The 72,089-nt window shown below is 41.6% G+C and overlaps 2 protein-coding genes across 3 annotated transcripts; both read left to right on the plus strand.

Moving 5' to 3' along the window:
* The first annotated feature begins 12,197 nt into the window (after nt 1-12,197).
* On the plus strand, nt 12,198-14,102 carry gsx2 (GS homeobox 2). The gene is made up of 2 exons (XM_080474085.1): nt 12,198-12,628; nt 12,840-14,102. Exons 1-2 carry the CDS (start codon nt 12,253-12,255, stop codon nt 13,178-13,180), a joined length of 717 nt encoding a protein of 238 aa, XP_080330211.1. The 5' UTR covers nt 12,198-12,252; the 3' UTR covers nt 13,181-14,102.
* Nucleotides 14,103-18,971: 4,869 nt separating this feature from the next.
* On the plus strand, nt 18,972-42,154 carry pdgfra (platelet-derived growth factor receptor, alpha polypeptide). Of its 2 annotated transcripts, none has more exons than XM_080473761.1 (29): nt 18,972-19,170; nt 21,437-21,511; nt 21,591-21,881; nt 22,188-22,448; nt 22,893-23,032; nt 23,984-24,146; nt 24,564-24,756; nt 25,758-25,873; nt 26,685-26,981; nt 27,069-27,335; nt 27,471-27,601; nt 27,719-27,887; nt 27,979-28,168; nt 28,304-28,419; nt 28,699-28,825; nt 28,928-29,124; nt 29,595-29,689; nt 30,143-30,275; nt 30,550-30,654; nt 33,542-33,652; nt 34,043-34,196; nt 36,529-36,689; nt 36,985-37,100; nt 37,610-37,732; nt 37,817-37,928; nt 38,871-38,970; nt 39,167-39,272; nt 39,994-40,229; nt 40,309-42,154. In XM_080473761.1, exons 2-29 carry the CDS (start codon nt 21,454-21,456, stop codon nt 40,454-40,456), a joined length of 4,416 nt encoding a protein of 1,471 aa, XP_080329887.1. In that variant the 5' UTR covers nt 18,972-19,170; nt 21,437-21,453; the 3' UTR covers nt 40,457-42,154. The 2 variants fall into 2 exon arrangements, with proteins under 2 accessions (XP_080329887.1, XP_080329888.1); XM_080473762.1 differs by having other exon boundaries at nt 33,548-33,652.
* The last annotated feature ends 29,935 nt before the right edge of the window (nt 42,155-72,089 follow it).

Raw genomic sequence — 72,089 nt, forward strand, 5'->3', positions numbered from 1 at the left:
GGACAAGGGGGGGGGGGGGGGGAATCAAACCTGCAACCTTTTGATTGAGAGGCAACCAATCTCCTCACTGACTGGCAATGACTGTCAGTGTGTCATTATGAAAGTTACAGTAAAACGTTTACCACAAGTTTATCTTAAAAGTAAAGTAAAGTAAAACTTTTTAACTAATCATCTCATTGCTGTGCGATTAAGGCCTATTAAAATTGTCTTTGCAGAAGTTCATGCTTCAAGTTTCTAATATTTCTGTAAAACAATTATACAGAAACTTACTGTAATTTACTGTAAACCATTTGCTCAGTAATTTGCTTGTAAATTACTGATGGTAAATTATGTTAAATGTGAAATGAAATGAAATAACAAAATAGTTACTGAATCACTTACAGCCTATTAACTGTCAAAACAAACTTCAATGCTGTAATCTTAAGGTGGAAATTTGTATTTTTAATTAATCGAAAATGATTCAATTTTTTTTGTAGCTTCCACCTTTCATCTGTTCCTGGCCCTTGGGCATAAGCTGGTAAAATCAGAGTATTTAGAGTCAGTGGAAGAACATGCAGACAATTTGCACTGCTGCAGGTGCAAGAGAGTCCTGAGTGTTGGAGCCCTCCCTCCCTCCGTTCTGCAGTCTACACAGTGACCGGCGGTCATTTTCAGTGTCATCAACCTCCTCGGGTCGGTCTAACAGCCTTCTCTCTCTGACCTTATTCTGTGTACTTGTATTCATAACCTTGGACGGCACAAAAATGCATACTGATTAAAAGATACCTCTCTGTAGAGTCGCTTTGTGTGGAAATGTGTCTTTTGTCATCATGAGGCTTCAAGTGTCTTTCAAAGATGATCCTCCACCAAAGTTTGAGTGTTTTCCTGATTTATATGCAGATCAGGACTCATTGAAAGATGCTCCTACAGTATCATCAGTGTAACGATATCTTTTTTTCACTCGCACAAACATCTCTCTCTCGCGCTTAAAACAAATTTACTCTCTTGGGTATTGTCACGCTTCAGACTGAGACATTTTAGAGAGTGTTTAGCATTCAGCTTTGGTCATTCATTGGCCTCGTCAAAGCCAAGACATCTTTGTTTGGCCGCTCCTCTTCAAACCTTGGAGTGTCAGGAGGGGCGGGGGATCGATTTGATTCTAATCGGACCATGAAAAGAACATGATCTAACTACTTTCAGAGCAGAGTATATTTAGGCCCACTCCTCTTTACACTCTCCCTCTCTCCACTCCCCCCTACTTTAGTGTGGGCACAATGAAGCTGGCCAATTTAAAAAGCTTTGAATGTCTCGTCAATGACTTTGTGGATACATGGGAGAGAGATTTGGAGAGGAGAGAGGGATTGAGGAAAGTGGAGGGGAAAGAAATGAAGGAAAAAAAGGCCACGGAGCTGATATAAAAAAATTCCAAGAGTTGTTTAAGCGTGGGTGGATTCATTTGCATGACAGCACCATGTGAATAAGGCTGACCTCTTGGACCGCCCCAGTGCTAGGCCGAGCTGCGGCCTGACGTGCAGGCTTTGACCCAGCTCATTGACTCTGAATGGATACTCAGTCAAAAGAAGGGGACCTTGCAGGGCTCAGCCGGACCGGCATCTGCAGACCTCCTGTTTGACACCCAGCTACCTCTATTTCATTCTGTACTGCCAACACAGAGAGCCGTGCACGTGCATACACACTCATTCATACCCATTCCCCCAAAACCATTAGGCAGATGTCCAAAATCTCTTATCACCAACCCTCAGGCGTGCAAGAAGACTAAAGTGGTGAATGCAGAGAGGTAAACATCCATAGAAACACAAAGCAAAGACTTTTCTCTGCTTTTTTATTACGCACATGCGTGCACAGGCAGAACAGGTGCAGCAAAGCTCTTGCACATGCAGGCCCATCAACACGCTTCACTTGATAACTCTATGATTTACTGCAGCAGGCAGGTGAGAGGACACAGGGTTGACTAGGGGGGCAGTTAAGCGATGTAGTCTGCATACAAATCTTAGTTCACTGCCCCGAAACTCCCCCTCGACCTCATTCAAAGTTGTGACTCTGTGCATACACAAAAAGCTCAGACAGCTTACAAACACTCTCTCCATTTATCTGGCTGGCACAGAACGGGGACGATGCAGACAGGAGCTCTTGGCCCTGACCTTGGGTGTCTAGATAGACTGAAAGGGAAGCCCACCACACTTGCAAATGCATACAAAGTGAAAAAGCGCTTGTTAAACTTTAATAAATTAATTTTCTTCAAAAAAGATGGATCGGTAATGGGAGGATGGTGACAAGGATCACATTTCTAACAGGCTTTGCTGTAGGTTTCAACTGTTTGTGCAAAGTTACTAAGCTTGAATGTTCAATTGTTTTCTCAAATTCCAGCATCTTTTGATTACTTTAATATTTTATAGGTTCAAATGCTACTCAACATAAGTCTGGTCTGATGATGCAGGTTGCGTGTTTTTGTTTTTTTAGGTTATACCTTGAATTTTGAGAAGTATTTATTCTTCAAGTACTTCATACATCATCACATAATGCAGTTTTGTTTGTTTTAATTGTTCTTGTTTTTATCATTTCTAAATCATGTTGTATCAACAAGTCTTTATTTTGTTTCATTAGAATTAATCAACAAAAAAACAAACCCATTTGTAACCCAGGTCTAAATTAGTACTATATTAAACCTAAAATATGTATATAAATAATATATACTGTATATTAATATCTAAAATGGTCTATATATCAGTGGCGGGCCGTCAGGGCCTGCAAGGCTTCTCTGAAGGCCTCAGAAAAAGATCAGAATCACAGACTGATGTTGATTAGATTTTGTCCCAGAATTCTTATAAAATAATTCCAAAATGTCTGTTCGCTTCTTCTCATAGCTTCCCCCCTGTCTTCTTCCAGACTGTACTTCCATATTAAAGCTTTTAACCAATCACATTAGCCATTACCTGTTGCCGGGTAAAGAAATCTGCCTGAGGCCTTCACATTCAATTCTGCAGGCGTCTGCAGTGTAAAACAAGCTTCAGTCACGCTGCTGCTTCAACCAATCAGATTTTGATATTGGCGACTCTGGGCCTTCTAGAAGGGTTAGGGTGACGTCAGCATATTCAAGCCCTCTGATTGGATGGTCAGAGAGTTCACTCTCCAGCTAGCTGACTGCATCTGTAGCAGCTGCATGAACAATATATAGTTGTGTTGATTTAATAGAGGTTTTATCAACCTGCAATGACTAAAGGAGAAGTTAAGACATTTGGTTACAGATTTATTTTCAAAACAATTTTCAGGAGAGACTTTTCCAAGAGGTCATTGAACGCACCGCAGCACTCGCACATGGAATGTATCTGCGCTCACTACAACTTCCTTGGCAGGATTCAGGATTATGTTATTTACCATTATATTATTTCCAAGACCACGAAAAGCTGACGTTTGTCTCCCTCCTCAACCCCCAGAAGTTTTGGGATTAGCAGCCGCTTCTTTATGCAGCTGCAGCAGAAGGAGAGACGCTGACTCGGATTTTCTTCGTCATAAACAGTTTTTGCCTGGTCATAAAGGTACTTATTCTGGCGACACGAGTATCTATCTATAATGCAAAGGCTTTTTATTCTGCATGTCTGCATGGTAACATGGTTTTTGTAGCCCTAAAAAAGTTATTGAGGGTTGGATTGAGTCAGACCAGCACCAGTGAAGGCCGAGGTCTGAAATGCAGGGCCCACCACTGATATATATAATATATTTTTATATTATAATATGTTGGTTTTCTTTACTCTGTGCGTCACCCTGTCATGTGACTATTACATCCTCAGTGCTCTGCAGCCAATCACATTGCTCATTGAGTCTGTGCTGCTTGTTAGAAGCCCTCCAGCATGCCTTCCCTTCAGTAGCATACTGGGGAAGCACACTGGAGAGCGGCCACAGTCCTCGCCCACCGCCGGAGTGGAAGTCTTTTGGTTGCGTGATATGTCGGGATTGTCAAGGGAATGGCCAGGTCCCCATGTTTCCAGTTGAGGTAAAACCCGGATGGCAAGCTAAATTAACCCGGAGCCGAAGAACCTCAGTTACACCTTCTGCTGGTACTGGTAGGAGGTTGTGGCAGCCTTTGTCCACCTCCTCTCACACACATACTCAAGCGCACACACGAAGCCAATGGACAATAAGGACCTGTTGGACATTCATAAACTGTGTCTGGTCTAACGAACTGAATGAACCATATGGGTGTGCTAACCAAGAACGGGGTGTGTGGGGATTATTACCAACTTGGTACCCATATTGCGAGAATTCTCATGGCTGTTGTCCATCCATCCATCCATCCATCTTCTCCTACTTATCCGTTTACGGGTGGTGGGGGTGTCAGTCTGAGCACCGTCACCCAGGTCACATTGCACCCATTAAGAACCTTCCCTGCGGGTGGAGAGCCCACAGGAAGGTGGCGCCCGGCGTGGGACCTGAACCTCCTACCTTGAGTCTCATGCTCTACCAGCTGAGCTCGCTGGGGAATGGCTGTTGTTTCTTTTGATTTTCTCTTTTTGTAAGTATTCTCTTGTGCACTTAAATTCTGCAGATTGTAAATATTCTGGTTGTTGTTTACGTTATGTTTTGTTTGTCAACTTGAACACTTAAATACAAGGCACCAAGACCTAACCCTAACTTCTCCGTGTTTTATTATTGCATTATCACCTCACTATCACTGAACCAGGTCTTCTGATCTAGCTCAAAGTATTAATATACTAACTACATTAAAGTTAGTATTTTCCCTGTGTACATGCTACACATTTTTTCACTGAATCATATGTCAATCATCTCAATTGTCGATTTTTAGTTTTGGCTGTTCAAAAAACGAGGTGTTAAGTTGGTTTTATAGAAGCATTAATTGGTTTTATAGAAGCATTAATGAATTAGCTTAGGATAAACTGGAAAGTCAGATACCTTTCAGCACATTTTAAAAAGTTTCTTCAACTTCAACACCTGTTAAATATTTGCTTACTGGCTCAATTTCATTTGGGATATCATCGTATAATTAATGTGAAAACTGAACAAAGTGATTAATTTATTCTGATTCTGTTAAATTGAGATTAATCGAATCAGTGGACCAAGAAGCCCTGAAATTTTATCAAACCTTAAATCTATGCTAATATCTTGTTAAACATATTGATTCATTTATGTACTAAAAATGTTACAGAGGAATTTTTAAAAAATAGAATATTATGCAAACATTGTAGGAATCTGGGTGCTTTGTTCCCGTTGGCTCAGCGTGGCTCCTACTGCTGCCGATGACTCTCAGAGGCAGAAGTTGGATCCAGCCGCCCTCCAAAGACTCCAGCCAGTTCATGTGATGTTACAAACTACCCAGAACACAATTAGCTGCCTGTTGTATAAGAAGCTCTGCTCGGCTTAAAACACTTTATTAGGTTCTCTGCTATTAAACTGTTGGAAAGAATTACAACAAAAAAAGGAAAGAAAAGCTTCTTTGGCGTGTGTTCTCTGATAATGTAAAAACTGGTTGCTCTAAAAACGATTGCAACTTGTGGAGAGCTCCACTTAAATTAATTAATGATGATGGACCAAAACATGTTAATATTGGCAATGATAATAATGAAAAAACATTTTTAATGTAATAGTAGTTATAGTAGTAGCATTGCCATTTCTTTAATGATTATTCATCCAGCATTACATTGCTTTATTCAAATTAAGGGCACATGGCTCTGGAGGTAATGTAGCTGACTCCAGGTGACGGCAGGAATCCCACTGGACAGGTCAGCAGTCTATCACAGGGAAACACACAGAATCACACAGTCACATTCTCACTTACAGGTAATTTATTGGGACTAATTAACCTCAAACACATCATTTTGGGGCTGTGGGGGGGAAACCAACCTGGAGGAAGCCCCATGAAAACATGAAGACTACACACAAAGAACCAGAACTGGACTCAAACTAGAGGTATATGCGTGCTATGAAGCAGGAGCACTAACCACTACAGTGTCATGCAGACTATGAAATTCTTTAAATTATTTGTATTTATTAGATTGTTGTCAGCATATTTCTATTACAAATCTTTATTCTTCATTATTCACACACAGCTCCCCTCCATTATTTAAAATCAGTGGCCTTAACATGATCAAATCATCTGATTCCATTTACCTTGGAGTGCCAGTATCCCATAAAACCGGAATTTTAAATGTTCTGGCGAAAGTACTGAGGATACCCATTCAACTAGCTTATGTTTTACAGTGCTACCTGATTACTGTGAACATGTTTACTCCTGTAAACAAGGTATTTAACATAAGAACAAAACGTGAGAGTTGTTAGAAAGTGTTTTACAGCAAAAGGGCTTCCTTTGGGATCAGCAAGGAAGCTTCTGTCTTAACTCCATATGTGAAAACTGCTTGTCTGTACCTGCACATGTACAGTTCCCACGTAGATCTTTCCTCGCCAGCAGCCGGAGGAGCGAGGACGATAAAACCAAGGGATCATAGTGATGCTTTTCATCATATAAATGAGAACAATCGGGCTCCAGATAGGGATTGACACACTCTCAGCTTTCTTTTAAACTTTCACAAATGTTACAATACGTGCATAACAGAAGAATAAATGTGACCATCACTTCCATTAGAAATTAGTTTGAGTGAAAGCGTCACTGTGACCTCAAATGCTGAGGAAAGGCGAGAGCGACAAGCTGCCTGATAGACACTAACAGGCAAAAATGAAAATCAACATAATGACAGACTCTACTCAATCTGACACGTTTCCAAATCAATATTTATTCTTCAGGACAAGCAGAAAAAATAAATCAGAATTCGTGCTCATTGTAAAAACAGAAACAATCCGTAAATCTCTTAATATGCCTTCTTTGGCAGAGATTTTGCACAAAGCAAGTGGACCGGCAGTCGCCACAGAGGATGTTAATTAAAACCAAAGCGCTACAGGTTCCTCTCCTTCACATTGATGAGATTGATGATGTAATTCAGGGGGTGGAATAATTTCATTAGAGCAAACATCAAGATCCGACAGGCGTGAAAGTGAGTGAGAGGTATAAGGTCCAGATAACATGCAGATGAAACCATTTTGTTTGTTTCTTCACAGTCCGATAAACAGAGGACAGAGAGATTGCAACCCATGTCTATTCACAGCCTTGGCCAGCGACAAAAGATGCAGCCTGGACACACATTCCAGTCTGCTTCCGCTCCAGCACACAAGCTCAATTCCAGGGATTTCCCCTTTCAAAGGGGAGAAAAACAGGCTACAATATCACCTCCTTTAAACTGAGGGCGAGACTGGTCCTTGTGACTGGGTGGAGGGACTCCTGTCATTTACCCGGTGAGACATTTCTGGTTGAGGACTCGCTGGACGTCAGGAGCTCTGTGCCATGCGGAGAGGAGAGGAGGAGCGAGAGCGTCTCTGGGTTTTGGAAAATCTATTGAAAGCAGTGTTGCTGGCTGTCTGTCATGCAAACCAAAACTGCTTTAAATTTGTAAATGTAATAAAGAAATTTGTACAGGAGTGTGTTTACTGACAAACTCTAAAGGCATCACACAGAACCGTAATAATGTTGTTCAAAGCTCACTCATTAACAAAGATGAAACAGCATGTTGATCTTCTTGGAAACCAGTGAGCGGCTCAATAATGAGCCCCTCGCTGCTGATAATGCCAAACTCCTACACTATATGGCATTGTGCAACAAAGTGACCATCAATAGAAGAGCTTCCTATTACAATATGGACTGAAACTCAAGACTATTTGACAACTGAAGCAAGAAAAGATTGAAGTAAGGGCTTGTTCTGTGTCGTCTCTCTAATGGTATTTGCTTAGTCTTTTGGAAACAACAGAGGGGGTAGAGGGATGAATCAGGCTCTGACAAGAAGCTTTAATAAAGACATTTCTCTGGGAACTTAAGCGTGATCTATCAGTCGGTGTTTATCTCATTTTCGAGACTCCTTAATTGTGTGTGGCTAAAAGCACAGACTCGTACACAGGCCGCAGTGTAGTGTGGACATCCAGACGCACTTGTCGGTGCAGAGGCACACTTCAGTCTGGAGTGTCTGGTCTGTGTGTCTCTGTGAGACTGAGAAGCGTCTCCCTAATTAGAGGAGCCTGGTGCAGGACTTCTCTATAGGCCATCAACAGGGCTCTCGCTGGCTTTGTTCTGCAGCCTCTTCTTACACTGAGGCTGTCACTTTCCTTTTCTATTGGGCTGAGGGCCAGGCTCCTTAATTATGTTGTCTCTACCCAATCACTGGAATGGTTTGTAGATATTTTCATGGATAAGCTTGTGCCCCAACAATCCTCTGATGCAAATAGTGCAAATATCAACTATCTGGTCCATTTTGTTCTCCGCTGAAATTAAAGTTTACATGTTTATTGATCTTCACCAGAAATCTGAAAAAGCTCCAAAACGTTTAGTGAGCTACATTAAAAGGCACCGCCATGCTTTGTTTCTAAGTTGTCATGGCATTTTAACATGTAATTATTTCCAAGTCATTTTTGCATAGAAAACTAATTATTCACCAAGATATAAATTAGATTCCACATTCATACCCCCCCCCCCCCCCCCCCCCCACCCCCACCCCAACTCCTGCAGGACACCATTCACTGGTAAACCTCTTTCTCTTCCCTGCTCCCCTCTTTTTCTGAAGACCATGGGATGGAGAGTAGCCACTGCAGCTGCTATTCACATCAAGCAGATAATTGTTAATGAAAAGTCATTGCATGGCATTATGTTGTCCACAGGATCATTGTTCATTTCCCCCCATCAGCTACTGAGATCTATATGGAGTACCAGAGTGTTTCCTTTTGAGTTTTGGTATTCAAGATCTGTTGCCTGGAAACTAATAAAGAGGCAAATCATCCACTGTATTGGCCAAGATGGGCTGCAGACTGGCCCTGCACAACAATGCAAGGTTTGTAAAAAGGCGTTGATACAAGTTAATGATGCTTGTTCAACAAAACATTAATGGACTTCTTCACGGTATAATATGGCATGGGATGTGATGTGAATGAGAGAGGGGAGACTTCAGCAGTGTATGTTAACAACTTTGTGTTTAATTTTACTACGGGGCGGGGCTGGATGCACACACACACACACACACACACGCACGCACGCACGCACGCACGCACGCACGCACGCACGCACACACACACACACACTCGCACGCACGCACGCACGCACACACACACACACACACACACACACACAGACACCCACACACACACTCGCACACACGCACGCACGCACACACACACACACACACACACTCGCACGCACGCACGCACGCACGCACGCACGCACACACACACACACACACACACACACACACACACATTTTGAATTGACTTATAATACTTTTCTCAAAGCTTACTACAAACTCAGATGCTGGTCGCGCTCACTCCAAACATTCACAAAGTGAATATGTTTCATTGAATATGTCCTTTCAAGCACAATTTTATCAACAATACAATAATCATTCTGGGTTCTTTCTTTTCTTGTTTACATTTTTCATCATACCTTCATTCTTAACACAATACCAGTCATATTTCCCCATGATTAATGAATTCATTGGAGTGAAACTCTAAATAAGCCCTCCAATCCTCCTCCCCTACTTACATATTTCACAGATGGATGGACAGACGATCGGTCAAATCTGTCTAATAGGACCTTATAGTCAAAATTGAAAACTCTCTTTACAGAGAAAGCTTGCTCTCGCTCTCTCTCTCTCTCTCTCTCTCTCTCTCTCTCTCTCAAATAAAATACAGTCTATGGTCTGAGTACCCAGAGTACCCATGAGACACCCTGTTGTCAGATGATGTCCCCTAACACACTCACACATAGATTTTTTTTTCATTCTCTTTCATTTACTGTTGACTGTTCTTATATCTTGTGTAAACTTGCCTGCCTTTGGCCCTTACCGTGTTTTTAACATAACCCAAAACTTAGTCTAAACATGTATTTAGATAAAAATGGATTAATTTCTCTAATGGGCACTTACAACGATGTAAAGCCTCCAAAATGTGAGTGTACAAACGGTCTTTACTCGCCACAACAACAATAAAAACACACCCCTTGCGCGCGCACACGCGCACCATTTGGTGCACCTGCACTTGACATGTTGTGTTGTTGGCCATAGAAAATGAACTGACACTAACCTCTCAGTAAGAAAAAAAAAACATTCTCCATTTAAATCAAATTCCCATGTTATTGAATGGGCCGTGATTAATTACCCCATCAACATAAGTTGAAAGGGAGTTGAATAGTGGAGGGTAACTGCTGCACCATAAAGAAAAAAGCGCATGATGCTCAGGATAAAACGTATCCAGTGAGCGGTGGGGCCTCGGGACTTTTATATGTTTGTGCAATTCTTTCTTCTGTTCAATCGAACGTTTAAACAGTGAGTCTCTTTTGCTGCGCCGGCTTCTTAACTGAAGCGGAGAGGGAGAAAAAACTGCAGCCCTGTCACCCCGAGCAGAATAAAGGGAATCAAAGGATTTTTCCCTTAAATGGACTAATTTTCTCCTTGAATTATGAAAGTAATGGCTAGGTAACAGCCTGTGCTCAGTACCCGACGGCTTAATGCTTCCTAAATCCTTCCACGTGGCTCCACTAGTCCCGGCAATTAGACCTCATTATAGCCTCATAAAGGATCTCATTTGTGGGATTACTTAATAGACAATGAAATTTTATCGTGCAGAATTATGAAAAAATAATATTAGACCCCGCATGGTGTGACGAGGGCGCGCGCCACGCATCATTCCGCTTGGCTTGCCGCCGCCTCCTCTCTCTCTCTCTCTCTCTTTCTCTCTCTCTCTCTCTCTCTCTCTCTCTCTCTCTCTCTCTCTCTCTCTCTCTCTCTCTCTCTCTCTCTCCTTTCTGATTTTGGTCTGTTATCTGTACCATAACAAGTGAGCATCCTCCCCGTCAAACGATGGCTTCACTTTATTAAAGCAATTATTGTCTACGTGACAGACGTCGCAGTTTTCGTAAGGTTGGATTTTAAAGACTTTCTAATTCTTCCATGGGGCACATTTAAACTCACAGTTCAATAAGTGTGTCTATTCCCTATTCCCTGTGTACCCCTCTGTGTTTACGAGGACATGTTATTTTTTAATTTTTTTTTAATTTTTTTTCAATAGAAGGCAAAATAAAACAACTAAGCCATATTGCATCAAATGTATGTCACACACCATGTGACAGGAGAAAGTTGTGACAAGAGAAAGTACCTGATGTTGTTGGAGCTGAAACTTTTGCGCCATAAATCCACTGACGGCTCTTCTCTGAAGGTCCAAGGCGCTACGTGGCAGATGAAAGCAGAAACTAAACCTACCGTTGACCCGCCCGGGGATCAAACTCGCTAATTATTGTCACAAGATGGGGGATTAGCGCATTTCTGAAATAGCTGCCTGTTTACCCCCGCACAGACCGACCATTATAAACACTTTCTAATTGAATCCTAATCGCCGTCAAATAACCGCGGCCCAGACTCGCCATGAGTTCATAATTCTTTAATTGCTGGAAGTGAAACCTAGAGCAGGCGGATTCAAAGCAGCTCTGATTAGGCTGCAAACCAATTAGTTCTTACGGGCGTGAACGATTCATTCAATCGCATTTAATGTGAAATATAAAGCAACTTTTAAATCAAAGTATATGGGTAAATAGTTAGATTTTCAGCTCAAGTCCGACGCATTAGACTTTCGATGGACAAGTAAAGGAGATGTACCTGATCCAGGGGTTCTATGGTTTAACTCAATATTTATTAATTGTTCATATTGTTTCGGGCGCATTTAACGCATTATCAATAACTTTTGAAATGCCGATAGGCAGAACATTTACCTATAACTATTATGATCATTTATATCTATTTAGATAGATAGATAGATAGATAGATAGATAGATAGATAGATAGATAGATAGATAGATCTAAATAGATAGAGAGAGAGAGAGAGAGAGAGAGAGAATATTTTTTACAAACATCTGTGATATAATTTGTATGACATAAGGAAAAGTTGTGCGGTTTTTATTTCACTCTATTCGAAATAAAAGAGTGAATCTGCAAGTTGTGATTGGAGGCCAAGAGAGAAATCACGTGGTTTGGGTCGCTGACAGGATAAACCCTTGTAGCCCGGTGCGCACGTGGGTGACGCAGCAGGGCCAACCCTCTTCGGAGTCCCTTTTGTTGAACCATCAAACATAAAGCAACGTTGGCGATCCCGAGGGGTTCAGATGAGAAACAGCTATCATCTTGTACGTTAGAAAAATCACTTATCTTCAGCGGTGCAGACATGTCGAGGTCTTTCTACGTCGATTCTTTAATAATCAAGGATACGGTGCGACCGGGACCCACTGAGCACCCGGGACAGGACTTTCTTATTCCCATCAGCATGCACTCCCCGAGCGTGATGACGGTCACCGCTCCGGTGTGCCCTTCCAGGAAAAATGGGACTTTCTGTGTGTGCCCGCTGTGCGTCACGTCCCACATCCACTCTTCGCGGAGCGGGATTCCCATGCTGAAGAGTCAGTTTCCTGGAGCTGAGGCGCAGTACTGTCAGAGGATAGCACATCAGCAGTCTTCTGCACTGGCGCATCCTGGACATACACCTGTCTGCACGCCCACATTCAGCGTCACAGATCCCAGGAGATACCACTGCCTTTCTCTTGGTAAGCACCTGTTGGCTGCATTCCTACTTTAATGATCTCTAACAACAGTTTCTATTCCAGTTTCAGCCTGCCAAAAAAAAAGTTTTTTTACTGGACGCATTATTATTTATGCTGAAAGTTTGCTTGATTTCACTTTGAATAGCCCTGGGCTGAAAGAAGAGAAGCTACAACTTCATATATGACGTAAAATGTGTATTTTCTTTCCCGACAGGCGCCTCCGAGAACAACCACATACAGAATGGCAAAAGGATGCGCACAGCTTTCACGAGCACACAACTTTTGGAACTTGAAAGGGAGTTTTCCACGAACATGTATCTTTCCAGACTCAGAAGAATAGAGATCGCCACGTATTTGAACCTGTCAGAGAAACAGGTGAAAATCTGGTTTCAGAACCGGAGAGTGAAGCACAAGAAGGAGGGCAAAGCCACGCAGAGGAGCGCACACAGCGGTTGCAAGTGCACAACCGGTCACACAGACTATTCAAGGTCAGAAGACGAGGAGTCTTTGTCTCCGGCCTCTGCTTCCGGGGAGAAGGAGATATCCCCCATCTGATGTCAGCTCGACTTTCCAGGCTCCATGCTGGCACTTACTCCACGGCGATGATGAATTTGGGCGTCACGCATCCTCTGATCCTAAAATTTCCCGCATGAAACTTGTGAAGAACAGTTAGAAATCGTCTTCGCCTGTGTCTCTCCTGCTCTTCGGTCAAAATTAAAATGTGAATGCATGCTTGTGAAATATTTGGAATCCTGATCTACCGTGTGTGATAAACTGGTGTTACTTGGATTCCATAGGGATCCTCACCTTGAACGCCAGATCTTGTTAATCCCCCCCTGAACTATATGTTTTCAATTCGTGACGGAAATCCTCTTGTTATCAGCGACAGTGTGGTAAATAATGCCCCGAGTAAATATATAAGTCAAATATATAGGTCTCACCTGTAAACCTGCAACTTGTACGCAACAATTTGTAAACTATGTATTTGTGTATTTATTGTAATAAACAATTAATTGCCACAAAGAAAGCCACTGTAATATAGCGTATTCAATTCTGCATTCATTTGTAAAAACGAACATTCAGACGTTACATTTTCCCCCAAAACTCTGTCGGGTGTGGAAAAATGATCTAAACGAGGATAAACACAATTTTATGGAAAGGCACCCACCAATTAAAATGTTTCATGTGGATGCTGTTCTATTACTATTTTATTTTCATGTACTTATATTTTATGTAACGTCTTATTTCAGTCTTACATCAAACGACATGAATTAAAAACACTGAGTGTCAAAATGACTGTGTCTCCCCAAGTAGAGAACTTCAATGCGATGCATCATGTAGCCTGTGTTTTTTGATTTAGGTTTATCATGCTTAGTTTCTGTGGACAATGGTCAAAACAGGAGTTGTTTGGCACAATTAGACTTAGTAAACTGTCTAAACTGTCATCTTTCAGAAAACATTAAAAATGCTGATGTGGTTTTTTTATTTTTTATTTTTTCCTGTCCTGAAGGCCAGTATTACTAATCTGACCATGCCGAGCTGGATTTAATGCCTTTATACACCTTATTGTGAACATATATGGTTTAATACATGATGGAGCTGCAGATCTCAATTCAAACGATTTGTTTAAACCGAAATGGATGAAGCTTGGTGAAAGTGTCGCTATAATTTCTCCTCAGGTCTGACCACAAAAGGGTACCCAATAATACCCCTGGGGAGCAGCCAATGGTCCATTAATGTTCACTTTTGAAAAGATTTTGGTCATCCAAAGCGAGTTTAATTGCGTTTTTGGTCCCATGTTGGTTGATTATGCTTCTACTGCTTGAAATCTCAGAACAAGGACATATAGAATTGGGCAAAGGCTTTGACAGGTTAGATTGTCCTGCCTTGGGACCCGCATTTGGCCCGAGACCCCCGACGGCTGTGTGCTGAGAGAGCTTTGAGAGACAGCGACAGGGTTCCTCCGAGTGACACTAACGATTTAGTCACTGTTTCATTAGGCACGATTTGAACCTTTCAACTTGTGGTGAATTAAAGGGGAGGTAGGCTCAAATGGAAAGAGTCCGAGGAGGGATTATGTAGGAGGGGCAACTGGAAATTAGCTGACGCCTAATTTAACTCGTTTCTGTCAGAGTTTGGGATACATTCCTAATTGAGACGGGAAGCAGGTGAAGTTTTGGTCCCACGCAGGCCCATTCACTGCGGGAATAAATGGTCCTCTTTCACATCGCGCTGGCGATCATATACTATTGGGGGAAAGCCATCTAATGAATATATATTGGAGCTCCTATTAATCGAATTAGAGTTCCCTTGCAGATGTGAAAGACCAATGCAGCATTTAAAGAGCTCAACAATTGAATAACCGCAGTATTGACAAAGAACCCCCCCCCCCCCACTCCTTTCAGACCCAGGACGTGACCTCGGACTGTAAGGCCGCTTTAATGGGCTGAAGCACGTTTTGAGGGTCAGTGTGTGTGCCCAGGTGGAATGGCTCTTCTTTCCCTTTAACTATCGCATCCACACATAAAAAAGCCTCCAGATCGCATCTATGTGGTCGAACCAAATGTATAAAATAAGAGCAGCCAGAGAGGGAAGGATGCAAACTGAGAAATAAAGCCACCATGCCTATAAATGTATAGGAAAAACGAGACCACTCCAAAGACGTTGGTCCTAGGTGGCCATTGAAAGTGTGGCAATTACGCATGACAAAAGACAATTAATAAGAGCGCCTTTCAGCTGCTTGCAGCTGCTGTCTCATGCGGGGAGACAGGAACTAAAAAAAAAAGCTGAAGTAGCCACCAGAGACAAGAAGAGAGGTGAACAACGATTTATTTTTCTTGCTCGGAGACGTCCACTTGTTATTTATAAACCATCCTTCTCTCCACATTGGAAAATCCCTTTTCCACGAAAGTGTGGACACTTTCTAAAGTGTTTCTATAAATATATTGGCCCAGAATCGCTGGAGCTACAATGGAGCCTTTCTAATAGCATTTGTGAATAATTGTTGACCGATTTGCCGGCAGCATTTGCTGTCATTGAGGAGCAAATCTGTGCAATTGTGTGAGTAAGCAGTATAGCTGGGTAGTAATTAATCATAATGGTGACCTTTATACAATATAAGTCAAGTGGGACATTAACAAGGTCAGGTACAGGCAAGCATTGAAAGAGTCAGTGTCAGTATTGCTTTATCACCAACTTATCTTTATTTTTACACACACACACACACACACACACACACACACACACACACACACACACACACACACACACACACACACACACACACACACACACACACACACACACACACACACACACACACACATTAGTTTCGTTGGGTGTGATCCAATACAACCTCATATATTTTTCAGCCAAAAATGCCACATAAATAAATAAATAAATAAATAAATAAATAAATAAATAAATAAATAAATAAATAAATAAATAAATAAATGTGATCCATTTACACTATAATAATACCGTTATGAACAATTATTACACTACTCAAAGCCCCACAGACAGTCGGACAGTCTTGAGTAAATCTTCACATTATTCTCCGGGTAAGCAACAATCTCGCGACTCGGTTCATCTGAATCTCTTTTCAAGTGTATCGTGGCCTGTCTTCACACGACCAAAGACAGACTTCAGCACCTCGGACAGCTCCCTGGGGGACCACCGGCCAGGGGCCCAGTGGCGGCGCCAGATATTATTATTTTTTTGCGCGTGCTATGGGGGAGCTTGGTCTTATAGTGACGCTGCTGGGGGATTTAGGGCTCTCTCCTTTATTTTCTACTGTAACGCCGGCAATATGCGCTCACCGCACCGCGCACATAACAGTCGCGCACATACAGTAAAAGCTCCGCTATTTAAAACGATATTAAGCGACACAGTACTAAAGATATTTAGCCAAAGTGAAAAAGATGAAATGTTCACAAGCCTGCCACCTAAACACACCACTAAATGGAAACTTTAACACGAGTAGCAGGAAGCAAAACACACAGCAAGTTTTCATTTGGGCCTCACACACTCACTCCTGCTGCCAGTCACCAAATCCTCCACTGAAAGAAAAATATTTGGTTAAACGGGTCTAATGACATTTTGATGGCCACTGCATAGAGAGAAGCAGGAGTCAGAGTTCAGATCTCAAACACCAAATAGGCAATAATCCTCACCCACCATGAGACGTCATAATAAAACGATACGTCCGTTGTTGTGGTTTAGAGGAAAGGCTTCAGTGATTCTGTGACTGGAGGAATTGTTTTGTGGCGTCACGTGCATCGACCTGTCTTTCTACTACAACTCTGGGCTGCAAGTGTGACCGAGACTGATGTGGAAAACGGACTGGCTGAACTGGGCTGCAGTTTAAATTCAGCTATAACATGATTTCCACAAAAATTCAATTTTTAATTTTCTAACGGGATGTTTGACCAGTTACAGGAGTTAATCATGAAATAGTTGAGATTTGGTCTTATAAACGTCAATATATTGGGTCAACAGTGTAAACAAACGTCCTAATGTGTCATGTTTTGTATTTCAGGGTGTATCATCACATTTATTTATTTATTTATTTATCTATCTATCTATCTATCTATCTATCTATCTATCTATCTATCTATCTATCTATCTATCTATCTATCTATCTATCTATCTATCTATCTATCTATCTATCTATCTATCTATCTATCTATCTATCTATCTATCTATCTATCTATCTATCTATCTATCTATCTATTTATTTATTTATTCATTTATCTATTTATTTATTTATTTATTTAATTTTATTATTCATTCATTCATTCATTCATTCATTCATTCATTCATTCATTCATTCATTCATTTAGCCTGCCTTCAGCAAATGACCCTTTACTCTATTTTTCCACAAAGCCCTCTAGTGGATCATCAGTGCCAGTTATGACGTTCAGGGGACAGTCGTGCCTCCAACCGTGTCCGTGTCATTGCCGTTTCTGTTTGCATTTACTAAAACATAATGAATAATAAAAGTAATACAGTTTACAGATTAGGCGATAGCAGTACTGTGTAAGAGATGACTTGTTGTGTTAATCACAGGACAGATGTTCTTTCATGATCCAAGTTTTGGTTTTTTGTTTTTTTACTGTTTTTAATCACGATCCTGTGAGCAGTTTACCTGGAGATAATTCTAATGTCACTGAGAGTTTTAAGTGCAATGTGTTGGGATGCGCCAACCTGAAAACGGTGTGCTGCAGGCCCGGCCTTCCGAAGTTTAGATATTTTTGTTTAGAGAACAAGGACACTGTTCTGTTCGCTAACATGTGGAAGTAATTGCGCCATGCTGTTGCACAGAGTTAAGGGTAGAGGGAAAGGGGAGGTGCAGCGTCAGCCCCGCGGCCCTCCTCCACACAGGAACAGCGGTCTGATTCTCCTGTTCTGTGGCCTGAGATAGGTGATTCACAGGGAGCCATTCTTCTTCTGGTGGTCGTTAGAAGAGCCCTGGGGTGAAGAGGACAAAAAAACTAAACTAATAACAATTGCTGTTTGCTGTTAACCAATACTCGGCGCACAGCTGACACGTGTGTAAGTAAACAGGAGGTCCCATTGGCCGAGGAGGAAGGAAGAATGAAGTTTCCTTACGGTGCAATTTCTTTTGATGTAAGTTAAGGGAAAACTCTCTCTCTCTCTCTCTCTCTCTCTCTCTCTCTCTCTCTCTCTCTCTCTCTCTCTCTCTCTCTTTCTCTTTCTCTTTCTCTCTCCCTCACACACACACGCACACACACACACACACACACACACACACACACACACACACACACACTATGTTTAATTAGAGAGAGAGAGAGAGAGAGAGAGAGAGAGGGAGAGAGAGGGAGAGCGCGCTGTTGTCATAATACTGTGGTGTTGGAGCGCCCTCTATGAGTTTCTCGTGCCACTGCCCTCTTCTTCAGACTGACGCACGAACACCAAGTCCATTCACTATCAGGCTGCGATGATGCCAACAGAAAAACAGCTTCTTGCATGTTCGTGCATCGCGGAAAAAAAAACACTTTCTTCGACAGGTCGTTGCCCTTTTTGTAATAAAAATCAGTTTTTATGAGAGTACAACAAAACCAGGTGTTAAAGAATAGTTCAACGTTTGCCATTCCATCCAACCTACATGGCCCTCCAAAACTTTTTAATAAAATCCTATAAACATGTTTTGAAAATCCCCCATCACCCCCAAAAGATTCTAACTTTGTAGAAAGCTGAAGTGCACGGAGGGAGGACCGAAAGGGGGTGTCATTTCCTGAGAGTTATTTACTTTCAACCAGACGATTACTTTTTCGGGGGAGGGTTGAAGGGGGAGTAGGAGGGTTGACTGTAACGTTGAATCAGTTACAGGTCGCTGTAGCCTCAGCTCAGTTGTGCGGGCGGTTGTGGATGTGGATAGAGGGTCGCACGTACGCTCTCACAGCGCAGGATCTCTGAGGATTATAACCGCTGCGACGGACCCCGAATGCGTCTTTTCGAAGGACCAATTCACTGTGGATATACTAACAAGAGAGAATTGCAAAGAAGGGATTAGTAAAAAGGTAATTGAAAGGTCGACTGAAACACATTCAGTCTTTTCAAAATTTGTCTTTTTACCCAAATGAAGCGCGAGGGATCTGTAATAGGATACATTTTTGTAGTCGTGATGGATGTTTAATTGGGATCTTAATGTGTCCAGTGGTTCGACTCTCCGTTTGCACCATAGCCATGGATAAATACCTTTACACGTTTTTTTCCAACTTCTTTTTTTATTTTTTATTTTTATTTCTCTGACATGGTCGCCCTAAAAGTTGCATGCAACGTTCGCATTAGAAAAGGTTCACGTATATTTCAGATGAAGATTGAGTCTCCTCCGTGCACATATGGTCTAATCCCCGGGCGCCAAGCAGGGAGATGTCGCTGACATTCCTGGATAAAAGGGCTCGGTTTCGGCCTCACAGCTGGAGGTGTCACACCGAAGACTGAAGGCTCCATTGTGGGATGCTGCGTGGCATTTGATGGAAAACACATTTGGAAATAGTGCATCGCATTGTGTTTGGACCCAGAGGATTTTTAAGTGGAAAGCGTGCTCCGGGATTGCTGGGGTGACTCGGAAAAACGCGCTACAGAAGAGCCGAGTGTGGAGTACAGCGCAGCGCATTTTTCATTAATCACCCACCCCGCCGTGGCATTGCGGTGCTTCTGGAGGATAATGCTTTGCGTGGCCTGATTTCCCTAATTGGATAAAAAAAAAAAAAAGAAGTTTAAACAGTATCTGGATGATTGGACTTCTGTGATTCCCAAGTAGTGCCGCAGTCTTTATCATTGAAACCAGCTTTCTGACGGGGAACTGAGGCACTGAAAGTTGAGAGATGCTGTTATCAGCTGTTGCTCCAAAACAGCCCTGGTAGAGGGTGCGTTTGCTATCTGGCACATTTGTTGAGTGGCTCGGAGAGAGAGAGAGAGAGTGGCAGACACAAAGACAAGACTGCCACCTCAGACTAGACTTAGATCTCCTCACAGTGCCTGATCCTAACCAAACCAGATCACACAACAATGTCCCTCATTGAAGCTGTTTGGGACAAACACATCAACAAGATCAGGAGTCTTGTCGAAAACAAATCGCACCAAAATATGTACTACTGTAAGGAGTGGGTGCGCTAATTATAGTGTTCAACAAACCCAGGCTACCCATGAATAATTTAGTCCGTTTCGGCAGAACCAGAGTGCAGACGCAGGGAAGTGGGAAAGAGCCACAAGTTTTATAGTCGAGAGACACTGAAAATGAAAAATATGCATCATGATAGAAAAAACAAGGCCAGACATAAATCAATATGTTTTAAGCAATTCAATATCCTCATCAGTGTCTATATAGATGAGTATAATAAGAAAAGTTATAGTGTGTTGAAATTAAATTAATCAGAAATGTTTTTCTCAAGTCAGCACATCTTAACCTATATAGCCAATAAGGAGAAATGTAATCCTCCATCAGAGGGGCGAAAGGAAAACCTGACAAAATCCCTGTGACGAATTATAACAAAACTGGCTTGAAACTGGTATCATAATTAGTAATCAATTACATTTTATACAAAAGGAAGAGAAAACAGCGTTATGCATTACTGATTTAGCAAAGTCAAATTACTGGTTCACATTGGTAAAATTATTATTTTGTATTAAACAAGAAAATACACTTGACGTGACAGCTGTTGGTTAAAGTAACAACTGAAGTCAATGGAGGGATGACGCAGCCAAGAAACGGACTGTGTCGCCCTCTACCGACAGAATGTTATGCACAGGACAGGAGAAGGAGAGAGAGAAGGAGAGAGAGAAGAAGAATGAGAAATAGATGGAGAGGAAGAAGGAGAGAGAGAGGGAGATTTCAAGTGTGAGGGTTGCATTGGGACCATTCATCTATCTTCTCTACCGTTTTATTAAGCTTAAGTCTGCAAGGTGCTGCAGTTGATCCCACCTGACGTTGGAAATAGGCATGATACTCCTTGGACGGGTCACCAGTTCATCACAGGACAAATACTTAAACACAGTTTCAGGACTACGGGAGGAAAGTGCAGTTCCTGGAGTAAAGGATCCATCTTAAAGTCCCCATTGTCAGAAAATACCCAAATTCATGGCATATTTGAATGCATGCAGCCTTTGAACACAAGCATTTATGCAGGATTTATATGAAGCAGTCACCGCAATGAATTTACTTAAATAACTATAGACCTTATGTGATATGATTACAGAAAAATGTTGTGAAATTGCATATTGTTGGAAACAGAAATATTCCCGAACAATACATATTCATTACATTAACTGCTTGTTTTCTAGGCTGAGCTCCCATAGTCATGGATGGGGTGAAGGTGCACCTTGTCTTTGGAGGTATCTTGGTGGCGTTGGTCTCAGGTAAACAAAAGTCAGCACGTGCAATGTTATTTGTTGTTTTTTCCCAAGCTTGTGTAATGTGGGTAAAACTTTCTCTCAGTCACCAATGGACTGTCCCCGCCGACCATTGTGGCCAATCAGGAGGAGTTTGTACTGCAGCCCAACTCCATCTTCAACATCAGCTGTACTGGGAAAAAGAGTGTGGTGTGGGTGGAGCCCCTGCCAGAAAATACCTTTGTTTATCCAGGATATTACACCTCCACCCTCTTCATTTTCAATGCAACTGTGGAGAACACTGGATATTACATGTGCACCTATGTAACCCAAGAGGCCAACCAGGATGCAGATGCAGATGAGGACAATGAAGCAGGGATATATGTTTTTGTCCCAGGTGAGCATGCTCATGATTGAACTTAACATTTAGGTGTACAACCTTTGACAGGCCATTGTGTTACAACTTAAAAATTGAGTAAGGAAATAAGTCAAACGTTGAAACAGAACCTGAGAGACAGACCAAGTAACACTTTAACATCCAAGCTTCTGAGAAAGGTATTTTAAGAGTGTTTAATTGGATGATTCAAAATGTGAAGTACAATGTGGTCCTCCTGTTTTTCATGTCAAAGACGACTCCAAATTCACTATAAAACAAAGCAACTTTGACTGTAAACTGAGAAAATACCTCTCCTCATGCACACAGATCCCCAGGCTCCTTTTGTCCCTGAGATGCCCAATAATCTGGTTGTGCCCATGGAGCCATCTGGAGTCGCCATCTCATGTCGTATCTCTTACCCCAATTACCATGTCATCCTGAGGGCTGTCCCCAGTGGAGAGGAGATGTCAACCTTCTATGACAACAAAATGGGCTTTTTCGGAAGCCTTTCACCTGGCCAGTACCAGTGTGAGACCACCGTAAACGACCAGACATTCAGAAGTGCCATTTATACCGTGAACATTGAGGGTGAGTCTAGTTGAACACAGATGGTTGGATACTGATATAATATAGCTTTATGAGGACTATTGATTGATATAAAGAGTTTAAAGAAGAATAACAGCACAGCTGGAAACAATCCCGCTTCTCAGTTTATTATGAGGGTGATCTCACAACCAGGACATAAAGTGTCCATTACTGAGAGAGAGAAAGAGTGTGTGTGTGCGTGTGTGTGTGTGTGTGCGTGCGTGTGTGTGTGTGTGTGTGTGTGTGTGTGTGTGTGTGTGTGTGTGTGTGTGTGCGTGCGTGCGTGCGTGCGTGCGTGCGTGCGTGCGTGCGTGCGTGCGTGTGCAACTATATGTAATTATTGATGATGATCTACCAAGCTGTAGTGTTGTATAAAATGATGTCATGGTAATCGTGTCACTATCTTGGAATCTGTGAGATGGTGGTGCTAATATCAGCTCTCTGTAGCCCCCGAGGAGGCTGACGACTTTGACGTGGAAATTAGAGCGAGTGAAGAGATGCTGAGAGTCGGACAGCCTCTGGACATCACCTGCATTGCTCCTTCTGGCTCAAGCTACAAGCAGCAATGGCTCCATCCGAAAAAACAGGTGAGATACTTCCCCTTTTGTGCTTCTTGTCTCCTTGTATGACTTCTTCTCTTTGTGTCCTGCTCATCTTTCACAGTTTACTTCAACCCTCTTGTTATGTTTCTATGTCATTTCCTACCCAGCAGCACTGAGCCTGAAATAAGTGAATAATGGTTTTGGAAGCAAACCTTGCAGTGGCAAGTGGAATATAGCTCAGAGGACAGCCACAGCGGTTACAAACTATGTGTTAGGGAAGTGGCAGCTGAAGGTTGTGTGTTCACTGTGAGCACAGCAACCAAAGAGCTCGCTGAGGAAGTTCAAACTGATGGGAAAGTTAAAGCTCAGGACAAACGGTTGGAGACAGACAACCAGACCAAAGCCGGGGGAATATGAAGATAGTAAATTGTTTGACCCTGGTGACCTTCAGACGTGTACGACTGATGACTGCCAGCTAAACTTTTAATGCTTTTGAAGTGTTAGTTTCAAGAATGTAGTGGAGATTCATGTACAATTTATGTTTGTTTATATTTCATGCTTGAATTCTTAATCTATGCAGCACGTTGGAGATTTTTTGGTCTTTACTCCTTTAAGCCCTTTTCCAGAGATGGTGAGGGCAGGAGAACAGGACTTCTGACTGCTGGTTTTGGTCTCAGCTGCAATTATGGGCTTTTTAAAAGGCTCTGTGATCCTGATTTATCTCCCGTAGCCTCGCAAGTGTTTTACCCATTAGCCTCCAGCAGCATGACACACACTCTCCGACACATTGACATTAAAGCTTAAAAATGAAAAACACTAAAATCTGCTAAATAGAATAGAACAGAATTCTTTATTGTTACTCTGTTAAAACCGTTCAAAACAGTATTAGCAGCAGTGAAATGTAGTAGCAGCATTTTCATGATTGATATATCTTCTTACCACAACCATTTTGTTCCAGTGTGCAAATTTTAATCGTGCTTGGTTGTTTTCTTGTAGGCTGTGGGCGCAGTCCAGCTGAAACAGGCTTTTCCTGACCAAGTTGTCTACACCCTCAGTATCCCTCGAGTTACTGCTCAGGACAGCGGTGCCTACGAGTGCTCTATCACTCATATAATCAGCGGAGAAGTCAGGGCCAGCAGCGTGGCGGTCACAGTCTCCGGTAAGTTTTACCCACCCAACAATAATGACTTTTCAGCAAAACACCCATAATATGAGTGAATAACCAACTTCCAACTCACAGTCATTTGGACATGTGTAACATTGTCAGGATCATTCAGGTAAATGAGTTCAGGTTTCAAGTGTGTGTGCAAGGTGCTTTTAGCAAGTAATTTCCTGCTATCCAACTATAAAAGTTAATCTCTGCTTTAAACACCAGCTACTGTGTTTTATGGGTTGGTTTCAGCAGATGTGTGCGTCAGGACTTAGTTTCATATAGCAGTCGCTGTCACTCTGCTCCCATCCTTATTGTCTTACTCTCCTGTCTCTCAGTATTTACACAATTAATCCATCATAAAACATGGGGTTTTTTCTGCAGTTACTTCATTATTCCTTTCATATTCTTTCTTGTCTTTTTTAGAAGAAAACTCCTTTGTCACTCTGGACCACAGTGGGATTATAGCAACAGAGTTTGTCAGCATTTTAGAGGCGACAGAGTTTACAATTCTCATCGATGCATACCCAGCCCCCAAAGTTGTATGGTTAAAGGACGGTAAAGCCATACCTGGGAACTACTACATCCTCACTGAAACCAGCCACATTGGAGGCAATCGGTGAGGAATATTGTGTTATACTATTTGACTGAAGTGTACATCTTTGTTTTAGATCTTACAAAAAATGTAGTTGAAAAGCTTTGAGAATCTTTGTTTGTCAACAGGAATTACGTAGATGAGCCTGATACAGTCAATACTTGTGTATGCTACATATAAAATAAGAGCTGTGGATAGATGAAGATATAGCCCAGAAACTGAAAATATACACTTTACATACAGTTTTGTTAAAACAACCAAATTTATATTATTTTGGTAAAAAGGTTTAAAAATACCGACAAGCTGGAGTCTGACGCCGAGCATTTACATCATTAAGATAGTCAGCATGTGTTTGTGTGTCGACCACCCGTGTTCTCCACAACTTTATCCCGTTTTGATTTACATTCTCACATAACGTTAGTCAATGTAGGACCTTGCATGTTTTGTCAATATAAAGATGGAGGTCTCACAGAAGTACAAACTTCCAGGAAGAATAAGCAAGAAACCTTTAAGTTGTAAAACCAGATATTTTATTATTGATTTTGGATTAGAATTTGTAATTCTTTTGTAGGCTATATAATAAATGAGATAGATGCTCAATACTGGATTTATCAATCTTTGTGTTCAATTCTGAAATAAATTTTCAGTATTGAACGTTGCCTAAAAGTACAGGATGTGCTGGATGCTCCTTGAAATTTTCACATTTTGTATTAAATAATTCAAAGAACCTCAGCACTCATTGAAGTTTTGTAGCTTCTAAAATCTGCTGCTGCTGCTTCTATGCTTGTGCTGAAGCCAAGAAGAGTGGTAGATTGACTCACTGCACTGAATTGTGGTACAAAGTGAGTCAGACGACTGCTCAGGTTGTGCCTGGCTGGTCACTTTATTCATTTTGGTAGATTTCCAATGCAATATTCTATTCTAATCTATTCTATTCTATTTTTGTTTTATTTATGCATTCTGTTAAGAATACCACACCTTGCACCTTTAAATAGCAAAGATATTTACTGATTTCTTCCTAATAGGTATCAAAGCATTCTGACATTGAGGCAGCCTCTACAAAAGGACAATGGAAACTATACCATCACAGCACAGAGTGGCTTTCGCACCGCTCACTTCTCCTTTTTCCTCAAAGTGAAAGGTAAGACGGACGGACAAACAGACAGGCAGACAGACAGTCAGTGCGTGCATGTGAAAGATAGACTAAGCCAATAAAACCTGTGCCTGCGTGATGAATAGCCACAGTTCCACCGCACTTTCTGTGCCAGCGCGTCGTGGGGGGGGGGACGGGATTTTGCGGGGTCTAACTGAAAAAGTTGTGGACGGTAAGGAAAGAAACCGCGACCACCGGCTACGATTTTCTGCCACCCCTTCGTTGAGGCACCTCGCAGCGAGGCAGGGGTCTGTGAGGAGGAGCGACAACGCAGCCGTCTGCTGATTGGCAGTGACGATCGCCAGTCTGGACTTGCCCGCAATATTTAAATATCTTATCGGCTGTAAACCCTAGAGTTATGGTTTATATACGCCGCTTTGTGCTCACTGGTTGATTTGTTAAATGGGTTTATTGAAACGTCGGCGCGCGACACAACACCGCGGTCTTTCAACCAGATAGAGACGCTCCTCTCAGTAACAGGAGGAGGAGATTCAGCAGGAGCTGGACACTGTTGTTCACAATGGGAAAGTTTGTGCTGTGTCACAGAGAACGACTCGGGCGGCTGCAGAATTGTGGCCAGGTAAAGCCGGCCGCCGCCGGCCACTTCCGTGTTCTGCGCTGGACGCGTCCCCGAGTCATTCACAACATTACACTACATTTTGACCGTACTTTCTTTGGTGGGACCGCGCAACAGGGTTTGTCCTGGGAGCGCTTTGCCGTACCGTAACCTCCCGCTGCGCCCCACTCTGGCACGTACAGTACTGCTCGGTGGAACAACGATAATGTGTCTTCTTTTCAGCCTCCACTGCAGTACTACTTCCACCATCTGCTGCCCCTGTTCTGTTGCCTGAGATGGAGGAGATGGTGGTGGCCCTAAACACTCCGTTCACCCTGACTTGTCGTGGAGGTGCTAAACTGGCCTGGGAAACCCCTATTCATGTACCCAAGCAAACACAGGAGGACAGCAGTGGCCTGTTTGTCACCACCATCACCGTGGATAAGGCCACAGCAATGCACACTGGGTACTACAAATGTTTTTACAATAGAGATGTGACTGAGGACACAAAGGGCAGCAGCATCTACATTTATGTTCCAGGTATGGAGTCTATAGCAATGTTGAGGTTGTGTAATGTTCATTTACAATATTTTCTGATACTGAAAGACTCCTTTCACTTCAACACAGATCCAGATGTTCCCTTTGTGCCATCATCTGTGCCGTTTGGCAACCACGTCTTATCCGACCACGGGGAGATGGAGATTCAGTGTCGAGTCTCTGATCCAAGAGCTAACGTGACTTTAATTAACATTGACACCCAGTGGCCTGTCCCTAGTGTGTACGACAGCAAGAGGGGTGCCTTGGGGATATTTACCGCTGGGACTTATGTCTGTAAGGCCCTCATTAATGGAGAGGAACATTACAGTGGTGAATACATCGTTCATGGTTGGGCAGGTGTGTGTTCCTTGTAAAGACTGTACCCCACCTCTTCATTTGATATATGAGACATGATGTGTCTCCATTATGTTTAATTTTATGGATTTATGCTCCAATAGCGGTATTTTTAGGTCTATCGTTGTTGTATCTTAGGTGGTGTTGAGCTGCACGTCGAACTGACAGCTAAAAGGACCGCTCTGCTGGTTGGAGACACACTCACTGTCACCTGTGTCGCTCGTGGATCTGAGATCCTGGAGGATCACTGGAAATACCCAGGAAAACTGGTGAGGGAATATATGATTGTATGTGGAGTATTCAAGAGTATTAAAATGTAACTCAATGTCTGCTTTTGTTGCTGGTTTGTAACTCAGTGTATGTGATGTCCCTTTTTTATCCAACAGGCAAACCGTGCTATTAAAACTGTGCATGAGAATAAGAGAGATCAGGAGATCCTTTACACCCTGACAATCCCACAAGCCTCAACCAAAGACAGCGGCAACTATTCTTGTTCCATCACTGATATTATGTCGAATGAGAGCCAGACAATGCAGCTAGCTATACAAGTTTTTGGTATAAAATTCTCATCATTTTGAAATGTGCTTTTACTCCCTTCATTGTGGATTATTGCTGATTTTCTGTCAATTTATTCTGTGTTCAACAGCAACTGAGTTTATATCCATCCAGCCAGAGTTCAGTCCATATGAGTCTGCAGAGCTGGATGAGGTTCGAACCTTCAGTGCGGAAGTTACATCGTTCCCTAACGCTCGTGTGACTTGGCTCAAAGACGGCATCCCGGTCAGCGATGTTACTGCAGAGATCTCCACCAGCCTGCGGCAGACTAGTGAAACCAGGTGAGCATCTGTTAATGACAGGAGAGCTAATGACAAGATCAGAGACTTTCCCACACATAACTGGAGTTTAGTGCCATTGCCAACCTCTGCAGTCTGGTACCTTGTTACAATAGTGTGGTGGGTCTTTTCTGTCAGCTACATGAGTGTTCTCACCCTGATCCGGGCCAAAGAGGAGGACAGTGGGAACTACACCATCCGAGTGGAGAATAAAAATCAGAGTCGGGACGTCAGCTTGACTCTGGGGGTCAAAGGTCAGAGGCAGGAGTTCTCACCTTAATTTCCTTGAATATTGCTTTAAACACCCTTTTGTCTCAGTTAAGACGCATTTCCTTCCCATGTACACACACACACACACACACCCACACACACACACACACACACACACACACACACACACACACCCACACACACCCACACACACACACACACACACACACACACACACACACACACACACACACACACACACACACACACACACACACACACACACACACACACTTCACCCAGTCTGTTTCTCAATGTTGCAGTACCTGCAGTCATTGTGGACCTGATGGACATTCACCATGGCTCCGCCACTGGCCAGTCTGTAGTGTGCATAACAAGAGGGCAGCCCACTCCTGTGGTGGAGTGGTTCATCTGCAAGAATATCAAACAGTAAGTTCACTGCTCTTCAGTGCAAAATGCATCTAGATCTATTAACCTAATGTCCCTATGTACTTCATTTCATTCAGTTCTGTTCTTTTTTTCTTCATCTAGTTGTGCTAATGATTCCTCATCCTGGGAGCCCCTAGCATCCAATTCCACTGAGATCATAATGGACTCGCATATTGATGAAGACAGCAACCTGGAGAGTCAAGTCCTATTTGGTCACCTGGAAAGTACGCTGGCAGTGCGATGCCTGGCCAGGAATGAGATGGCTGCAGTCAGCAGGGAGGTTAAACTGGTATCAAATGGTAAGAACACAAAGCACATTATACTCAACACTCAATAGTAATTTAAGATGACATTTGTTGAGGTTTCTTCCACCTTGTTTCCTCTAAAGGTCATTCCATTTTATACACTGGTGTGACAGGGTTCGTTTAGGGTCTGTGCTTTGCGGAGGGTTAGTGTGTCAGTGTTGCAGCAGCTGTTAGCTGATGACTTCTGGTGTCAAAGATGATAGCAGGCTATGATGAAGAGACACTGTGGAAGCAAATACAGAGCTGCCAGTCATCGTTAAGCCATTTGGCCTGTCCAGATGGCAACGTTTTACAACCCCATTCTGACCACCTCACCATTCCATGTCCCCATCCCCCACTTCTGTCTTGTTTTCCCAACACACCTTGCAGGCCTGGTTATAATTTAGCTGCTTTTTAAGTCTGAATGTTTTTCATAAAACACTTCCTGTTCTCCATCTAATGTGTGTGGCTTTCCCTCTGAACAGGCCGTCACCCTGAGCTGACTGTAGCTGCTGCTGTGCTGGTGCTGCTGGTCATTGTCATCATCTCACTCATTGTGTTGGTTGTTATTTGGAAACAGGTACTGCAGCCATATCATATTGCATTTTCTCATCACTCCTCTCCTCACCTTTTAACTCATTCATTTGCTCTCTCGTTATCTGTATTATATGAAATGTGAAACTGTTGAGAAATATGTTACAGGCAAAGCCTAACCTTACAAAACTAAGTCTACATTTCACAATGTTTTTGTGAGGTACACAGTTTTAGTAAGATATATGAGCAGCAAAATAGTACAACAGTAGAACATTTTTACACAACCCTGTGTTTACTTTGCTGTTCTGCTTGGGTAAAGGTTGATTCATTCAAAAACAAATTAAGGCAGGCTTCCAAGCCACTGACAGCACAGCTAAACTAAGCAAATTGTTCCTGCCTGTGGGGGTCCATTATTCCTATACTAACTTTTTGTAGCAGTAAATAACCATTACTTTACTAAAGAAAATTATTTAGTGTTTCTTTGTCCTCTGTCTTCTAGAAACCCCGATATGAAATCCGCTGGAGGGTCATAGAGTCTGTGAGCCCAGACGGCCATGAGTACATCTATGTGGATCCAATGCAACTTCCCTATGACTCCAGATGGGAGTTTCCTCGTGACAGACTTGTGCTTGGTGAGCTGATTGACACTTTTAATGTGCTAACACTACCTTGTGCATGTGGTTTAGCTCCTTCTTTGTAGGTATGACTCCAGGCAGGATGTCTCGCTGTGTCTTTGAAGTGAGGCTGTAAGTTAATCTGGTTTGGGCTGTGAGGTTCTGTCGGCTGGGATTTCAGTTAGACTCTGTGATTAAGGAGACAAATGGCAAAGATAATTTGTGTGGATGGAGTTTGTTTTTGTTTTCCCTTGCCTGGTTATGTGATTGTGCGCCTTGTTGTGATTTGCAGGTCGCATTCTGGGCTCTGGAGCCTTTGGAAAGGTGATGGAGGGCACTGCTTATGGACTCAGTTGCTCCCAACCTGTCATGAAGGTGGCAGTGAAAATGCTGAAACGTGAGTTTCACAGATCAATGCAGGCATGCCACGTAATCCATGATCAGTCAGGAGACATTTGTCTTGTAAAACCTCAAGGAGACACAATACACAGGAATCAGACTGAGGGGCCGTCCACATGAGGACACCGGTTCACGTAAAGGAGCTGTTTTTGGCCAATCATCCACACAAGATGGGGTTTTCAGGCTTTTTTGAACACGAGTCGCAGAGTGGGGAAATTCTAAAACCCCGGCGTTTTAAAATCCTGCCGTGTGAACCAGGGAGCAGATCATGTAATGACATGATCTGCTCCCTTTTTCCCACACCGTGAGTTTCTCTAAATGCTCGGATGAGCAGGTTCCGTTAAATGTTGTCTCCGCAAGGAATTGTGGGACAGCATGAGCTTCAGGGGAGGGAGACATGGAAAACGTGCAGAGCTTCGGCCCTTGAGGATCTTAGATTGACACCCATGAAGCAACGAGCCTCCTTTCCTTTGCTTATTGAGAATTCAGACAGTCCTTATGATGGCCGCCACACAAAACACTTCCGGGGTGAAGGAGAAGTGGATAGATAAGGAGATAGGAAGGACAATTCAGACGTACCCATAGACTTCTATATAAATCGGAGTTATATTGGTCTATAGCCCTGCTCCTCCTCCTCCAAACCTCAGTAGCTTCTGCAGCTTGACCTCTAGCATGCAGGCTGCCATTGTTGTGGTTATTAGATGACATCGCGGACCACGGTGGGGGAAGGGGGCGATGACATCATCGGTTTCCATAGATGTGCCCCATCATTTCCCAGAGTGCGAAAAATTTTCAAAGCTGGCTCGGCTCTGAGGTGTGGACGGCACAGACGATCATCTGTACAAAAAGTGGGACGTAACTACCCCATCTCTCCTCCCCACCGTGATCAGCAATTTCACCAATAACCCCAACAATGGCGGACTACATGCTCCGAGTAGAGCTGCAGAAGCTACTGACGCCAGCAGGAGCAGGAGCAGGAGCAGGAGCAGGAGCAGGAGCAGGAGCAGGAGCAGGAGCAGGAGCAGGAGCAGGAGCAGGAGCAGGAGCATAGACCTATATCACTCAGATTGGTATAGAAGTCTATGGGCTGCTATGTTTCTATGTGCTCTCCGTGGCTTCTTCTGTGTTTTTTGTGTGTTTAGTGGGTCACAGCGCTCCCAAAGGCTTGGCTACCGCTATGCCTACATGCCATGAAGCCTCGTGCTGAGTCGTGTTCATCTTGTTCTTAGTAACACGCAAGGGCGTAGGAATGAGTTGAACATTGGGGGAGGACACATATTAGAAAACTGACAGATACGTAAATAGTTTAAGCAGAAATGTTAAAAATGAACAACATCGCAAACCACTCAGAAAAAACACTTCTCTCTTTTTCTCCACAACAAAATGGCTTGAGTCTTAAACAAAGCGTAATGATTCTGTCATCACAGGACTGTACACTCACTAGCAGGCTAAATATTTCAGTAGCACAAAGACAAATGTAGTAGCACACACAGGTGCACGCTTTAATTAGTTTATTTTGGTGAAAATCCATTTGATGGAGGTAAAAAAATGCATTTGCTTAGGTTGTCTGGCAATTGAACTTTCTGACATGACAAAAATTATTCACTTTTGAAAATCTGATTATTAAAATGCAAAAATTATAAGTTTTGATATTATACAGCTCTGGAAAAAATTAAGAGACCACTGCAAAATTATCAGTTTCTCTGACTTTACTACTTATAGGTATGTGTTTGAGTAAAATGAACATTTTTGTTTCATTCTATAAACTACTGACAACATTTCTCCTAAATTCCAAATAGAAATCTTGTCATTTAGAGCATTTAATTAGCAGAAAATGACAAATGGTGAAAATACAAAAAAGATGCAATGTTTTCAGACCTCAAATAATGTGAAGAAAACAAGAAAATATTTATTTTAAAACAACACAATACTAATGTTTTAACTGAGGAAGAGTTCAGAACTCAATATTTGGTGGAATCAGCCTGATTTTGAATCCCAGCTGTCATGCGTCTTGTCATGCTCTCCACCAGGTTGTCATGGTTCTTGTCATGCTCTCCACCAGGTTGTCATGGTTCTTGTCATGCTCTCCACCAGGTTGTCATGGTTCTTGTCATGCTCTCCACCAGGCTGTCATGGTTCTTGTCATGCTCTCCACCAGGTTGTCATGGTTCTTGTCATGCTCTCCACCAGTCTGTCATGGTTCTTGAGAGACTTTATTCCACTGCTGGCGTAAGAATTCCAGTAGCTCAGCTTTGTTTGATGGCTTGTGACCCTCCATCTTCCTCTTGATCACATTCCAGAGGTTTTCAGTGGGGTTCAGGTCTGGAGGTTGGGCTGGCCATGACAGGGTCCTGGTCTGCTGGTCCTTCATCCACACCTTGACTGACCTCTCTGTGTGGCGTGGAGCATTGTCCTGCTGGGAGAACCAATCCTCAGAGTTGGGGAACGTTGTCAGAGCAGAAGGAAGCAAGTTTTCTTCCCAGATAACTTTGTATGTGGCTTGATTCATGCGTCCTTCCCAAAGAGGAATCTGCTCAGTTCCAGCCTTGTTGCAGCTCCTCCAGATCATCACTGATCCTCCGACAGATTTCAGCTTTGTCCGACACCTGGTCGTCTAATGGTTAGACGGAGACCTGGAGAGGCTTACAGTGTCTTGCACCTTCTGTGAATCCCTCCGCGGTATGATTATTAGGGGGGACAAATGCGCAACTCTCCAATATTGGGAGGGACACATTTCTTTTTAAAGCATGTTGCTTTAAGTTAACATCCATACAGTTTACACTTAGAGAGATTCAGATGAAAAAGGTCACTTTGGTGTGAGTCATAGGATTGGTGGCATGTTGAGCGTTGTCACAGTCGCTGTCACTGTATTTCTTTTTTTTCAGCCACAGCGCGAACCAGTGAGAAACAGGCTCTCATGTCTGAACTGAAGATTATGACTCATCTGGGACCTCACCTCAACATCCTTAACCTCCTTGGAGCATGCACAAAGTCAGGTGAATATCTCACAATCACACAAACCAGCGATAGTAAACACACACACTCATTTGACAGCATTCATGCGCATCGTACAATAGTAGTTTAGCTGAACTAATGTTGCATCTCCTATAATTTAGTCACCACTTTACAAGATATACACAATAACGATCACACATGCGTGCACTCATACAAACACTCCTGCAAATTTGGTAATTGTGGACGTTTACAGCAGCTGAAACAATAGACAAGCCTGCCTCAGTCCTTGGTGGGTGTGGTATTTCAATAGGCTTTTTATGGGAAAGTGGAAGCTGCCCTCTTGACTGCGCATTTACTTTTTACGAGCCACTGATAAGATTAGCCTCTAGACTGACGCTGAGGCACAAATTTATCTGCTGTGCTTTTCCCAGGCCCTATCTACATCATCACCGAATACTGCTTCTTTGGGGACCTGGTCAACTATCTACACAAGAACAGGGAGAACTTCCTCAGTCTCAACCCAGAGAAAAACCAAAAAGAGCTGGATATCTTCAGGATCAACCCCGTAGATGAAAGCAGCAGAAGGTACAGTGCTCAGTTTATCCTTGTGAATTTCATCCCTATGGCAGGAGTGTCAAACTCTTTTCCACCGAGGGCCACATCAGCATCATGGCTGCCCTAAAAGGGCCAAATGTAACTGTAAGACAGTAAAAATGTAACTAAATATAATGTAAAATAAATGTAACTACTCCTCAATTTTAAATAACTCCTACTTTATGACTTATTCATATAACAAATATTACATGTGCAGTTGCATAGATAAAAGATATATTTGCTAGTTGCTCTGTTAAGTCTAACTTTGACATACTTATCTCCACTCTTAGTGTGTAAATGTGGACTTATATTTTACTCTTTGACAACTCACATGCCTCATAACACAAAAAACATAAAAACATTTCTTGTTCTTGGGTTGTCCGCCTTCGGGTCGGCACGGGGAACATCTTAATTTGGATATGTACAAGTACAGAACTACTTCAGTGTCAACAAAGGCACATGCAATTACCGTATTTTATAGAATATTTGAACCTGCGCTCACATGTTCCCAATAGACACACCCCAAGGCTTGCTCTCATGCACTGCGCATCTATTAGAAACAATACGGTATTTATTTCAGGACAATCAGACCTTTTAAGCCCTTGCGTGCCTTGAGTTTGACGCATGTGCCCTAGTAGAGGTAACGTTGTCAAATCATGACAGACAGACAGACAGACAGACAGACAGACAGACAGACGTTTTTCATGAGCAGAAAACGATCCCTCAAAACTTGCGGCCCATGGTGGCGGCGGGGTTATGGTATGGGCAGGCGTATGTTATGGACAACGAATACAGGTGGATTTTATTGATGGCATTTTGAATGCACAGAGATACTGTGATGAGATCCTGAAGACCATCATTGTACCATTCATCCCCGACCATCACCTCATGTTGCAGCATGATAATGCACGGCCCCATGTTGCAAGGATCGCCACTTCCTGCCAATATCCAGCAACTTCACACAGCCGTTGAAGAGGAGTGGGCCAACATTCCACAGGCCACAATCAACAACCTGACCAACTCTATGAGAGGGGGGGTGTTGCACTGCGGGAGGCAAATGGTGGTCATACCAGATACTGACTGGTTTTCTGACTCACTCACACAGATTTAGACAGATTTGGAAACAATATTCAAGAGAAATAGGCCTTTTACATCCATAGAAACAGTCTTCGATGTTTGAGTTCAGCTCATGAAAAATGGGAGCAAAAACAAAAGTGTTGCGTTTATATTTTTGTTCAGTGTAGATAATGACTGGAGGACTTTTATCAAATTAATCTTCTATCTTTAAATTAAATCCAGACGATAAAGACAAAATGCCAAAAAAGCTTTAGTATTTCAAGATACCACCATCATTTTAGCCACTGTTTCATAAGTCTAAGGTTTTAGAAAATAAAAGTAAACAGAACAATCACATTTACTTTTGCACATGATTGTACACATTCTTCATTTTATGTATAAAATATAATCAAACCTTTGCTTTGTCTTTGTATTTCTAATGTTCATGACAATTCCTCTCTCACACACACACACACACACACACACACACACACACACACACACACACACACACACACACACACACACACACACACACACACACACACACACACACACCCACACCCACACCCACACACACACACACACACACACACACACACACACACACACACACACACACCAGTTTGATTGGTGCTTCACCAAATCACATCACTTAAGTGGTTTCATCTTTCAGCCTAATGTCATTGCCATGTAGCTACCTGTTAATTGGGTCCATCCAGACATTCATCGCTCTCACTCACTCACTCACTCACTCACTCACTCACTCACTCACTCACTCACTCACTCACTCACTCACTCACTCTCTCTCTCTCTCTCTCTCTCTCTCTCTCTCTCTCTCTCTCTCTCTCTCTCTCTCTCTCTCTCTCTCTCTCTCTCTCTCTCTCTCTCTCTCTCTCTCTCTCTCTCTCTCTCTCTCTCTCTCTCTCTCTCTCTCTCTCTCTCTCTCTCTCTCCAAGGATCATCCATGTTGATGGATGACTCACAGTAACCACACCTCAAAATGACCATAACATGATTCAATCCTGGCTACCATGTTAGCCACGACCACATCTTCCTCTAGCCTCAGTCTGAGGGAGTGAAAGGATTTCAGGACACACACACACACACACACACACACACACACACACACACACACACACACACACACACACACACACACACACACACACACACCTGAAAGAGATCAAATCAATGTATTCTGTCTGGAGATTGCTCCAAAGACCTCTCATCACTAACAAAATGCCTCTCATGTCTTCTCACACAGTTACGTGATCCTGTCCTTCGAGAGTAAAGGAGACTACATGGATATGAAGCAGGCTGATAACACCCAGTATGTTCCCATGCTTGAAATGAGCAATGCCTCTAAGTACTCAGATATCCAACAATCTAACTACGACCACCCACCGTCGCAGAAAGACTCCAGTGGTACGCACTTTTCTTTCTTCTCTCCTGCTTCTCCCCTTTACTCTCTCCTCACAGTGGCTTCTTGTGTACTTGAATGGCCTTGGTTCTGTGATTCAGTCAGAACGGGTTGAAGGGGTACACCCTTGTCAGGATTTAGGACTGGTACAGCCCTGTAATTACATGGAGAGGATAATTGTAGCACTCGCATAATAATGCTTGGTTTCTCCCTGCCATTAGTAAAAGCCAGGTTTGAGCAGGCAGTGCTATATTTACAATACATGGACCTCATGGTATGGATGTATATCTTCCAAACCAGATTGTGAGATGAGCAACCTGCTGTCAGAGGATCTAAATGAAGGCCTCACCACAACCGACCTGCTCAGCTTCACGTACCAGGTGGCCAAAGGCATGGACTTCCTTGCATCCAAAAATGTAAGTTTGAAAATTGTTGGGTTTTTTTTTCCTCGAATATCTTAAACCCCACATTCCTCTGCTTCCTACTGCACTGGTTGTCATGTCCTATATGTTGACAGAAATGCCAACCAAAGGTGGCGACCGAGTAAATCAGCTAAAGGCTGTTGAGCCCACTCAGAAGTGAGGCCAGGAGCTGAATATAGTAGCAGGACAGCCAGAGCTAGAATTAACAGGCAGGGACACACTGCAGCCAGGACACATTCATTCGGCTTCATAGTTATTATCTCTAAATATCCAATGATCACAGACATCCCTCCAACTGGGATGTTTATACATAGTTTGTGCTTTATAAAGCTGAATTAAAAGTGAACTTCGACTCAAATGAACTACACACAAAAATAGATGTAGTCAGAAGCTGTGAGAGCAGACTATGAATGAGAACACAAGGAAGTAACTGAAATAAAAACGGCTGTATGTCCTGCAGTGTGTGGCTCATCAGCTCTGTATTGGTGTCTTTGATTTTGCAGTGTGTGCATCGGGACCTGGCAGCCAGGAACGTCCTTCTGTCTCAAGGCAAGATAGTGAAGATCTGTGACTTTGGACTGGCTCGGGATATAATGCATGACAACAACTATGTCTCCAAAGGGAGCGTAAGTGTCAAAACATTTCCACATGACACGGGCTTTTCACCAGACTCCCATGTTTGATCAGTGTTTTATTGTCTCCCATCACAGACCTTCCTGCCAGTGAAGTGGATGGCACCGGAGAGCATCTTTGACAACTTGTACACTACTCTCAGTGATGCCTGGTCCTACGGCATCCTCCTCTGGGAGATTTTCTCATTAGGTAAAATTAGAAAAGTTCTGTCATCAATACTGTTTACCTCAGTTAAAAAAAAAGAAAAGGCATACAATTCTTTAAAATATATATACAGAATAAAATATATGCTCAATAAAATATATATGTGCAGGTATTTGTTAGAGGGATGTCCACTTTTATTTCTAAACAAAATCATGAAAAAATCCCTCAGATAATTAATATAAGAGAAGGTAACAACACAACAGTCATATTTAAAACACAAACTATCAGTGTGTCATGCAATGTGTACAACTACTCTGTACTGACTAAAACATGAGCATCTAGTCCTTAATCCAGCATTAGAGAAAGAAGCACCAGTGACAAGACTGGCACCAGACTGTGGCTTCAGTGACTGCCCACGAGAGGACACACAAGAGCTTCATTATTAAAATCTCACATACATATGTCTTTAAAATAACAGATGCTTGTGGATACTTGTACAACTTAGTGGTCAATGTGTTGTCATCAAGAAAGGGACAAAAGGCACCGGATTGTGTACACAAAGTGTAAAAGCTAATGAAAATATTTTCTTGAAGCCAAAAACAATTTCTGTATAAAGCCACAGATTGTAAATATTTCCAGCTCTTTAAATCGGTTTGATCATCATTATATGGGCCACAAATTCTCTCTGTCACACAATGTGAAACACTGCCCATTTTTTATAATTTGTCACATCAAGTACGTATCTTCTTTCACTCTGCTTTCACCAATGAAATGCAATGATGGATAAAAAATTTTTTAATTCTGTGTTGAATCATGCACTTAGGTTGAAATTATTCAAAACTAAATGAAAGAAAGTTAATTAATATATCTGAATGCAAAGAAAAAAGAGGATGTGAACATGTAAGTAGTAGAACAAACCTTTATGTGTGGTAGGTTGGAGAGGGTAAAACCAAAACTTTAAGATGAAGAACTTGTCTCTGTTTGAAGGTGGCACCCCGTACCCAGGCATGGTGGTGGATTCAAGCTTCTACAACAAGATCAAGAGTGGATACAGGATGTCGAAACCTGAGCATGCTCCCAATGACGTGTATGTATTCTAGCTGTCGCTGTTCAGCACTTACATGAGCCCTCACATTGGGTCACAGGAGAAAGGCTTTGGGTTGTGTTTGTTGAAGTGATGTACAGTTTGGCAGACATTGACGTTGATTGATAGTAAAATTACAAGGTACATGACAGGTCCTACTGTTTTCCACAGTAATGTTGGCTGTGTTTTGTGTCTTCAGGTATGAGATGATGATGAAGTGTTGGAACAGTGAGCCAGATAAGAGGCCTACTTTTCAGGGTCTGAGTGAAAATGTAGCATCTTTGCTGCCCTGCAGCTACAGGAGGGTGAGTCTCCACGTGACCTTCCTCTACCTCAGCCCTCAAACACCTGCTTTCTCAGTTTACATCCTCTGCTTTTTGACTCCATGGTTGGATTTGCACATTCTGTTCCTCTTTTCTTTTTTTGGTTTTTCAAATATATTTTTCTGGCTCTTTATTGAGGTTTTAGGTCTCACTTTGCCAAAGCAAAGTACAGACTGAGTACATTTGAATACATGCTTAAAGTAGCCGGCTGTTCATTTAAAACGCTCTCCACTTCCCATGTGTACATTTGGAGGGTTCCTGCAGGGTTCCTGCAGGGTTTCTGTGTTTCTTTAAAACACAAAATACCAATGATTAGAGTGAAAACACACCAGCTGGATGTGAGTGTGGCTGGCCTTGGTGGAGGTAATGATGCAGCTCTCATCTCCACCACCCACCTTAATTATCCCATTAAAGTCCACCCTACACATGGCACATCAAAAGCTTTACCTCTGCCCTTCTCACACTTTTAATGAATGGAGCCAAATTAGAAGGACTAAGTCTTGTTTTTAGCACCTCAAGGCTTCGGTGAGTTGTGTGACTTTTCTGTTTGGGTCGCACAATCCAGGTGGTGGCTCAACTACTTATTGCACACGCTCTAGTCTCATGGGCTTTCACTAGTGTTATTCTGTTGATTTTTACAATTTTTTGTGGTCCTTCAGATGATTACATTTTCATTTTCTGTGTTTTTACATCTGTCTTGTAGCATTACGAGAGAGTGAACCATGAGTTCCTGAAGAGTGACCACCCAGCCGTTACTCGAGTATGCGTGGAAAATGATGAAGATTACATTGGCATCACCTACAAGAACCATGGCAAGCTGAAGGACAGGGAAAGCGGCTTCGACGAGCAGCGGCTGAGCTCTGACAGTGGTTACATCATCCCGCTGCCCGACCTGGACCCAATATCAGATGAAGAGTATGGAAAGAGGAACAGACACAGGTAACTGAACAAGTTGATGTTAAGTTTTTCTACAATACATTGTAATGATGTTAACTCAAGGTATGTCTCACCTCTGCAGTTCTCAAACATCTGAAGAGAGCGCCATTGAGACGGGCTCCAGCAGCTCCACCTTTGCTAAGCGTGAAGGTGAGACTCTTGAGGACATCACGTTACTGGATGAGATGTGTCTGGACTGCAGTGACCTGGTGGAGGACAGCTTCCTGTGAGGACTGCCTGGCCTGCAGAGCAGGAGCATCATGAAACCGTGAGGGTGCAAAGACACATGAACTAGAGACCTGGATCAACCAAAGACTCACCCCTTGGTCCTCTAGCCCCACTTCCCTCCGCTCAACTGCCGTTTGAAAACACAGAACAAAACCACCTAATTGTCTCGATGGGTTTTTGGTGACACACATATGCCAGTTACATCTAAATGACAACTGCCCCCCCCCCCCCGAGGCTTTGTGAAGTGGCGGGGGATTTATGAAAACCTGACACAATGAAGGGACTCAAAGAGCCTGTGTATCAGACCCGTAGGACGTTTGTCTTTTACTCCGAAGAACTTCATTCTCTAGGGCATTTTGTAACAGCATTATAAGCAAGAAGGGATGAAATAAACAAGTTGTTCAGCAACTGTGCGTGAAGCCACAGAATGTTACTCATACAAAACATTAAACCACTACAGATGCACTATTTAAACTGGGTGATTCCATTGATAGTGATGGCATTGGCAGGTAAACCCACCTGCTGTGAAGTGAGCACCTGATGCTGGCACAATCAGTAGCAATACTTGGATTTTAAAGCACAAACAAATCTATGTGCTTTTTTTTGTATAGGACCACATATTGTCATTGATTGGTAAATACATGCAATAATTCAAATTTATTTTTTTACTTCGTCAGTATGTTAACATGTATTGTTTGTGAATACCAGGTTGATATTGACAATAGCTGTTTGAATGGTAGTGAGCTGTTTGAAGTGCTTTGAAAAATTGCATTCCCCTATAAAGACCTCGGGTTTTGTCAAATGAAGTTTGACTGTAATTGTAAATAGCTCCAGAGTTTTATATGAAAGAGAGATATTTGAATACCACTCAAGTATTTGATGTAAGCACATATTAAGCTTCTGCACCCTTATCAGCTGCTGTGAAGCCAGCATTGTGGACAAATCTTATAAAGGACATTTTCCTTAAAGGCTTTAAAACAGAAGATAAACAAACACAGCAAACAACATTTGTGTATTTGTTTGCATTGATAAATAATTGTGTTTTCATGTTTTCAACAAACCATGTGTAGTAATCATCAGTTTAGCACCCAACAATATAAGAATTGTAAAAATAAAAAGGGATTAAAAAATGTTTTATGATAACAGGGCCAAAAATGGAATAAAGAAAGGTTAACTTTATCAATTAGCTTTGCTCCAGCAAAGGTTGTGTTCTACAGTTTCTTTCTTATCTCCTGGCCTGAGGTCTTTTAGTAGGTTTTAGTTATAAAATCACTAAATGAACTGAAGATTCATGGTGATCCGATAAGCTGGTTGACCTGTAGACTCTTCATAGCGCTCTGTATCCTCCTGCTGCTGTACTAGCTGTGTCACTGCCTCTGCCTCTTCTTCCCATCGACTGTGATATAAACTGCAATCAGTTGTTGCACTTTCCTCTTTTCCCCGATTCACGTTTGGATGTTGAAGACTAATTATCCAGGCCGAGCTGAAAAAAGAAGAGAAATAGTCATGCGCTGGCCTTCGATGTTTAAAGCTTCGTGGATGAGAATGTTTGTGCCGTATATGAGTGACGTGTTGTTGACGGTACAGTTTCTGTAATCATAATCACACCCAGTATGATGATTTATTACTGTTTCATTATTTTACATCATGTACATTCAGATGATTTATATTTCAATAAATGATATATGTTTAAGAAAAGTTCTCTTCCACTTTGATTTTGAAGTATTGCACTCCAGACCAAGACACCCAGAGGGACAGGAAATGATTGTTGTTATTGTGTGTGTCCGTGTGTGTGTGTGTGTGTGTGTGTGTGTGTCCGTGTGTGTGTGTGTGTCCGTGTGTGTGTGTGTTCGTCAAGACCGCGTCTGGCACTCTGTGTTCACTTCCTGTTTTGTTGTGAAGCCTCCGTCTGTCTGTGTCACGTGCCCTTCCTGTGTGCAGCCTGATGTTTCTCACCTGTGACTTCCCCCTCATGTATTTAAACCTCCTTCTTGTCTCTGGGCTCCATCATCATTGTTGCTCGTCTTCGTGACCCCAGCCCCTTCCTGTGTTCTCCCATGTGGACTTCTCGTGTTTTGGATTGGTCCCGGGTACCGACCTCTGCTTGGACCTGGACTGCCTTCTCGTGCCGTTCGTAAACCCGTTTGCCTTGTCTGTTCAAATAAAACCTGGGAACTCCAGCTTTGTGTGCGAGTCTGCTTCTGGGTTCTCCTCGGACCCTGGCAGTTATGTTTATGTCGATGAAAAAAGATTTTGTTCAAAGTAATAGTTGCTATAGAACTTGCAGCATTCATGGACAAATGAGAAGAATATGAAGTTTTATTCATACCAGGTATTCAACAGTGCATTATCTCTATAGGCAAAAGCTATTGAAAATCACATCACGGTTCCCAAATGTCTGCTCCCTATCCACGGTGAATCACAAACAAACATTAATAGAAATAAATGACCATGATGGAAGATTTACCTACGTTTTCTTCTTGAATGAAAATTCACCATATTAACACATAAAACTGTCACTAGCAACATTTTCTGAACGTTTTAACAGAAAAGTGGACAAAAATAGTCTTTGTGATTCCATACTGATGTACAGTACTGTACATCAGTATATACTGTATATTTACGCTCCGTTCAGTCAGCAGTGCCAAAGTTAAAGACTTGCCTCAAGGGACCATAAGATTTCTCCAACTGCCTTTGACATGACTGTTTTTTTTTCTTTGGATTAAAAACAAAGCTTAAGGACAAATTTGCCAAGTATGTAATGCATCAACTTGTATGAATTCAATCCTTCCAATGTGCTGCGTGATAAAACCATGTGTCACTGACATTCTTCTAGATTCAGTCAAGCATAAACATTTGAAGGTTAGCGCCACTTCATAGTTGGATTATCACATGATTCTCTTAGCATGTGTGCAGATTTCAGCATCAGTAATACTGGGAACAGTGCAGAATAAAAGAAAAACATCCATCTTATTTATGTGAGCACCAAGGCAGATGCTAATGTGCACAAACACATGATCATAAAATACAAGACTTTAGGAAAGTCATGCTTATAGAGCAAAGAATGAAACAACAAAGCTTTACAGGTGATGAAAAAATATAGAAAAAGCAGTTAATGAGGAGAAAAGCACACATAACTATTAAAACACTGGAAATTGAAATCACACCAATTCAGGCCTGATTTTTGACTGAATGCATTTAAGTGAAAAGCACAAGTTTTTTGAAGTGGTTCCAAAAATAATCTCACTTTGAATTGCAAAAACATACTATACTATATACAGCCTCACTTACTAATGCAATCGATGTGGCTGCCTCAAGGGAGCAGTAATAAATCCCAGACGATGTGTGTTCAGTCAAACATTGAACCACCGCAGTTTCTTACTGTTGTTGCTTCTTCTGAGATCACAACAGCGATATGGCCTGACAGATCCACTAGAGGGCGCTAGTCCCCCAGAGTACAACAACAGTGGTGGAGTATGAAGATGCAGATGCTGTTGACCTGAGCCTGCAGACACTGTGAACCTGCTTGATCCAGACTTGACCTTCTCCGTTTGAACCCTGGGATCCTTGACAGGGATGTGTAATGAGGCAGATTCAACTGCTGAAGACATCTGACCAAAACCCTGAGCCACCTGCAGCTCATCATTTCATCAAGGCTGGTCACACCACGTCTTTAATTCAATATACACCCTTTAGCTTAAACAAAAATAGCCATAAAGCACTAATATGCACGGTCTCTGTGCACCCCTTCTTCCAAATACAAACACGCCAAAAGGATAAGTATGGCTCAGTAATGTACAGGCAATATTTTGAGATTGAGAAAAGCCAATTCAGATATTTAGAATTTAAAAGGGTGAATTATGTGTGATTTTCACTAGTTTTACACCACTTTGCAAGAGATTTGATTCAATGAATCTGATGTGATGGGGTATATTTATACTGACTTTAACATCCTGACATATGTGAATATCCTTGAACATCACATGATGTTTAAACTTTCAATTCACACATATTTTAGCGAGTGTATTATAAAAGACACAGTCAGCTCTGATAATCAATGCTCAGCTTGCTGTGCAACCATAATGTGAGCAGATGTAGAGGAGTGATGTGATGTTCCTTTGATATACATAGTGAACGTTATCGTGATTAACCAAAATATTGTAAATGTTGATTCTTACCTTGCAAATCACGAGGAACGTGAAATCCTGATTGTCAAGTCTTCCTCACTTCTGAGAGGTTTTAGTCTGCAGTTTCCCCCACTTGAAAGAGCAGCTTGCTTCAGAAGACACTGACTGGAATTCACTCAATGACCACTTTGTTTCTTATGTTTCTTTTATTTTGAAAGTTGTCCTGGCCAAACAGGTGAAAAACCTTTAAATACAAACACAAATAGAGACTTAAATATAACTGAAGAATCAAATACCAAATTTTTTTAGACTAATAAACATTAACCTTTAAATTAAGTACAAAATGTCTAAGAAGTAGTACATTTTCCATACTTAAAATACCCAAAATAAATGAAATACATTTTAAATCACTACTCAATATTGATTTTAAATTTTCGCACATTTTAACGGAAGCGTATTGCATTCACATGAAAAAATAAAAAAAATCTGTTTTTCTGAATTAATGACATAATTATCTCAGAATTATGAGATAAAATACATTTTAAAAAATGGCTGTTTTTCAGAATTTATGAGATAGTTGTTTTTTTTAATTATAAAAATTGGCCCGTTCTGAATTTATTAGATACTGTTTTCTGAAAGAAAGAAAAAATTGTCTCTGTTGTTCTGAATCAATGGGACAGTGGTGTGTGTTATTCCAAGCAGTAGCTCTGCTATACCGTTGTAGGAAAGAGGCACGCCCCAGATCTCAAGTCTTATCCAGTTTTATTTCTATTTGGTGTGAGACATTGGAAGATACTCTTGTGTTTAAGTATTGTTATTGGTATAGGTATTAGTTTGTCAACTTTGCACAGTGCTACTTCCATCGGTTTATAACTCCAAACCATAGTCAGGAGACCTAACATAAATTCAGTCGATTTTTATTTTTTCATGTGAATGCAATACGCTTCCTTATAACTCCTATAAATGTTAAATTACTTCTAAAGATACACATTTTTTTAAATGTCCTTCCCACCAGCATGCTGTCGTAACATTTTAATGGCCTTTTAAACACATGCTTAACAACAGCTCATGGCAATCCAAATGCAAGAAATACACCTCATGACCAAAGCTCTTTCTTCGGTTTTTGATGCCCTTTGCTGTCGCAGTCTCCTTTTCCTCTTGATTTTGCAGTCCAGACTAGCTGCTCACTGCTTGTAGCTCACTGCTCACTGCCTTCTGAGTGAATGCCTCCTAACTTCCTTGATTATCAGATCACCTCCACCTGAAGTGATCGAGCTGCTGCCTTTAGCCTGGAGGCCACACCCACAACCTGATCCGCCGAGGCAGAGAGAGGCCACTGCTGTTCAGCTCAACAATGATAGTACAAATATATCGGCAAGCATGACATACAGATGTCATGCTACTTCTCATTAAACATGTAAAACTGAACAATGACAATATAATGTAAGAGAAGCACAATATAAACATTGTTCAATGCTAAAACTTAATGATCATGTCAAAGCTGGACTTACTATCACCTGGACTTCGAGGAGCTCTAAAATTCTTTTTAACACATCTGCTATCTCATGAAGCAAAGCCTGCACAAAACAACCAGTCACTGCGTGTTCTTGCAGCAAAATGTATTACAAAGGTTTTCCTTTGTCATGCAATTCAATGCACTCTGTATTTGTGTCACCTGCAAAGACTCAAATACAAAAATATATGAAGATTGAAAGCAAATGTTCATGTGCTGACTAGAAGAAATAACAAACAGATCCCTTGTGTTCAGCTGGTAATGTGCTTCAGGAAAGATGTTCCAGGATGCAAGAGGAGCCCAGTACAAACAGAACATCGGTTCATTGATTGTTTAGTTTTGTTTTTTTATCAAACTTGGCTGGACCAGCAGCCCTCCTGTTTTTATGTATTTGTATGCAATTATTACAATGTAAGGACCATCCAGACGACATGTTGATTCTGTCAATGAATTTTCTGAACTCGAAGGAGAATCAGTAGAGTGAAATCATCTCTTGATTCAGTAGCTCCATTAAAAATGATTTAAAAAAACGAACAAAACAGGCCAGGCCTACACCACCGACCAGAATCATTATGGGCTCCTTTGAATTGAAATCTCCAATATTTCCTAAGTTGGGTCTGCATTGCACGGGGAGAACCGACCAGCTCTGGCTACCTCAAACACAGCTGCGCAATAATCCGGCTGATTGATCAGCATCTTGATAAATCAAACCATCTTGGCAAAGGAGAAGTGCTCACTAACACAGATTTAAACACGTGTATGAACTATCTTTGAGAGAGAAAGGCCTTTTCTGAAACAGTTTTAGATCATTGACTTCTGCTCATGAAAAATGGGAGCAAAACCAAAAGTGTTGTGTTTATATATTTGTTCATTGTACAACAATGTCTTTAGTGTGAAATTCTATAGAGTAAGTTGTGAGGAGGCAGTTGCCAAAAGGCGCCATAGCGAAAGGCCTGGACTAAATCCAACAACCTTCCTGTTGTGAGGCAAGTGTACCGACAACTCCAACATTTCTGTAGCCATTTCCATTCATTTGTCCTTCATTTCAGGATGTCATAGTTTATTAACGATAACAGGGGAATGCTCATTCCCAGTCATTGTGTCAATGGAGACCTCAGCACATTTCGCTGTGACCTGCTTGGAGCAGCTGAAAAGAAATCTGCTCAAGTTTCCTCTTTCATGAGAAGGTGTGCATCGTTTCAACCATGTTCAGTGATGTTGTGCTGATGTTTCATAGTCTGTCCAGCTGCTTTAGCGTAGCATCGTCTTCCTTTACAATGTGCTGCTCTTTGTCAGAGAGTATACAATACCTAGATTCTGGCCAACATAAATACAGTCTGATGACTGTCAGAGTGCCTTTCTTTCACAACTCCTGGATGTCGGTTAGAAACTACAGAGTTGGTCGTCATGATCATGTCTTTGTAGTGAAAAGTGAATTCACTATTTACTTTCTTTTTTTCATTTTTCAGCTGTTCTATTGATCTATTTGATTCTATCAGTTTGTAATTGCATCTGTAGTAATGTATGTATATATAGAGGACAATTTTGACCTGATTTATAGTTGTTTCAGCATCTGTTACAAATAATAAACAATCATAAAATGATTATCTTCAAAGTTATAAATGATGAACTTTTCATGATTTATAAATTTCTGTCTTTTTATCATTTCCTATGGAATCACAGGAGTGCCAAAATTAAAAGGAAATAAATATGGACATATAAAGAGAATCAATAATACAAAAAATATTTTAATCTTGTCTTTGCTTATTCCATTTTGTCAATGCTTCTCCTGTTTTGGCTACGGCCGTTTTCCAATTCTTAGAACACCAGTGAGTACTCGCCTACGTCATGAGTAACCACTGCAGGGCGTCCTAGGAAGTGTGGAAATGCAAATTTAGGAGGACGCATCGGCGTTAATGGAGAATTGGAACACGAGTACTTGATGACGCGGTGGCTGTCATGGCTGGATGATGGACCCTGAAGCTGAGGAGGAGGAGGAGGAGGAAGCTGAGGAGGAGGAGGAGGAGGAGGATTCAGCAGGAAGGTGATTTGTACCTGATATTTTATATGAAGATCTAAACTTTAGAACATTATTGTAAAATAGTACCTTTTCTGTACCATACATGCTGTGTATATTACAGTGTATTGTACCATGTCTAGTACAATGTACAGTACTGTGTTTAGTACCATGTGCAGTACTGTATAAAGTACAGTGTATAGTTCTGTGCATAGTACAGTGTTACTATTACTTCTACCTCCTATAAGCCTTTATTTTACTCTTCATCTCCTTGGAGTTCAGTAATAGTAAAAGCAGCTGATCAGAAATATTCTACTAATACAAACTAGTATTTTACTGTTTTACTGAAGATCCCTGATGTTTATTAAATAATTAACCAGCTTTTCACATTCCTGCTGCTTGTTGTCATCCTTCTGCTCATGTTTTGTACAGGAATCAATCCCACAGTGGACTGTTTGTTATTTTTCATGATGTAATGGTTTCACATCCAAACTCCAAACATCTTGTTTCTCGCTTTGTATCTGTTTTTATGACACCAGTAAGTGCAGGTCATCTCAGGGAGGCCTGGGCTAGAGAGCTGGGGGCTCCAGTGTCAGATCAACTCAGGGAGGAGGGTTTGTCGAGTATAAAGAGCTGTTCTATCAACTCTAGATATAGGCTAATTCAATTCAAAGTTATACATAGACTGCATTACTCCAAAACTAAACTTAATAAGATCTTTGACTCAGTCTCCCCCTTGTGTGACAGGTGTGGTACTGCAGAAGGTTCATTATGGCACCTGTTCTGGCATTGCCCAGTACTGATTCATTTGTGGAGGGATATATTTAATTGGTTTTCCATACAATACAAAACAAACATTCAGCCAGACTTCAGCTTAGCAATATTTGGCAGCTCCGACCTGACAAGGCCTTTTCCCTCCCACCAAAGGCAGGCTATTAACGCAGGAATGGTTGCAGCAAAGAAACTGATATTGCTCAACTGGAAGTCTACAACACCACCATGCTTCAAAAGGTGGCTCAATGAAATGCTTCTCATTGCTAAGATGGAGCAGATTCGTGCTAGCAAACAGAACTCTCCTGGTCATTTCATTGAAATGTGGAAGCCTTTTCTGGCTATGCTCGATGAGAGCTGACTGTATACACTGATGGTCTGTGCTGCTATATTGTGTGTATAATGTGTGTAAATTGTGACTATTTGGCATACTCATTGAGGATTATGACTGACTCCCACCCATGTGTGTTTTGTTTTGTGTTGTTTTATTGTTTGTTTTCTCCCCAGGACTGTTTTTAAGAGAAGGACAGATTTATTTATTTTTTTCTTTCATGCAGGGGATTATGTTCCTTTTAGCAGGCCATTGGCATCTTTGGACATCTACCTGTACACCCCTTGCCTCTCAATACTATGTGTAATACTGTTCCCTGGGTATTCTCGTCTTGTCAATCTGTGTGTGTTTTTGTTTTAAAAAAATAAAAATAAAATAAAAATAAATAGAAGAGTATTACATTATCTGCCACACTTTATTACAGCACAGACACCCGACAATGGTTAATTAGGTGATATTAGATAATTTCCCACGGCACACCTGACGATCTCTCACGGCACACTGGTTGAAAATCACTGGTCTACAGTACCCATAGGGCAGTGCGGAGGTGGTTCGTGGCAACGCATTGCCTTCACATATCGTTTGCATATGGAGTATGAATTAGGCTTAATGCCATTTAATAAGTACTTGTATTGGTGCTCAGTATTGGCAAGCAGATAAAGGTTAGTACTCATACTTATACTCGTCCTTTAAAAGCATGGTATTGGTGCATCGATAGATAAAACTGTTCTTAGCCTGTAATGGTACCATTGAATAGGTGGTGATGTACAGGATAATCAAGCAGTGTAAAATTCAAGTGCTGGGTTAGGGAGAGGAGGGGAAGGAGGAATTACTTATTCATGACTGCTATAGCATGTGTACAGCTCTGTGCGAGATTGTGTTCATGTGTCTGGAAACCCATTATCAAATGTGTTATATAGACTTTAAACCAGCAGGACAATGTACAATAAACACAATACATATTTTCGTGAACCTGTTTTCTTCAAAAAAAAAGAAAGAATTCATGTCATGTTTTTATCTTTTAGCTGCACTAAACAACACTTACAGTGGCTGCTGGACAATGTGTGCAGGATGCCACTGGTTGTGAGATGTTTTAATTCCTATTTAAAGTTATTAAACAGTACATTACTGGTCCCTGTTTGCCGGTAAGATTCAGTTGTGAATCTCCATGTGGAGTTCAAACAGGTCAGGAGAAACCGCCATCTCTTCATCTCATGACACCAAGTAAACATGTAGCGTTCTCTAATAGCCAACGGCAAAAGTGAACAATGGATCAAATCATGAGGTCCGTGATGTCTTCCGAAGAATACACGTCAGGACACTTGACTTACTTTTGGAAAATGACAGCAACAGCTCTGTCAAAACTCCAGCAATGTTTTGGATTTAACAACTTTACAGATGCATGTCAAACATGCCCATGGCTTTTTCTAATCAATTCTATAATAGCTTATTTTTGAGAGGCTGATCGCATGTGATTTTTCACAATGTGCAGCCGAGAGGCAATCTCTCCCGAGCACAAGGATAGCAGATATCATTTATTTGGCCCGTAGCCTCTCTTTCTGCACAAGTTTTTTACATTAATCAACTTCCATAGAGAGAGAGAATTGTTTGTGTTTGTGGTGATGGTGGGCACAACTCCTCTGCTAACTGGGGCGTGTAACCCTCGCCGGTAGCCTGTTTGTTCGTAGGCTCCTAGGCCGAGCGTCTTGCTGTCATCACCGTATGCTGCAGTATTTGCTTACGTGCTGACAACCACGACCCACTGCGCCGTCGGTCCGCAGCTTCACCCTGGCAAGGGAGGCTAATGTGGGTGAAATGCCTTGCCCAAGGACACAATGACCATGACTCAGATTGGGTTGGATTTGAACTGCCAACCCTCCGACCCACTCTACCACTGAGCCACGATCGCCCGCAGATATCTGCGGTAGCAACAAAACAACATATCTCCACACTGCTGCAACTTGTCAATGAGGGTTGTACTATTATAAATAGATTTCACTGACACAATGCCTTTCAGCTGCGTGAGCAGACACGGCAGCATTTAAACAGGCAGAGATGGGAATCAAACCTGCGACCTTCTGATTGGGAGAGGACCACTCTACCAACCGAGCCATGACGCCCATTTATATTATAAGAGTAGAGGTCATAACAAAACATCTGAAACCAACAGTCAATGCTGCAGTGAAAGCGACATGCAAGAATCACTGCAAACCAACAAGCAGCAGGATTTTCAAGCAAAATGTTCTGGAGAGAATCATGGCGGCTGAAACAAGCCAGCTTGTTCTTCATATGTTTTCAAAAAAGTGCTTTGAATATGAACATTTTCCGAATGTATTCATATTACTTTGCACTAAAACTAAAGGGAACATTTGAAGTTGTGGGTCTTCATGGGTTATTATGTTTTAATTGAAATGTTATGGCCCAATCAAGATCAGACTAAGGCTGTACGTGGCCCCTGAGCTCAAATAAGTTTGGATTAGGAATCAGGTCTTTGAAAATGAGACAAACAAGCAACAGACGCTTTTCCATCAAAGCCCTACGAAATGCCCTCATTGGCCCGGTTTGATCCGTGATGAATAACCAGCAGAAAAAGTCTATTGAAAAAATAAACTGTAAAAACCAGCAAAACTAATAACAGAGTTGGATGAAAGAGTTGGAGGTTTTCTTATTCTTATAACTCTTTCTTTGAATCTCTTAGTAATATAAAGTTTAGAGTTTTTCTTTTTACGGCAACAATCACTAAAATGTGCTTGACTGTTGAAACGTAACGTGATGAAAAAGGAGTAAAAGGAAGCCTGAGCTTATTAAATCTTCCCCCTGAAAGCTCCACTGGATGCTGGGCAGGTGGATCATACCTGAACAGTCTTACGACATTGCCTGAATTAAAACACAGAAGAGGCAGTCTGATATTTGTTTTATGTTTATGGGAATGGCGTATTTCTTGCCTAAGACCTGTTATTTTACTGAAATTAGGCCTTGTACGTTGTCCAAGTTACAGAATTTGTTGCTTAAAAACAAAAATCAAAACAAAAAAATTAATGCGCAAAACCTTATTATGTCGCGCTGCCATCTTGAAATCACTTCCAAACTTTGCCTGGTTAATAACTAACATCAAACCAACTTATGACTGCATCTTTGCTTTATACTTTATTGAATTGATCAGGTGCTTTGAGATGATACAAGTGGTTTAAAACCCTCTGAGAGCTCATCTGGACTGAAGTGTTTACCTTGAATATTCCTTGTTCCTTTTTTCAGCACAACCTCATCTACAGGATTCTACAATTATTTATTTATTTTGACACACTGGAAGAACACACTGGACCTAAAATTACCACAAATATTACAAAAAATAAGATGAAGAAGAATTTTTTTGGATTGCTTTCATATTTGGAGACAAGAGCATGTTTATGGAATTAATTTCACAACCGAGAAGCCATTCAATTAGTTCATTACACAAAGCAATGGACAAAGGTATGTATGTATATACATATTCAATACACTATATAGACGATTGTATAAAGTCACCGTTTTGACTACACTTTTGATTTTACCTCATATTTCACTATTTAAAGCGACTAAAACGTCAGTGTTTGGTATCATTTTTGATACCTATTTGATTCTACAATTATTTATTCATTTTGAAATACTAGATGAACATACTAGATGTAAAATTGCAAAAAAAATACATAAAATGAGCAGGTAAAAGATACATTTTTATACTGACAGACACAAACGTGAAATAAAAGATGAATTAACAGACAGCCAGTCTCAGAGAGAATCAGGCGGGCAGTCCCGATGACCGTCTCCGATTTTCTTGAAACTTGGCACACGGAGAGGCCCAATTCTTAAACCATGAAAACTGCAGACAGAAGTGTCCTGCCTTAAATTGTCTTTCTGTGAGAAGCTATTGAATAAGAGCTGATTTTGAGACCGATCCGACCCAAACCCTGAGCCTTTCAGAAAATCACACTTGTCCTATCTTCAAAAACATGCCTTTAAATCACATCCATATTTAAATAATGGTCATTGTAGTGATGTGTGGCCTCCGTATTATAAGAAATAATGAATTTCTAATGTATTGTGAAATTTTATAGAAACTTGGCATGGTGCCAAACATTGTGAATTTCGCAATATGTTTGTCCTGTGATAGACTGGAGGCCTGTCCAGGTGCATCCTGGGAGCTGGGGTTGGCGCCAGTGCACCCTGTGCAGGATAAAGCGATATACAGGGTTCCCAAAGGGTCTTAAAAGTATTGAATTTAAAAATCTACATTTAATGCCTTAATAAAGTCTTAAAAAGGTATTAAAGTTGATATTGTCTGTCTTAACTTTTCTAGAGCTGCTGCTAATAATCGACATAATTCCCGATAAAGATTTGCAGACTGCACTGTGAGCTGTGCTCGCTGCTCGTTAAACCTGCTCCTCTTCCTCCTCCTTCACTGTTCTGATATGAAAATCCCTCGGCAGGTGCGGCGTGTCCACTAGAGGGCGCGTGGCAGTGAGTGGGGTCTATCTATGCTCTGCCGTGTGCTGCTGCTCCAGCTCGCTGATGAGTTTATCACACAACCTTTAATCACGCGTAGCATGTAGGCCCTCAAGAGTGCACGCCTGAAACCTCTTAGCATGTAGCATGTAGCATGTAGCATGTAGCACGGCTCAGAGTTACGTGCTCCTGTCTTGCGGACCCACTCTGCTCTTCCTCTGATTGGCTGGTACTTGCTGCATTCTCTAATCTGATTGGTTGATGTCTATGTTTACCGTGCAGCATGATGCTGAGGAACCAAACTGAGGCAGACGCGGTCGGGTCATTATGAAGTGTTGGCAACACTGAGATTTTGTTCCATTGAGTAAATATCATTGATGGACTTTCACTAAATAGAGCAGCCATACATACCATTGTTTATTGAAAACAAAATTGTGTTTTCAGGCCCAAATTGAATATGTACCAACTTCTCCAGGATCAATACACCACTGAACATAAGTATATGATTATTAATGAAACTGCGAGATAGTCTGTACTTTTTATTAAGTCCTCAGAAGAACGATGACTGTCTGAGATGATAAAGAGGCCACTGTTTCGCAGTAATGTTTTATGAAAGGGGTTATTGTACTGATATATATTTAGTTTTTATTGATACACAGTAACTATATTTGTAAACTTAGTTGTTGTTGATTTTGCTTTATTTTATTTATTTGGTCATATTTAATTTATTGTTTGCATTTGTCATGGTACAGGTGAGCTTTTAATGTCTTGGCCCCTGAGTTGTATTCAAAATAAAATGCACACAAATAAATTGCAACCATTAGGTAGATTAATAGATTAATCCTTCTAAAATTAGCCATTCGGGGCCACACTATAGTTATGTTGCCATACATTATTTTGCTGTATATTGTGTTTAGATGTGTCTGGGAAATGTCCAAACTGTCCAAACTGCAAATAAAGTAATATTAGTGGACCCGGTTCCACCCAGGAAACAATTTACACTGACCTTGACAAATGGTTTGAAATGGGCATTAAATTTGTCCTAAAATGATCTTATAAAGGTCTTAACTTTAACCCTGTAGTAACCCTGGGTATAGAAGGTAAATGGATGAGTATGATTGCTGTAGCTTAACTAATGTCAGGGTTTGACTATTCATGTTCTCACTTGTCTTGGCAGAAGGCCTCCTAGAGCAAACTGAACCAGGTCAGCTGGACTTGGTCAAATGTCTTGGAGGACGTTTGGTCCCTTCGTCAGTTCACTGTTTGAGTTATTGGAGTAAATTCACATGTATTTACTGAATTATACAACATATATGTTTGTCAAAAGCGGTGTTGTTGTTTTTAGTCTTGTTTTACTGGTTTTGCGTTTGTGTTTTTCAGCTGAGACAAACTGTTGAACCCTAAAGGCAGGATGGTTCAAGCATACAACACGTGTAATGTTTGCTTCAACGAGCTCTTAAAAATTCAAGGGGACAAACCATAATACTCACACTGCAAAAGGCTGTGAAATCCATTTTGATTTACTGTGTTCCTGCAGACGTCCTTATTGTCAACTATTTTAGTCGTAATGTTGAAATAAAACAGGTGTTGATCACAGTAATGAGAAGCCTACTGGAAAATTGCAGCAAAACCTAATCCGGAGTGAAAAATAGCAGCGTACAGTATAACACTACATGTACCGTCTAATTCACAGTAAACCAAATTCACATTGGGAGTTGTGATAAAACCACTGCAGAAAACATTACCCCATTGAGAGAACACATTATGATGATCATCACGGCTCACCATTATTTACTGTAACTTACTTTGAAACAACTAACAATGTCAACAAAAAGCAAAAAAATAAACAAATGCCCAGTATGTTATCTCTGTATTTCATCTTGAAGATTAAAAAAAGCATCTGATAATTTGAGTGCAGCAACTCTGTCAGTCAGTAATTAAACACGGCTTTCTGTTCACTACTAATAAAGACAATCCACAGTCCTACACTTCAAATTTTAAATTACTGCTTTAGAGTTTCTATTGTACACTTAAAACAGAGTTGCCAAACCAAAACTCCAGTGGGTTAGGGTTAGTTAAAAACAAACATAGGGTTACTATGGGGTTTTTTCGCAATAGGAGTCCTTGATAATATTTCCAATTATTTTACGGGTCAACACTTGGACAGGTTACTGTGAAAAGGTTTAAAGTAAATTACAGTGAAAATATTTGACCACTACCAGTAGTTTAAAAAGATTTACAGTAACTTCCTCTCAAAGCTTTTCTGTGAACTGTCATTCCTCAGTTAATTACTGATTTTTATGATCACTTTCTTACAGTGCATTAGAGTTGTGCTTCGGGCGTTTGCAGGTCAAGAATCAATAGATGATTTACATGCAGGTATTCCTGCAGCCGAAACAAACCGAGTGCACTTTTGCTCTTTTGTCTCTCAAACATACATCTGGGCCTCAAAGTGCAGTGAGCTTTCACATCTGGCACTCAGTGATGTAACAGGACTTTGGTCAGACGTGAACTGCACCAGGGGACAAATAACATGTCACCTGAACCCTTGAGTTTTAAACGACAGGGTTGTGTTTATTAAATTTTATTTCTATTTGAAGGGAACAACTATGCCGGGAAATGCTTCACAAGAGGCTTTGTTCCAAATAGCTAGAAACCAGCTGCCCTGCGGCAACAGAATGCCCGGCCCTGGCCTCCGCGTTCCACCCAGTCATGATAACAAATGTTCTATTCACCAAACTTTGCCCAAGACGGAGCACACATGCAAACATCCGAAGATAGAATAACTGCAGCTTTGGAAGATCAGATACAACCGCGGACATTTTTTTTTTAACTGTGTTTGCATTTATGAACCCAAGGGCGAGCATCTGTTCAAAGAAATGCAACATAAGCACTTTCCAAAATATACAGAACTGAATATAATTATTTGCATCCACTGATTGAGAGGAGTATGAGCTTTGCGGGGGAATGATAGATGAAAGTTTCCACTGAGAGCGATTCAGTGCTACAATAGCTCTCTCGCCTTGTAGTGATAAGGTGGTGGGGTTTAGGTCTGGGGTTTCCCTGAGTTTTTTAATTTCCTCCTCCTTTCTCCACAACCATGCCTGTGAGGATAATTGATGAGCCGAAGTTCCCTGTAGGTTTGAATGCGATTGTCTCTCTTTCTGCATTGGCCTCTCCGGTGTGCATCATGCTTTCAACCAGCGTTAGCTCGGGTCAGCTTGAATTGGATGTAACAGGATAAAAGATGGATGGAGTTACAGTCTGCAGGCAACACAGCCACTCTGTCAGGGACGGACTGCAAAGCGAAGTCAACATGCTGACATGTTGTGGGGACGGATTTCTGCTGCTCTTGGTTTGCCTTTTTGGCTTCACCTGTTCCTGTAACGTAACAACGAGACCTGCAGGAACGGAAACGTTCACACTTTTTGTGTTTAACAAAACAGCAGTAGTCTGTCTGTCCGCAGAGCCTTAAAAAACAGAGAATTGTTACTCCTACCAACATATCATCTGTGGAAAATAAAATAAGAATAATAATGATAAAACTCTTCATTAAAAAAGTCAAATGGATTAGTGCCAATCACGTTTGTTTGTATTTATAGAAAAAAAACATGCTTTTAAAGGCAGGAAGTGCAGAATGAGTTCACTTACAGTGAGTAGGTGTAGAAATGTAATGTGTTTTTATTTACTCTCGTTTTCTAGTGTCATCCAAATAAATAACACCTAAGCAGACGGCATATTATCATTATTTTATCAGTTGAGTTAATTGGACATGGACATATTATACAGCCCACCATCTATTGAGTTCGAGTGCAGTAGGTTTGGTGACCCCACACCCCATCCAAAATAATTAATAATGAAAATTAAAAGAAAGTGCATGTTCGCTGGGCATTACACACAAATCGATGAGCTGCTCATTATCTGGCTCTGTGCTGAATGTGGTGATGAACCGTCGGGACATTCAGGTGTGTTAAAGAAGGGAGACATGGAAAACATGCAGGGCTGCGGCCTTCAGGATCCGAGTTAGACACCCCTGCCTTAGAGGCATTTTATAATAACAATTTTGTTGAGCTCAGGTAAACTTTTCACCTTCAGCATATTAATATGGCCCTCAGATTTTCAACTTTGCTCACATATTATTCAACTGTATGGATAAGATGATAAGTAAATGATAGCTATGAAATAAAATAATAATAATAATGTGGAAAAACTATTACTGGAAGGGAGAGAAAGTGAAATACACTTTGATTCAGTACTTATTTTTGCAGTGATCTGTAACGCTGCTCTCACACTGTTCTCCTCATTTTGCAGGCGAATTTAAAAAACCACTTGGACGACGTGGTGGTCTGATTTGTGTCAACATCTGTTGGAGGGGCGAAGATCCACTCAAACATTCTTTCAGCACAGAACACAACTAAAACAAATGTGTGTGCACACAGCAATATCCAACAAATCATATGACCATGTATTCTGGGTGACCCTACCTTTCCACGGAAAACAATTAATTCCTTTGAGTTGCTGAACAGCGAACAAGGCATAAACAAAGCACAAGCCAATAACATGTGGTGCATCAACCCCACGATTTCCTCACCAAACCCACACAAGCGCTGCTTTAAAATGACAAATTAAGATCTCCTTGAACAGTATGGAAAGACTCGCTGAGACCTTACCAGATCATAAGTCAAGAAAGAGATTGAGGGAAATTTGATTACATAATGTTTTACTTTGCCAGAGTGAGAGGGAATCTGATTTTGATATATTTGGCTGTGAGAGTGAGTGTGAGACAATTGGATTAGCAATCTCTTTGGTTTGTTTGATATGTAACATCAGTCTCCTTCGTGAAACTCGACGCCTCATTGCCGTCTGCGCGCTCTCCATCCTGTGGTCCTCAGGGAGAGCAGGTCCACAAGCAACACTGCGTTGAGACAGATCTGCTGTAAAACACATTTGCCTCTTGGCTGCCTGATTGTCTTTGAGGCCGGTGTCTCCTTTCAGGCTTTTTCTCTGCAGGTCCTGCCCTGCCTATGTTTCCCAGGCTTTTTGTTTTATGGGAGACGGGGCTTCATGTCTGGATTAAAACACCACCACCGTAAGAGATATTGACATTGATTTGTCACACTGGGGCAGAGAAAGCTGCTGTCACATAACACAAACAGCAGCTTTAGTATGATCTCCTCGAAAAACCACCCGTGTTGCACACAAATGCTGTAAAAACTAAACACCCATTGATCTCCAACTCTAATTTATAGCAACGGCCTAATCACATTGGCCCCGTTGTTGTGAACTTGCTCTAAGCCACATAAACATGCTAACTCATGACCATGAGAGGAGTTTGCTTTCAGGAATCATATGAGACTGCTCCAGGCTGTGATGGTACAAGACAGCACTTTTAACATTTTCCTCTATATTTACTCTCGTCCAAACTAACTTTTATTCTGTCCCATCTTAGTCCGTGAGAGGGCTGTTTATTAAATATGGTGGTTTATCTTGAATTGAAGAAGTTTTAATAAAGAGTTTAATTTGTTCTCAGAGTCACAGTCAAAGCTTTCTTCCATATCTTTGGCTTCCCATGTTGCAATCCATCAAGATTCAATCTGCGTCTAGTTTGTCCAATGTCTATTGAAAAAGAAAGGTCAGTTACTACAAATGCCATAATATAACTGTGATTTTCTGTTCTGTCTGAAGTATGTCAGCTTTTTTCACATTTTATAGATCTCAGAAGACTTTAAGTCTTTAAGATTTGAGATACATTTAGTCTTCTGGACGATTTCATATCACTTCAGGATAAATAATGGTACTTAATCAGTTATATTTTACTGTGTTTCCCATTAACTTGAATACAGTGTTGTACATTGATGGTGCATGTCATCAAAGATATGATCATAGCAGGCAGAGGTTCCAGATGAAATGACAAAGGTAATATAACAACTAGTTTTGCAGCTCACAAAAGACCTAAATCTGTGGTTTAAATTACCGAATGTGGAAATCATTTGTGGAATGAAATATTCCGTCATGAAGCATCTCAAATAATGGCTGGTTAAATGTCAGAGTTCATCTGTCAAAATATATGTATGATGTCAAAACAAAGGTGATAGACAATTAGACAAATTCTTCTGTGGTTATTTCAGATATGAGTCAACGAGTCATTTCAAACTGTGACATTAATTTAGGTTAGAGCGACACCATGCAAAGACATAAAACAAAAATGAAAAGCATGCAGCAGCATTGAACGCTTCTACTGGTATAAAATAGCAAACGAAAGTCTGTCAGTGACCTGGATCAAAACGTGAGACAGATCTCACTGTACTGTTTACAATAGAAAACTGGGAAGAGAAACAGCATGCATTATGGATATATTTCCACGAGTGTCATTGATATCTTCCATGGATAAAGATTCTGTCATGTGAGTTTTCAACCTGTTAAAACTTAAAACCAAAGCACACTTAGGATTGTTTACAGGTTTTAAGGAGTTTTTTTGAAAAGGTGAGGCCCAGCTCCAACCTTTCTATAGTTTGTGTCCTTCACCTGAAAAACATGTTGAGCTCTTTGAATAAATAACATCATTTTAACTAACTGTACAGTTGACAATACGTGACTAACAGCTCTGGTTTGATGGGCTGATGAGGACACAGGACAAGCTGTTATTGCGTCCCACATCTGCTGCTCACTATACATATTTAAACATTAATGTATCCAGGCTTTATCACATTACACTATGTTGTGAATGATGACTCTGCATGGTGACAAATGTTTAGTATTAGATTATTAGCCTGTTTTTGTTTGTCTTCATAAAGAGATAACCTTTGGTACACTCAGGCTTGCCTTGGCCAACTCCTTGTTATGTCTGCCTTCTTCACCAGCTCTGTATCAGTAAGAAGGACTGTTACTCCCAGACTTCTTCAAAGCAGCAAGGCAAATGACACACACTGCCCCACGCACTCTCACACACACACACACACACACACACACACACACACACACACACACACACACACACACACACACACACACACACACACACACACACACACACACACACACACTCCCCCACGCATGCACACACGCACGCACGCACGCACACACACACACACACAATCTCAAACAAAGTGAGATTGTTTTTAGTTTGTGTGTTTTCCCTCTTTATCCTGTTTAACCCCATCCTTTTCTCTATTTCACTGCTTTTGGTCTGGAACGTAGCACTTCTTGTAGGCTTGACCTGGATAGAACAATGTTTACTCAAAGCATCTGTGCCTGTGGCTTTTTTTGAACCGGTGAGGGATTGTTTTGCATAAAAACGTTTTTTGTAACTTATAGTACCGCCTGTGCGGTTGTGCTTGTGGATAAATGAGCTCTTGCATGCTACAAAGTCAAAGTAGTAGTCATGTGCTTGATGACTTGTGGCCTTGGCCTGGGGATGACACCCTTGTATTCATGTGACCGGTGACAGTAGCTTTGTTGGCGCTGCGTTGGAGCCTCCGGCTTCAGTGGTGTAGACACACTCTATTCAGGCTCGACTGACAAAAATAAAGTGTTTTTCCTCTGTCCACCAAACAGTTTCAAATAATGACCACAAGCCACACCAACTACACTTCTTTGCTCTATGTGCTGCTCACTGTTTGCAACTCAGCGAAAGGGAAAAATACTTATATTCAAATACCAGACAAAAAAGTGATTGTTGATTAACATTCCACAAAATTAAAAAGTGTTTATAAAAAACAAAAAACTAAATCCACACCTAATAATTGCAGTTATATTTCCAGATTTACTGTGCAAATGTATTTCATGTATGGCCCACAGGATACTGTTGTTCCTACATGAAGTTTTTAGTCAAATGTTGGCTTTGTTTGTTTTGGAAGTGCAAAACAATTTGACTTTAAACAGACAGACGGACGGACAAGTCAGTCAGTCAGTCAGTCAGTCAGTCAGTCAGTCAGTCAGTCAGTCAGTCAGTCAGTCAGTCAGTCAGTCAGTCAATAAACATCAGCTGGCAGTTCTTGACTGATGAAAGATGTCACAAAGTGAGAAAATACAATTAAATATGAAGCTTTTTTGGCTGTGGTTTGATCAATTACTGTAATTTAGCAAGAACAAAGATTTAGAGCTTGTCATAAGTATTACTGTTTCTATTCAAGAATTTAGAAATGCTTCTACCTCCGTGTCAGACAAGCAACTTGGTCATTTCTGTATTTTCTCTATTTCATCGAAACTTACGATAGTAAACTGATACTAGTAACAAAGTACATGTTTGGCTGTAAACACTTGAGACTTGAAAAGATTACCAGTTGTGACATTCCCACTTTTTAGACTTTGTTTGCCTATTTGTATTGATAGAAACTTTTCCAGTCAGCGCACATGTTGAAAGTTTTGACAAAGGTCACCACATTAAAATTCAAGTGACAGCATGTCTGTTTTTAAACATACACAAAAAGTATCTAATAAATATATGCAACTGTTTTGCATATAGAATACATTTTAGGATGTGACAACAGTTAACATCTTTCAGTGGCGTTCTCAGTAGCATTTTCTTCCAATCAGTACTCTATAAAATGTGATTATCAATGGTTAGTTTTGATTTTCTTTAAGTGACTATTTAACCACCAGAACAAAAAGGATATCTGTGATCTGAAAAGAGCTCAATGTTGTCTTGCCTTGTAGCGTCTAAATCAGTCCAGATGCTGCTGAAGCCATCGTAATGGTCCCGCTTCAGTGGAAAAGTCCATGAAATTGTTTAGACCTCCATGTTATGATATTTCTTTAGCTGCAGTCAAGGCTTTTCAGGAGGCAGATAGGCAGCCTGTTCTTCATTCATTCACTCATTAATTCAATTAAAACAACAGATATTTGCCAATGTCCAGAGTACACTGAGTAGGACACTGAGTAGGTCCAAGGAAAAAAGTAGGGACTCGATAAAACAAACTACAGTGATGTCCTTTCAGAGTATGTGAAACTGGAATAAAATACTTTGTCAATACACTGGAATTTGGTCCTTCCCTTTGAAAACAATATCAAAATTATTCCACAGAAGTCAAAGGTCGTGGCTATGGCAGCCCCCCAAAATTCTGATGGTTCACTATAGCCACGTTTCCACCGCACAAAAAGTGCAGAGATGGAACGGAGAGGTACAGAGCTGTATGGGAAAGCGTACCCAGAACCAAATCTGGTGCACGTTTCCTCCACAGAAAGTACAGATTAAATGTATTCGGGGTTTAGAGCTCTGCAGATATGTGATGTTGTAACAGTGATCTCAGCCGGGGCGACTGATCTGGACCTTATGAATCATCTGTTGTTGTTTACATCCTCCACTTTGCACTAGTTGTTTAGTTAACTTTTTATTTTATTTTCTGCAGCCACAGAGCTGCAGCTGCAACTTCCATGTTGGTTCTGAGAGAGTGAACACTGGCTGGCCCAGGCTCAGTTCACCGGAGCGCACTCCAGCGGGGCCGGGGACTCGGCGCAGCTCCGGCGTCCCGGCGCACCGTGTGTGGACGCGGTCTGAGTCCGATCTTTGCGTTGCATCACGTCACACACCGGCAGATTCCGGAACTCCAGCGTTGGGGAACCGGAGCTCCGTGACGCAACGTGATGCAACGAGCGGACTCAGTAGTGCATCGGTTATGGCGTCTGCTCCCTGGCGCCGGTCTCCATCCCTGCCTCACGTCTGCTCTTTCTGGACCAACATGAAAGTTGCACAGCAAAAAACTAAAAAAGCCACACAAAAAAACAATTGATTCAGACAACAAATCAAAGGTGTCCACACGTAAAGCCGAACACCAATGATTAAAATGGCAGAGCATGGCATTTGGCATTCACCTTTTCTCCAATTTGCCGATACGCTTCAGGGACGAGCTCGTACCATTTCAATACAGCAGCTTTTAATTTTGCGTAATCCAAACAATCAGTAGCAAGAACAGCAGAATAAGCCTCCTGGGCTCGGCCTGTTAAAACCGACTGAAGCAGCAGGGCCCTGTCAGCGCTCGGCCTCTCTTTAGCATCGGCAACTCATTCAAAAAGGATGAAAAATGTATCGGGATCCTTTTCGCTGAACTGCAGCATCAAGTGCAAACACGCACCAACATCCAAAACACCAGACCCGCTGCTAGAAGACCAGAATGACTTTCCCCAAGTGACGTGACATTCACAATTTTTCCATCACTTATTAAATCCAATTTGTACTGTTGCAGCTCCAATTTCATTTTTTGTGTTTCTTGTCGGACTCGCTCCAATTGAATTCCTTTTTCGGCCTCCATTTTCAACTTAATTTCCACCAATTCCAAATCATTTTTCTACTTAATTTTCTCCTGCTGAACTTGTAAAAGCATCAATTCCTTTCGCTGCTCGTAACTTAACCCAATGAAGGGTGTGGAAACCAACACGGATTTAGTTACAACGGAAACACTCGACTGGAGCTCTCCCTCTTCCAGGATACCTTTATTAATCAGCGTGGCGAGAATAACTTGTTTACTTTTATCCTTGCAGCTTTTACCCAAAACTTTAAAGCCATAATGTTTAGCGATTTGTAGCAACTCTTTCTTTTGAAAAGAAAGCAAAAGGCTTCCGCAAGGCGCATCCAAAAATTCAGACACAGTCGCCATAATTGAAGGGAAATAATAAACGAATGCTTTTTTCCAATACCTGCCACGTATCAACCACGAGAAATGCACTGCGAGGTGACGTTCTATACGCCACAGGTGCACAGCCACGGCCCCAAACAACCTATGCCCTCTCTATTCTTAACCTATTTAAAAATGACTCACCTAAATAACTAACGCCTGGCTCTTCACGTGGCTCAACGGTGGGAATATTGCTCTGTCCCGCAAGACGTTGCTCCCGCAGAACACATCTGAGATGACTGACTGAACAGCCAACGCTTGTCGCCAGCAACACCTCTATGCCTAACCGAGGACAAGGCTGCAACACAGAGCCCAAAGATGAGCGCACCAACCCAGGAAAACACTCCACTCTCACCTGCATTTCAAACGAGCAGCAAAACGAACTCAAAACACAGAACTGCGTCTAACAGTGCACGCACATGTCCCCGACTGATTACTAACGCCAGACAGCTGGGAGCGATGCCAGCCTGCCTTTCACAAAAACAGGTCAAAATTAAATGCAAATAAATGTCTAGGAGATGATTAAAGCTTTACCTGGACGAGCCCCCACTTGTTACGGCCCATGGCTCAAACGGACCACAACAAAGAGGGCGAGACCACAGAAGCATAAAAAAAAGACGTATTTTATTGATTACCAAGTTTAGATATCAAATATGTACCAAATAATTAGATAAATGGTTCACCGGGCAGCAGGTGGAGATGGTGTCCCTGGAAGAGGGGGGCGAGAGAACATGGTGCCCCTGATTAGCAGGCCCACCCACTCTGACGACCCAGGGGACATCACGTCTATTTTTATTTTATTTTTGCACTTTAGTGACCATCGCCAGCCCTTCCTGAAGGTGAATAGTCGCATTGTATCATTAATTACTCTGGACCAGGGAGGGTCGTGTCACACCTCAGTGTGTGTGTGTGTGTGTGTGTGTGTGTGTGTGTGTGTGTGTGTGTGTGTGTGTGTGTGTGTGTGTGTGTGTGTGTGTGTGTGTGTGTGTGTGTGTGTGTGCGTGTGTGTGTTATTACTACAATAGCAATGGCTCCAGTGGTCTGTATCTCCACCAAGATGACAAATATAACTAACCAGTGTTTTCCAACTATGCCCAGAGTCCTGGGGGTATTCTGCACGTCCGTGGATCTTGTCAAGAGTCGGAGTGATTTCCACCCATGCAGGTGGGGCTACTGAGGTCCGGTCCAGGTGTGGCGGACCCCCCCAGACAGTCACCACCCTAGGTCATGGGCCACAGGACGTGACGCCCAGGCACCTGAAGGACCTCAGAGAATGGCTGCAAGCCCGGAGACCCAGAGGCACAGTGCCAGACGAAAAGCACAAATCCACTTCACATTTTAACACGGGCACATGTCAGTGTTTATAAGTAACCAGTATATTTTGGAGTTTTTGGGGGTTTTCTTTGAAGAGATCTTCTTGATGCTATTTATCAAATCAGGTGGTTGTAATGTATTCTGCATTAGTGGGATTCTTTTTTAAATTGAGTTCTTTAATTGTGAAGGCAGTAGAAAATTCTCTTTTTGTATCTCCAATTTTTTTAATAATTCTGTCTCCGACACGAGTGTAATGTCTTGAAAAATATGATGGAGGTGGTGACTCCCTTCTGTTCCAATGTTTTGAAATGTTTTGTTGTTTTCAAAAAGCCTGAGTTATGCCAGATTAGGGAGAGAGCACAAGGTTCCAGAGTGGATCCTGTAACTTCCAGACTTTACTACAATGCCGATATTGTAGAAGCAATCAGTGAGTTTTTGAAGCAATTGTGTCATTTTAGAGTGGTGGTCATGAAAGGTAAGTCTGAGAGTTTAATTCTGTTGGCGTTGGTTTGTTCCAGTTCTATCCATGAGCTAGATTCTTCAGTGGGGTTCATCCATTTGCTGATAAACTGCAGTTGATCAAGGTAATAGTACATGAAGTTGGAGTCTAAGCCACCTTCTGATTTAGATTTCTGAAGGGTAGATAGACTGATTTTAGGTTTTTTAATCTTCGCATCGAACTTCATGATGGCAGAGTCTAATGTCTGGAACCATTTTGGTGAGGGTTTGAATGGCATCATTGATAAAACAAAGTTGATTTGGGGTAATATTTTCATTTTGACTGTAGCTATACGTCCCAGAAGAGATATTGGAAGGTTGTTCCACCTGCTCAGGTCACTACAGATTTAATCCAGGAGTGATGTGAAGTTCAGCTGGACTAATTCAGACGGATTGGGTGATATATTTATGCCCAGATATTTGATGTTGCCGGTATGGAAAAGGGTTTGGACTGCAGGATTCCAGGCATTTTCTGTTAATGGTAGTATTATGGATTTAGACCAGTTAATTGAGTAGTCAGAAGACTTTGAAAAGTTGGTTAGAAGTTTGAATATCTCCTGTACTGATATTAACGGCTCTTGTAGATAGAGCAAGATATCGTCTGCATGTAAATAAATTTTATGTTCTCTTAAAGTAGAAGTAATGCCTTTAATTTTGGAGTTCTGGTGAATAGCTATTGCGTGTGGTTGAATGAATGTGGCAAACAGTAGAGGTGAAGCTTTGTGATGTAACCCCATTGGTAGTGACTGTAGCTCTGGGAGAGTTCTATAGGACTGATATCCACTGGATGAAGGATTCTCCAAAACCAAGTTTATGAAGTACAGCAAAAAGAAAGGAGCAATTATTTTTCTCAAATGCTTTTTTGCATCAAGTGACATAACGATTGCTTTTTTGTCCTAGCGCTGGGACATACTGATCAGATTTAGAAGTCTACCTACATTGTTGTTGGAATGTCGGCCTTTAATGAGTCCAGTCTCATCATTATGAATGATGGATGGAATTATTGTTTCCAGTCTAAAGGCTAGGGCTTTAAAAAATATTTTTAGGTCAGTATTTATTAGTGATAGTGGGCGGTGGCTGGAAGGCAGTGAAGAATCTTTATCTTATTTCTTATTTTTATTTATTTATTTATTTAAATAGGAACAGTACATAATAATGACCATATAACATATGTAAATATGTCAGATTATAGCCATCGGCTAATTTCCATCTGTTGTCCCTAGACAGGCTGATGTAAAAAATGTCACACGTAACAATAAGACAAGGCAAGCCACAGAACAATATACAACAGGACAAGGAATAGAGGGATCATCAAAAAAAAGACAGCAACTTCACATTTAAATGGAACACTAGGATCACAACAACTACTCTATCAGGGAAATAGACAGGGTAGACGGCAGGGTAAGGGAAAGAACAGGGGAAGACAGAAGACAGTGGAGGAAAAAGGACAGGGGAGGACAGAGGACTGAGGACAAGGGAAGACAGGGGAAAGAAAAAACAGCAGTTCACTTCCACATACTCAGAGTAAGTCAGTTAAAGGAGTGCGTACAGATCCAAGAAGCCTACAGTTTGAGATTAGTCATTGTTACATTAATGGAATTCACCGTATCTAAATATGAGTTTTAAATTATTATAAGGTTACATTTTGTTGAGTTTCATCACCTTCTTAAAAGGAAATAACTTATTTAAAGTGCATTGCAAATAGCCCCAGGGGTCTTTTACATACCTATGTAAAAGTAACCATTTTTACATAATTAAAAGCAATTAAAATATTTAAAGTGCTGCAGTGCATTGCATTTAGCCCTAAGGTGCATTATAATAATCATAATTTAATCAATTATGCTCACAAGTCTGGGTAGATCTCAGCCATTCCTTTAATTTGTTTTTGAGAGTGTTAAAGCTGGGGGATTCCCTCACTGTAGTTGGTAAACTGTTCCACTGGAAGCTGGGGGATTCCTTCACTGTAGTTGGTAGACTATTCCACTGGAAGCTGGGGGATTCCCTCACTGTAGTTGGTAAACTGTTCCACTGGAAGCTGGGGGATTCCCTCACTGTAGTTGGTAAACTGTTCCACTGGAAGCTGGGGGATTCCCTCACTGTAGTTGGTAAACTGTTCCACTGGAAGCTGGGGGATTCCCTCACTGCAGTTGGTAAACTGTTCCACTGGAAGCTGGGGGATTCCCTCACTGTAGTTGGTAGACTATTCCATTGGAAGCTGGGGGATTCCCTCACTGTAGTTGGTAGACTATTCCACTGGAAGCTGGGGGATTCCCTCACTGTAGTTGGTAGACTATTCCACTGGAAGCTGGGGGATTCCCTCACTGTAGTTGGTAAACTGTTCCACTGGAAGCTGGGGGATCCCCTCACTGCAGCTGCTGAACTGTTCCACTGGACACTACCTTGGTAGGACAGGACGTTTTGACTAAAGGTAGTTTTTCTCACAGGAACCTGACAGGCACCCCTACTTATGGCCCTCGTGGTCCTCAAGGCAGCTGTTCTGTATTTAATGTAGTTATTAAGAGGTGGTGGAGCTCCTATAAATAAGACAGGAATTTTTTACTTTTATGAAACTTTCAAAGCTTATTAAATTATATTTTGAAAGAATATTACAGGTGGTATGTAGATAGTTTTTGTCTAGAATTTTCAAAGCTTTTTTATAGAGGCTCTGAATTGGTTTTAGAATTGTTACACCTGTCAGAGACCAGCTGGTTATACAGTAGCTTACATGGGAAAAGATCACACAGTGTAAAAACTTCATAGCAGCTTGACCAGTCATTGGCCTTCTTATCTGGCTAAAGTTAGACCCATTGTATTTAATTATTCTTGTTATCACTTTGACATGACTCTTGAAGCAGAGTGTAGAGTCTAGCAACACTCCTAAATATTTAAATTCACCAGAATTGAGCTCGAGAAGTAAAGAAAAACTTGGCGAAGAGAATAAAAATGGTCTTCAGCCTCTAAGGCGTATTTATTCCATGAGAGCTTACATCGTCATTAGAAGTTGCGGGGAGAGAGTTTGAGAGAGAATCTTAACATAGAGCTGGGACCAGTAGAACATGACTGGAACACCCCTACTTGTACTTGAGTTTCCTGAAATTCAAACAAAAATCATGAAGAGCACTAGAATACAATACAGGTGTGTCTTTCACTCTTTTAGACACTAAACATAAGACTTTTCTCAGTTTTAATTTAGTGACAGGTGTAGTCATGATATCTGCCACCATCTCTTCAGCAGTGCAATATACCGAGGCCATTTTCCCCTCATTTACGATGGACCTCACAAAGTGATATTTAATGTCCACATGCTTACACCTCTGCCTGCTTACAGGGTTTTTGCCTAAGGCGATTGTTCCCTGGTTGTCTTCATACACCACTGTTCGGTTGTATTTGTAGTCATCAATACCTTTCAATAGCTGTTCTAGATATATACTCTGGCATTGTAAAGGCCAGGGCCATATATTCTGCTTCACAGGTTGAGAGCGCTACTGTAGGCTGTTTCTTTGTTTTCCATGAGACTAAGGAAGTGTTTTTACCTGGGCTTACACAGTAACCTGTGGTGCTGCGCCTGTCTGAGCTGTCTGCTGCCCAGTCCGCATCACTGTAGGCTACTAGGCCCAACGTCTCATTGGCGTTTCGTCTGAAACACAGTTCTTTGTTTGTTGTGCAGCTGAGGTATCTTAGTACATGCTTGACAGTTACCCATTGCTCCTCTGTTGGTTCACAAAAATACTGCGAAAGCTTACTCACCACAAAACTTAAGTCTGGACGTGTACATGTTGTTGGATAAATAAGACTGCCCACAGCTGTACATCTCAACATTACACACCTTGGCTCCATCTTCTGTGTAACACAGCTTTTGGTCACACGGAGTCTCTCTGGGCTCACAGTTTTACATATCAGACCTCTCCAAGATCTTCTTGACATAGGCTTCCTGTGACATCTTTACACAACCGCCAGACTGAGTGAAGACAATACCAAGAAAATGCTTGAGTTCACCCAAATCTTTTATTTAAAATTCTTCAGAAAGCATTCTTTTTGCATCCTTTCATTGCTTGCTGCAATTATCAGATCATCCACCCAAATGATCATTATCACCTATACGTGTTCTGTTTCTTTGGCATAGACACAATGATCTGCTGGGTTTTGTGTAAAATCATTTTCAGTCAAACAGTCGTTTAAAACCCTGTTCCAATTTCGGCCAGATTATTACAGACCATATAAAGATTATTCCAGCTTCCATACCAAACCTTCACCTTCTTCGTAACCTTCTGGTTGAACAGTGTAGATCTCGAAGTCAAGAGGGGCATGTAAGTAAGCTGTTTTTACATCCATTTGGTGGAGTAATAAGTTCTCTTGTGCTGCCTTTTGGAGTAATACCCTGACGCTTGTTTAATGGGCTGTTGGGGAGAAAGTTTCTCCATAATCAGTTCCCATTTCCTGGCTGTATCCTTTAGCAACAAACCTTGCCTTGAACTTGTCTTTTCCTTCCATGTCACTCTTCACAGAATAGACCCACTTACCCCCAACTGTTTCCTTGCCCTTTGGCAAAGTCGTCAGAGTAAACATGTTATTCTCTTCTAATGACTGGATTTTCTCATCCATTTCTTTAACCCATTTATGTGAGTGAACTGACTCCAGGGCTTCCTTCAATGTATTCGGGACACTGCATACAGTTCTGTAACGGTAATCAATGGCAGTATGAATCTCATCACTATCAATGTTAGTCACAAAATCTTTCTCCTCTCCTTTGTCGGGTACTTCCGACTGGCAGATTCATCCATGGTTTCCTTTTGGTTACCCTCATCAGATAAACCACCTTGTGGATTTTTGTTTCTATTTTTTCTATATTTTTGTTTCTAATATTTTAGAGACCCCCCAAAATTTCACAAATCATGTTTTAAAGGGGGCTCCTGTCTTATTAAGGGGGGCTGAGCCCCCCCGTAGTTCGCACCCTAACATATAGAACCAAACTTCTGCATTTTGGACAAATTTGTCTTTCTGTCTGTCAGCATTTGGTAAGGGGTTTTTCCTGTCCGTTTGCTAAAGCATCTGTTTCGTACTATAGCCGCTGTCAGGACAGCATAGTTCCATAGACATTTGGGTCGCTGACTTTCACCTAGCATACACCTATTTATTAAAGAAAGTCATTCTCGCCACATGGTGGCTTGCACAGGACGGCTGTGCCCTGCCCAACTTAAGGCTGGAAAGATGGGATGAAACTAAAGAAACAGTGACTTTTGAATGAGAGAGGCGGACTTCCTCTATCCGGGTCCTCCCTGTGACCCTTGACCACTCCACCCAATCACAATGGATTCCTGTCCTCTGAGGCGGGCTCCAGTGGGTCCTTGTTTACATCTTTACAAAGCAGGGCTATAGTCAAGTCCACCTTTATCGAGTCCAAGACAAGTCTAAGTCGGAGCTTGTCGAGTACAAGTCAAGTCCAAGTCACAAAGGTCCAAGTCCATGTCAAGTCCAAGTCACAAAGGTCCAAGTCCATGTCAAGTCCAAGTTCACAAGGTCTGAAATCCCAAGTCCAAGTCCAGATGAGATCAAGAGTAAACCTTATGACAGAAAAAATATATTTTCACAACCACAAAATTAGAGAAATTTCTAATGGTGGAGCTTTTCCACCAACAAGAACCAGGTTCTAGTTTTGGGCCGGTGCCAGGGCTGGTTCTTAAACGAGCACCACCAAAGAACCGGTTCTTTTTCCATTGTCAACGGAGCCAAGTGAGAGCCACGTCATTGGGTCCCTCCAAAACGTGATACGTCACTGATTTCACCAATGTAGCGCTGACAGCGCTCGTAGAAGAACCAGGAGACGGACTGTAACAGTGGTTTGGTTCGGGTCGCTCCATCTAGGCTGACCTGAACCTCTGATGTAGCCCAAGGAGCCAGAAAACGTTGAGTCTCCTCGTATCTCTATTGCTGGTTTTTCATGTCCGTCTTGTTTTAGTCCGGAGCTCCGGACT

This window comes from Lipophrys pholis (genome assembly GCF_963383615.2).
Source record: "Lipophrys pholis genome assembly, chromosome: 10".
NCBI classification, from domain to species: Eukaryota; Metazoa; Chordata; class Actinopteri; order Blenniiformes; family Blenniidae; genus Lipophrys; species Lipophrys pholis.

Bases quoted from the DNA above. Each gene is read 5' to 3' on its own strand.
- gsx2 (XM_080474085.1), top strand. From the start codon at position 12,253: ATGTCGAGGTCTTTCTACGTCGATTCTTTAATAATCAAGGATACGGTG. The intron at 12,629-12,839 runs GTAAGCACCTGT...CTTTCCCGACAG, and splicing joins ATACCACTGCCTTTCTCTTG to GCGCCTCCGAGAACAACCAC.
- pdgfra (XM_080473761.1), top strand. From the start codon at position 21,454: ATGGATGGGGTGAAGGTGCACCTTGTCTTTGGAGGTATCTTGGTGGCG. The intron at 27,602-27,718 runs GTGAGGGAATAT...TTTATCCAACAG, and splicing joins GGAAATACCCAGGAAAACTG to GCAAACCGTGCTATTAAAAC. The intron at 27,888-27,978 runs GTATAAAATTCT...TGTGTTCAACAG, and splicing joins GCTAGCTATACAAGTTTTTG to CAACTGAGTTTATATCCATC.